This window comes from Tenrec ecaudatus, chromosome 1 (genome assembly GCF_050624435.1).
Source record: "Tenrec ecaudatus isolate mTenEca1 chromosome 1, mTenEca1.hap1, whole genome shotgun sequence".
Taxonomy (NCBI): Eukaryota; Metazoa; Chordata; class Mammalia; order Afrosoricida; family Tenrecidae; genus Tenrec; species Tenrec ecaudatus.
This window is the reverse complement of record NC_134530.1, coordinates 121,325,072-121,379,860: the sequence shown is the minus strand read 5'-3', so window position 1 is coordinate 121,379,860 and position 54,789 is coordinate 121,325,072. Positions and strand designations below refer to the sequence as shown.

The following is a 54,789-nucleotide window of genomic DNA, read 5'->3' as shown; positions in this document are numbered from 1 at the left end:
TCCTCAGGTACAAAACAAAAAATTTAAAAAGGAGCACATCACAAAACTCTGAATTATCTGAAACAATTCACTTCTATTCTTGGCACATTTCCCTTTTTTAAATTGTTTTATTAGGCGCTCATACTACTCTTATCACAATCCATACAGACATCAATTGTGTAAAGCACATCTGTACATTCATTGCCCTCATCATTCTGAAAACATTTGCTCTCCACTTAAGCCCCTGGCATCAGCTCCCCATTTCCCCACTCCCTCCCCATTCCCCCTCCCTCATGAACCCTTGATAATTTATAAATTATTATTTTGTCATATCTTGCCCTGTCCAACATCTCCCTTCACCCACTTTCCTGTTGTCCACCCCCCAGGGAGGAGGTCACATGCAGATCCCTGTAATCAGTTCCCCCTTTCCAACCCACCCTCCTTCCACCCTCCCAGTATCACCACTCTCATCACTGGTCCTGAAGGGATCATCCGCCCTGGATTCCCTGTGTTTCCAGTTCCTATCTACACCAGTGTGCATCCACTGGTCTAACCAGACTTGCAAGGTAGAATTGGGATCATGATAATGGGGGCGGAGGAAGCATCTAGGAACTGGAGGAAAGTTGAATTTTTCATCACTGCTACATCGCACCCTGACCGGCTTGTCTCTCACGCATTATTTATTACTGTGGAGTCCATGCACAATCAGAGTGGAAACAGTCATCGTTGCCGACCATGCAGATGTGGGGATGTGTAACAGTCACTGCAGAGAGCAGCTTTGGAAACCATGGATCAAACCAAAGAGCACTGCCATTTTTACTTGTTTACTTTGGAATTAAATGTTCCTTTGTTGGGACACCTCTTCCTTGTTTGCTGTTTTTGCAAAATAAAATATACTCCTTCTCAAAGTTTAAAAAATGTTAAGTCTAAGAAAAGAACCCTTTAGTTCATCCTGCTAATTAACAGGATTGAAATGCTCACATCATTTCCATAATGTCTGCTTCCCAGTAGTTCTAGAAAACCAAGAAGGTCAATTGCACAATGGGAGTCTATGTAGATACCAACTGATGTCCTCTCTGACAGAAAGATTCTTAGTTAACCTGGAATATTTTGCTAATTTGCTGTTCGTGGGCTGTGTGCTAATGCACTGCCTTATTTGCTCATTGTAGAAATAGTCCTAGAAAACGAAGTGTGTTGGTACCTTATTTTTTAAATATGCCTGTACAGCAATAAATCAAGCAAGATTTTACTCCTACTCGTAAGAAGAAGAAATATCTTTCTCAAGGTGTCACAGACAGTACGTGATTTGGACCATACGTCTTGATCTCAGCAGTCTTAACGCAAACCCTGTGCTCTGACTTCCCAGGCGTGCCCTGGGTTCCTCCTGCCTGGCTTGTCCTCAGCACTGCCTGCCCCTGGGTCCTCTCTGCCTGCTCATGAAACACGCCACTAGCCCCGTCTCCTTCTTACTTCTTTTATTCCTACCTGAACATTTTGTTTCTGTTTCTATCCAAAGTCAACCCTTCACATTCATTTGAAGTTCTCCTCTTTGTCTTTTTGGACATTGTTTTTTTTTTTAATCTTTTTATTGGGGCTCATAAGGCTCTTATCACAATCTGTACATACATCAGTCGAGCAAAGCACCCTTATACATTTGTTGCACTCGTCACTCTCATAATTCACCTTCCATTTGGGTTCCTGGAATCAGCTCGGTTTCCCTTTTTTCCCCCCCATCCCCTTCCCTCCCCGATCCCACCCCTGGTCCCTTGATAGTTTTTAAATAATTTATGGACATTGTTTTAAAACGAATAACTACATAAAAAACAAAACAAAACCAAGTCCACTGTTATGGCTCGGTTCCAACCCATAACACTTAGACCCTGCATGTGCCAACAGTTAAGTAGTTGTTTACTAAGCCAAACGTTTGCAGTTGAAACCCACCCAGCAGCCCCACAAAAGAAAGGCTTGGAAATCCACTTCTAGAAAAATTACAGCCAAGAAAACTCTACGATGTGGTTCTACCAGGTAACACGAGGTCCCCATGAGTCAGAATCAACTCACTGACAATGTGTACTAGTGACCTATGCTTAGAATCATATAAGTATATTATAAGTATTATTAGAATTTAATCCTCCTCATGACCTGAGTGGGTGGTGAAAACCTTAACCCCTCAGCTCCTAACAAATAATTCGGGGGTTAAAGTCGCTTCAGAGGTACCTTGGAAGGAAGATCTGATGACACGAACAACCAGCCATTGAACATGCTATGGCGAACAGTGAACATGCTATGGAGCACAGTGAACATGCTATGGAGCACATGAACATGCTATGGAGCACATGAACATGCTATGGAGCACATTGAACATGCTATGGAGCACATGAACATGCTATGGAGCACAGTGAACATGCTATGGAGCACATGAACATGCTATGGAGCACAGTGAACATGCTATGGAGCACAGTGAACATGCTATGGAGCACATGAACATGCTATGGAGCACATGAACATGCTATGGAGCACAGTGAACATGCTATGGAGCACATGAACATGCTATGGAGCACATGAACATGCTATGGAGCACATGAACATGCTATGGAGCACAGTGAACATGCTATGGAGCACATGAACATGCTATGGAGCACATGAACATGCTATGGAGCACAGTGAACATGCTATGGAGCACAGTGAACATGCTATGGAGCACAGTGCCACTCTGATGTCTGTGAGGTCGCCATAAATTGGAGTTGATGGCAACTGGTGGTACTGGTGAGTGAAGAACCCAATGATGTCGTAACTAGTACTATACTAATTTTATTAATTTTTTTGTTTACTGTGAATTAGGTGAGGGTTTACATCTCAGATGGTCAGTATTGTATTCAGCATTTTAAGCTACTCACCAAGCCCTTCATAATGTTCTTATCCCCCTCCTTCGATTTCTCTTCTCTCTTGGGAAGTACTAGTCTTCCTTTCACGCAAGTTAGTGCCTATCGACCCTCTGGTGTATTGTTTCATCTTCCCTCATTTGCCCTCTCTGCCTTGATAGACTCCGAAATCTTTTCTCTTTGATAAAGAAGTCTTGGTGGTTCCCCACCCCTCATTTTATAACAGTGGTCTCATATATTATCTGTCCTTTTGTGATTGACGATTTTCACTCAACATGATGTTCCCAGATCCATCCACGCCATGAGGTGCTTCATTGTTTCATCATTGTTTTTCAGTGATGCATAGTACTCCATTGTGTGCATGTCTCAGAGTTTCTTTGTCCACTCTTCTGCTGACGGGCTGTTCCCATCTGCTTGCTAGTGTGAGAAGTGCTGCGATGCATGTGCCTATTCGTGACACCCATTTAATGTGTCCGTTTTAACGAGGAAGAAACAGACATGAGGAGGTTAAATATTTTATCACTAGTCACAAAGCTAGTAATGAACATATCCAGTATCTGAACTAAGAAGTCCATGTCCAAACAAAATACATTCTGCTGTCTCTGGGAAGGCCCCGTGAGGGGAAGGTGAAGTGGCAGAGAGCCATCGTCTCTGTTCATCTTGCTCTTAAACAAAAGGCTTATGATGTCAGAGAGGTGTCTTCAGACTACTTGACTGACAAGTTGGACTCCACGGGGACACTAGCCAGGAGTGTCCACTTAATATAATCCCTACCCATCATCACACTCAGCATTGAAAGTCAATATATATTTAGATTGAGGACCTGGCAATAGTGATTGAGATGGAGGTATGATTTTCATGGGTTATTATTGACTGAAAATGTCTAGTGGCTGGAGTTTAAGCTTCCTGAGGAAAATTAGGACTCAATGTGAGACCAAATAATTTCAGAGCAATTGGTACCATGGACATTTTTTTCCAGATGACTATCAGTGTTATAATGTCTTCTTATAATGATTTTATTGACATATAATTCACATAGCCCACAATTTAATCCTTCGATCACGTTAAGAAGAGTTGGGCAATCATCACATTAAGAAGAGTTGGGCAATCATCTCAGAGCATTTCTCCTACACTCATTATTGTTAGCCCCCATTTCTCCCAATCTCCCCTGCCACACCCTGGTAATTATTAACCCGGTTACTGTCTTTATAGATTTACCTATTCTGAATTTCATATACAGAAAATAATACAAAACAAAAACCAGAAACAAACACACAAATCCAACAAAGACAGAGCAAAACCTCAATGGAAACAAAAGCAGAAAATATTAAAAACAGAAGCAACTTTCAAATGGGTCAGAAGGGAGCAGTGTTAGAAGTTCTTAAGGTCCACCTACTTTTGTTCCTTCTGAAGTGCTCATCCTGTTTTGTTTCAAGAAAAAAAGTTACAAAATTAGAAGTTGTTAAGCATAGAATCATAAAGAGATCAACTGAAAATTTGAAATGTATTTTATGTAGCATGCATTACTAAAGGAGTCTCGGCGACACAAGGGATGGTTCTACTTGTCACACAGAGTTTCTCTGAGTCTAAATCATCGTGCCAGCACACAAGAAGAACAATAGCATATTTGGCTACCCTGAGCCGTTGCAGCCTGCAGAGAACTGCATCTGTATGTGGAAACCAGGTAGAGTCAACATTTAATTGGACTGACTGGCTTTTCTGGGTCTTGTAAGCTTTTCAGCTGTGATGGAGTTCACTCTTTTGATGTTTCTTCTTATTTTAGTAGAAAGTATTTAATTTTTTTTCGTTGACAGGTTTCCATATGCCAGAGGTTCTGGCTTTTGCTGGTTTACTGTATACTACAGGGTTCTGAAAAATCCTTTGAGATATCCTTTCAGGAAGATCGTTAAAGCCTTTATCTCTTCCATAACATCACACACATTGTTCAACATCTGTGTTAGGTTGGGTACATTAGAGAAACAAATCCACAGAAACTCATATGTATAAGAGAGAGTTCTGTATAAAGGGTAAGTGCACAACAAGAGAACATCCCAACCCAGTGCTGCCCAAGCCCACAAGTCCAACATTAACCCCTATGTCCGACACCAATCCACAAAGTCTTCCTCCATCTCACAAAACACACGCAGTGATGCTGACTGCACGAGGATAGACAAATCAGTGAGCATGTAAACATCTCAGCGCTGGCAGGGGTCTCCACATGGGTACTCTAGCACCCCAGGCTGCATCAGGGTAGGTCCATGTTGCTTCTCTTCAGGGACATCTTTCAGGAAGTGAGCCTTGCCAGCTGAAGCAGGGAACTGGCGAAGGCAGCTGCACCCTGGTCTGACCATCAGAAAGCAAGAGACCCAAGAACTAGAATGGCGAGGCTCACCGAGCCATTTATCTCTCTGCCCTTTCATTAACTCCACGTGTGTTTATTGGCCAGGTTGGCACAATAAACTTTAACTAGCTCAACATCCTTCCACAATATGTTATCATTTCAATATTATGAACTTGATACACTGATAATACTTAAGATAGGTAGAAAACTAATAACATTAGAAGGACTATCTATTTTAATTTACTAATTTCCAAAAAAACAAAACACTTATCAAGCAGCCCCAGTAGCATCATGGTCAGTTGTTCAAATCCACCAACCATTCCTTGGGAGAAAGATGAGGCTTTCTACTCCTATAAGGGGCTATAGTCTCTCAGAAATTCACAGGCACAATTCTACTCTGTCCTACAGGTTCTCTATGATTCAAAGTCAACTCTATGGGAATGAGTTTGGTTTTTTTCTACCACAGTCCTCACTTGTCAGTGTGTTTTCCTGTGGTGGCTCGTGTGTTGCTGTGATGCTGGAAGTGATGCCACTGGCATTTCAAATGTCAGAAGGATTACCCAAGTGAACGGTTTCTGCAGAGCATCCAGACTAAGAAGAGTCTATGAAGGAATAGGCTGTCCACTTCTGAGACTCGAGCCACTGACAACGGTACAGATAGCGTGGAAACATTGGCAGACACGGAAACCCTCCTGAATAGAAGAAGACCACTGTCAGAGTTAGTAAGGTGACCAGATGTCCCTCTTTTGGTGGGACAGTCCCGATTTTTAACAATTTTTCCCACGTCTCGTGGCGGTTTTAAAAAGTCACGATTTTTGAAAGAATGCACGACAAGAAGCTAGGGTATACGGTTTTGGCCTGCCATGTGGCTATTTCACCAGGATATGAGTTTTATCAATGGTGTCCCGCTGGTTGTCCCGCTTTACCAATGTTAAAATCTGGTCTCCTTAAGTTAGGGCCAGGAGATGAGGCCCTCGGTGGGAAGGCCCTCCCATGTGACTGAGGAAGAGCTACGACTTCACCTTTATCCTTTGTCATCCACGAATGTTGATCAAGTCAGAAGGGTCTTTCGGCAGGTGTTCAGCGTTTTTGTTATAAGTGGTAGTGCCTGGTCGCTAAAACTCAGAGGAGCCATACATCCCCGTCCCCAAACCTTAACAGGACACTTTCGATTAAACCCGCCAGGCGTTAAGAGCAAGCCTACAAAGGTATTTCCACTAAAACAGTGATCAAGCCAAAGTGAGTGTGCTCAAGTTCCATGCTTGGTCTTGTGCTCAGAGCAAATTGTGAAATCACTGATGCTGAGAAGCTAACCAGGGCAGAGGGTTCTCAGCCTGAAGCTCTGGCCATCGGGCACAGTCTACAAGCTTACCATGTGTGTCTTGGATTTTTGTTTTTGTGGTACTTTTTGTTTGTTGGATGGTTTTTTACCCAATCACCTGTCTTACAGGCTACTGACATAATTACTTCAATCACCCCCTAGGGCAGTTGGCAGACTCATATTCAGGGAATCATACCCTTTTAAGAGGATACGTTCCCTTTAGGCAGTTCAAAGGCTTATCATTTGAGATGTGGATTGAAGTCCATTTGTCAGTGCACATTAAGCATTGCTTTAAGGTAATGGCATGGAGATAACATCATAACCTGGTCCCGTCCCAACCTGCTATCATTGAAACTTGACTTGTCACTCTGGCATTTCCTCAGTTCTCGTCAAAATCCTGAGAATTATTGAAACCCCCCATTCCAAGTAGCTTTTTCTGTCTCTGATACCTGCAAATAAACCAAAAACTTACCAAACTAAATAGATTCTCCTCAAAATGAAAACTGATTGCATCACTGTGGTGTATGTGACTGTGATTATAAAACACAATCACTTCCAAGTTCTCTAGTATAGAAATATGTTATCAATTAGACCCAACTACTACTATTTATTTATTTATTTATTCTTGATCAGGAGGTATATAGTTGTATGCTATCTAAACATACATATCTGATTTGATCGCATTAAGTTAGTCATAAGGTATATAAATACAAGTGTAAAATTAAATTTCTTTTTGATGTGTATTAATTATTTATCTAATTTATTAAAGTAAGATTTCCTTAAAAGAAAATGAGCTCATTAGAGCTATTCTTCATTTGCTTTCTAATGTTAAAAAAAAATAAACCTTTTTGGTTAGGAGAAAAATCAGCTGATTTCTTAGCATTGGTCTTATTTCAAAGTTAACGTAGCCTTACTTTCAGTTTCAAAATTACTTACAGGAACTCTTTCCAGTTACAGGAAGTGTTTCCAGTTGCAGTTCAAACTGATTCTAGAACTTTAACCTTTGGGTGGAAAAGTGCTCAACTATGTGCACTTTATAATTTGTAGATGTTTGTTCAGACAAAACAAATCTATTAGAGGTAGTACAGCCAGAACGCTTCCTAGACATGAGGATGGCAAGGCTTGGTCTCAGGTACTTTAGACATGTGATCAGGAGGGACCAATTCCTGAAGGAGAGAACATTTGGCAATGTAGAGGGCAGGGAGACAGAAGAGGACGTTCAGGGAGATGGAGTGACACTGACGACGATAATGGGCACCCATGAAGAGAATGGTGCAGGATCGGGCCACTGCTGCTCTGTTTCCTACACAAGGTCACTATGAGTCTGAATCAGCACGGCAGTACCTGACAATAACAACAAAATTATTGGGAGGGTAAGGAGCAATAGGGGAAATTGGGAAGTCATTGACCATTGATTTTGGGAAGAAGCGTCACAAAATTCTGTTCCTAAACCCTTTGTTTTCAGATCTGAGCCAGTTTTCCTTATTGCCTGGGTAAGACTCCCAGAGCAAATGCCTACCCAGCACCACCTCCCACGCTGAGGAACACAAGTCCCCGCGCCACGCACACATCACAGAGTGTGGGCTGTGTTCCCTCCCCACTGCAGCAGGGCCGTGGCTTGCACTTTTCAGTGTTGCGCTGTGTCGCTTATTATCCCTTCCCCAGTGTCCTTGTTGCTCTCTTTTTCATCCTTGGCCCACCTTTTGGTTCTGTCTTCTTTTTTTATCCTGTGGACTGGGTGTCTACCCGCGAGCACCTCCCCAGGCAGCAGGGCCTTCCCTGTCTTCTCTGGGTGGCAGGACCTGTGCCCGCAGCGTGAGCTACATGTGCTTCTGAGGGCCATGCTTGGTTGCTACCAGCTATGTCACTATTGTGTCACTCCCCACTCCCCCTTTTTTCTTTTTCTATGATCTTTTCATTTCTAGTTCTTTTCTCTCACTCCCTCTTTTTTTACTCTTGCTTCTTTTCTCCCTTATCATTCCCTTCTTTACAGCACACACTTGGCGATCTATCCTCCACCACCTCCACATGCAGTAGCTCCTGCAGGCAACACTCCCGGTCAGCAGTGCACACCCCGTCGAACAAGTGCTATATTCTTGCAGCAGCCATGTTCAACAACCAGCACATGCACACATACTGTGCCACATTCATTTGCTTTTTCTCTCTTTTCTCCATTTTTCTTTCTCTTTGTTTTCTCAGGACTCCCCCAAACCCCCTCTCTTTTTATTTCCCCTTTTCTCCACCCAACTCCTTGCTTTCCTCCCATCTTTCCTCATCAGTTTGGAGATAGTGGCTTGCCCAGTTGTACCCACCATGGTTGCCTCTCTACTCACAAGGCAAATGGCACTTCCTGCCCCAGTACTTCTCAATGACAGATGGCAGCCAACATGCTTCCAGCCTCCTGGCAGCTGCTCTGCATGGCCAGCAATCAGAGACTCATGCACTCTCGCCTGCCACCAAATATACCTGAAGACAGGTGGTGCGTGCCCTATGCTACCAAACTAGGGACCAGGGGAGCACACTACCCAAGGTGTTGCCAAGATGCATTAAAACAAAAGGCAAGGTGCAGTATGCCAAGCTAAAATAAACAAATTAATATAGTGACACCATGTCACGTAGACAATAGACAACCTCCATCACATTGAAACAAAACAATATAAAACATAGAGCAGGACAAGATGGCTTAGACCAATGACTCCAACACCTGACAAGAAAATATTCCATGAAAACACATGCTAATTGAACTCCCTAGTAAGGAATTCAGATCTATATTGAGGCCATTTCAACAGATGAAGAAAATAGACTAAGGAAACCACAGAGGACAGCAAAGAAAGCACAGATAAAACCACATAAGAACTTCAGAAAACAAGTGTAGTGTGGCGAGTTTCTTAATACGGCTCTTGCCGAAATATTCTCTGTGACTCCTGCCGAGTGATTCTTCTCTTGATGAGTCTTGATAAGAGAAGGTAGGAGAAGATGCCAATAGATTCCACGACTCAGCTGTGAGTGACTGTTAACAGAGCTGATTGTGATTGCCATCCTGAAAGGTATAAAATGAATGCATGCAGAAGCAGGAGGGGGACCTCAGACCCCAAGACCTCTACACCCCGAACTTCCTTGATCCAGGAGACAGCTATGAATACAAGACTTTCAGAAAACCTCCCTGCCATCGAGTCAACATTGACCAGAGGCATGACAAAGGAGCTATAGCAGCGAAACTGAACATGAGATGGAGTTGTGTAGCTCCCAGCCCACACAGCAAAGAAAGCTAAACGACTTCAGGCAGGAGGCGGAGTAGTGCAAGGAGGTGTCTACAGGCACTTAACTGGGGATCTAGGTTTTCCGACCCACGGAGTTACAGCTTGCCTTCAGAGTGAAGCCAGTGGTGAATTGGTGCGCCTTTTGAGAAACTATTGGCAAAACTGAAGCAGCTTGGTAACATGGTCTGAAGCCAAAACATGAAAAATAATCAAAGGAATCAAAACTAGAATTGTGGTTCTTTGAAAGGATTACTGATACTGACAAACAACTGAAAATTTTGACCAAGGAAAAGAAGATTCAAATAACAAACATGAATGAGGTAAGTTATGTTGCAGTAGAACCAACTGAAATTTGAAGGATGAACAGGATCATACGATGAACTGTATTCTAACAAAAGGGAAAACCTAGAAGAAATGGACAAATTTCTAGAAACACATTGCCTACGCAAACTTAAACAATCTGAGAACTTTTGAATGGGTCATTAAAATAGTCTCCCAAATAAATTACTGGCCCAGATGACTACAAAGGCAAATTCTACAAAGCATTTAGAGAAGAGCTGACACCTACTCTACTCAAACTGCTTCATAACATCTAAAAGAGTAGAATTATTCCATAAAGCATTACCTTGATATCAAACCAGGCAGAAGCACTACCAAAAATGTATAGACCAATATCTCTTATGAACATAGAGACAAAAATTCTCGACAAAATCTTTAGCTAATAGAATCCAACAACATTACCTTTATCAGTAAAGGTTTTGTGTCAACTTGGCTACACCAAGAGTCTCAGAGATATGGCAGTTAAGAGATAGTAGTCCTTTATGATGAGATTTCTTCAGGTTATGACTTGCCTCCAATATAAATAAATGCTGTGGAAATGCTTCTGGCTTTTGGTTGGATCTGGATCCTGCATCTGGCTCATTGACCTCTAGTTCTTTGAACTTGAGCCAACAGCCTATTGTATTGCCTGTGGTTCCTGGGAAATGTTAATAGCCCACCATTTTACCTGCGGACCTGGGATTCATTTGCCTCTGCAGATATAAGCTTTTTATCTTTCTGCCAATCTTGGGTTCATCAGCCCTTGCAGTATGTAAATCAGGAGAAGTTTCTAGCCTCACATTTAACCCACATTCTTAGAACATGTCTGGACTCAGAATTTATCCACTTTCACAATTGTGAGTCATTTTCTTTTATTTTTTTAAACCACTTTATCGGGGGCTTGTACAACTCTTATCACAATCCATCCGTCCATCAATTGTGCCGAGTATATTTGTACATTTGCTATCATCTCATTTCAAAACATTTTCCTCTACTTGAGCCCTTGGTATCAGCTTCTCATTTTTTCACCTTTCTCCTCCATCCTCCTTCCCTCCCTAATCCTTTATAATTTATAAATTATTTTTTTTCATGTCTTACACTGACTGATGTTTCCCTTAACCCACTTTTCTATTGTCCGTCCCTCTGGGAGGGGGTTATATGTAGATCACTGTGATCGGTACCCCCTTTCTCCCCACCACCTTTCCCTTCCCCTCCTGGTATCGCTACTCTCATTTTTGGTTCTGAGGGGGTTATCTCTCCTGGATTCCCTGTGTTTCCAGCTCTTATCTGTACCAGTGTACATGTTCTGGTCTAGCCAGATTTATACGGTAGAATTAGAGTCACAATGGTGGGGAGGGGAGAGGAAGCATTAAAGAATTAGAGCAAAGTTGTATGTACTGCCCCCTGACTGGCTCGTCTCCTCCCTGCGACCCTTCTCTAAGGGGATGTCCAATTGCCTACAGATGGGCTTTGGGTCCCCACTCTGCACTCCACCTCATTCACAATGATAGGATTTTTTGTTCTGGGTCTTTGATGCCTGTTACCTGATCCTATCGACACCTCATTATCAAACAGACTAGTGTGCTTTTTCCATGTGTACTTTGTTGCTTTTCAGCTAAATGGCCTCTTGTTTATCTTCAAGCTTTTAAGACCCAGACGCTGTATCTTTTGATAGGTGGGCTCTATTGGTTTTCTTCACCACATTTGCTTAAGCTCCCACTTTGTTGTCAGCAATTTTGTTGGAATGCAAGCATCATGGAATGCCAGGTTATCAGAACAAAGTGTTCCTGGGTTGAGGGAATACTTGAGTGGAGGTGAGTCATTTTCTTGATATAGGTTTCACTGATCTTGTTTTTGTGTAGTGTAAGACAATATGAATAATTATAATACGTCATGACCAAGTAGAATTTTTACCAGATTTTCCAGGATGGTTCAAGATGATCAAAAACAATCAATACAATCACCACAAAATACAACACAGAAAAGAATCACATGACCCTATCAATTGATTAAGAAAAGGCATTAGACAAAATACAACACCCATTTTTCTATTAAAAAAGAGTAAAATATGAATAGAAGGGAAATTCCAAAACACAATGAAGCACATATACACAAAACAACAGCCAGTTTTTATCTCAATGGCGAGAGGTTGAAAGCATTCCCCTTGAGAACAGGGACCAGAGGAGGACACCTTTTACCACCATTCCTATTCAGTATTGGACTGAAAGCCCTAGCCAGAGCAGTTAAGACACAAAAAGGAACTAAAAGGCATATAGATTGACCAAGATGAAACAAAACTATCTCAATTTGCCGTGATATGATAGAAACAAAACATCTGAGACTCAGCAAGAAAACTACTCTAAAGGAAAGGTGCTGCCAGATCCACATGTGAAATCAGACAGACTCCTTTATGTTCACAAAGAGAATTCTGAAAAACAGGCACCAAGAGAAAATATCACTTGTAAGAACCATGCAAAAGATAAAGTACCTAAGAATAATTCTGACCAGGGAAACAAAGACCAATATCCAGAAGGTTACAAAGTAATAATGGAAGAGAGCTACATAATGGAAGAATTTACTATTCTCATAAGTGGGAAGACTTAATATTGTGAAAATGTCAATACTACCCAAATTGATCGACAGCTATAATGCCATCCTGATCCAGATTCCAACATTATTCTTTAAAGAGGTATAACAACTAATCAGCAACCTCATAAGGAACGTAAAGAGACCCAGGTAAGCAAAGCATTCCTTATGAAGAAGAAAAAAGTAGGAAGCCTCTCATTTCCTGATCTGAAAACCTACTATACAGCATAGTAGTCAGAACAGCCCAGTGCTGGCACAACGACAGACACAGAGACCAATGGAACCGAATTTAGAATTCAGATCCAGAACTAAATTCATCCATCTACTGTCAACTGATCTCTGACAAAGAATTGAAACCCATTGAGTGAGGAAGAGTTAGGTTTCTTAACAACAACAACAACAGCAGCAACAACACAAAACACCAGTAAACCCACTGTAATTTAGTCCATCCCCACTCATATTAATGCTACATTGAATTTCCAAGGCTGTCAGTACTTAATGAAGCTGATAGCTTGTTCTCTCTCGGACAAAGTGCTTGGTGGATTTCATCTGCCAACCTTGTAGGTAGCAGTTTAACACTTTCTTGACAGTACCACCAGGTCTCTTTAACAAGTCTACTTACAGGAGCCATACCTTGCACCATGTACAAAACCCACACAAAATGAATCTCAAACCTAAAGCTATAAATATCATCAGAGAAAATAATAAAGGCAATAATACTGAACACAAATACACTAGCAAACATATCTAAGAAGACACAAAGAGCAGAAGACAATTGATGAATGGGATTTCCTAAAAAATTAGATCGCTGTATGCACCAAGAGCCTTCAAAAAGAAAGTAAGAAGACAACCGAGGAACTGGGAAAATGTTTTTGGTAATGACATCAGACAGTTTATGGAAAATTTCAACACCTCAACAAGAACACAAATCTAATGAAATAATAGTCAGAGGACAAGAACAGACACATCAACAAGGAAGAGCCTCAGGCATCCAAAAACACATGAGGGGGAAACAAAAAGGCTTGATATTACACGCTCTATTAGTAGCTAATAGCTTGGTAGTTCAAACCTACCCAGGCCTGTCAATATGCTTCTAAATCAACTCACTAGCTACTAACAACACCGGCACTACCTTATATTCAGTGTAGGGTTGGCTTCTTGTTTTTAATCCTGTATATGTTATGCCCAATAGTACCTGCCAAAGAAACCAAACTCTGCCTTTGAGTCAATGCTGGCTCAGAGGGATACTAGAGGGCAGGGTAGCTCTGTCCCGTGCGAGTTTCTGAGACTGTCACTGTAAACGGGAGCGGAAAGTCTCCTCTCTCTCCCAGCAGCTTTGCAGAGGAAATCCTGGAGGTTTTCTGTAAAGATTACACACATACACACACACACCAAAAAACAGAAACAGTCGCCTAGAAACCCCCCTGCAGAGCGTAGTTCTACTCTGTGCCACATGGTGGCTCTTCATTCTCAATCCATTCTAGAACAACTCACGCATTTTAAGATACAACATACACACATATATATGCTTTATAATGATTAATAAAAACACTTTGGAAAGAGAAAATAAGCAAGTATATAAATATATAGAATATATAGACTTGCTTAATTATTATATATTTGTATTGTGTATATATATATATACACACACACATATATATATACACACATACATACATCAATAAAGCAACCCTCTATTTGATTGGGGGTCAAGACACCCCAGGCAGCACTGAAAGAGCAACGTGCTGTTTTTTAAACCGGGTGTGGAGCAACCACGGCCTTCCCCTCCCCCTGATACACAAGCTGGTTTCCTGACTTTTTTAAACAAGTGAAATAACCAGAAAGGCTGTGCTTTCGATTTCGGTTCTCATGCTGGCCCTTAACTGGCTGCCTGGGGCCGTCCCTGGCTTCACTCGCTTGCAGCTCCGCGGAGAACAGTCCCCTCCGAAAGGGGAAAGGAGAGCGAGGCTCTGCGCCAGAGAAGGCGGCTGAGAAATTGTCCACCGGCCGCAAGGAGCGCAGCAGGTAAGGCCCTTCCAGAATCTCTGACTTCCGTGCTCATGTCTGGTCCCTGATCACACTGGGGCTCGGCTTGGAGGGTGGCTGGCAGCTATCAGACCAAGAGCGCTTTGTCCATGCCGCTCCGCTCGCCCTTTTAAGCGCTTGTTCCAAGTCCCTAGGAGACACGCTCTTTCTTCAGACTGAAACAGAGACTCCTGTGGGAGATGCAAGAATGCATTCTCCTCCTCCTCCTTGCTTCTCCACAAAGGGACCCTCTCACAAAAGAGGAACCACCTTCCAAGGGAAGTTTCTTCCTCTCTTCCGCAGCCTGCCAGACTGACCCTTGCCTGGCCCTAGAGAAAAACAGAAAAGATTGCCTTCATCCTACAGATAATTTAAATCCTGAAAGATTGCATTTTACTTACTTTGATATTAAACACGGCGACTATTCCAAAGACGTTGGAAAGCTGTATTTATATGGCACAATAATTCGCCTTCTCGCTAATATTAAAAATAGCTGAGTCCTAACCCGTACCTAGTGCAGTGTTTCCAAAGGCATACGTAATTCATTCAGAAAAGGTATCAGAATAGCTGGTGATATTTACTGAAAATACATTTCTTGGACCATTTTCACAATTCTGACTTAGTTTGAGCCCATCTGGGGAGCCGCGGTGTCCATCTGTCTTGTTAAGAGCCTTCTTCTTTGTCCCCACCCTCTACTTTTCCGAGCTCACGGTTCTCAAGGGAAGTGGTTCTCTTGAGGCAAAAAGTAGATTAGACAAAGTCGGGCCACGTTGGCTTCTAACGAGCATTCTGGTTGTATTTCTTCCAAGAAAAACGTGTTTGTTCTTCCTGAAGGCGACGATATTTTCAATATTCTCCCCCAACACCACAAGGCAAATGCCTGCCTTCTTCAGCAGTCTTCTGTATCCATTGCCCGGTGTCACACGCATGTGAGTGCGTGCCTTGTGTCGGGTGCAACCTTAGTCCTCAAAGCGATGTCTTCACTCTTTAAATCTACCCTCATCGAGGTTGGTGATCATTCCCATGTTTCTTTCTCAGGGAGGCTTCTCCGACTACCCCATACAAGGCAACACTCCCTATCACTAGCCTCTGCTTATTTTTTTTTCCAGAGCACTTACCAAAAAATGTAAACAAGTGTTTCTTTATTATCTATCTCTCTTATTAAAATAAAGCTCCCACAATGCATAAATTTATATCCATCTTGTTCGTGGCTGGATTCTGAGCCCTGAGAAGAGGGGCCAGTCCATGATAAGTAATCAGTAGATGCTTGTTGAATTAATGAGATCCCAAGTCCTCTGGACATTGTGAGGACCTTTTATGAGGACCCTTTTCCTCCTTCATGTCCACTCTCCCTTTTATACACCCACCAAATGCCAAGGTTCTCAGAGACCCATTATCCTCTTGCTTTGCTTTTTCCGTTTATTTTATGCATCACCTGAGCCAGGTTCTCTTAAAGTTCTTACAACCATTACTAAACTACTACATAAGGCATCTATACCAACTCTTGAAATGGAAGACTACGTACTTACATTTCAAAAGGTAGAAAGTTGATCCACAACTTCACCAACAGAAAGCTGATATGCACATTCCTTGAATAGCAATGAAATGTGACATGGGGCCTTGTGTTTTACAGAGCGAGTCTACGGGTTTGCAGGCAACCATGACTTCCATTCCCATCATGACCGCCCCTGTTTGTTTGATTGAAAACCAGCAAGAAGAACTGACAGTGAATCCCAATGCAGTAAAGATTCTTAACAAGATTTCTCAACCAGTGGTGGTCGTAGCCATTGTAGGGATGTATCGGACGGGAAAATCCTACCTGATGAACCGCCTTGCTGGACAGAACAATGGTGAGTATTGTCCTGGAGGAGGGGCCATGGGCTTGGAATCAATACTAACAGCCGCTGACCATGCCTCATCCAGGGCATAATAGGGTTTCCAATGGCTGATCCTTTGCCAATTGATATTAGACATCTCTTCCAAGGCACCTCTGGATGCTAGCGGCTGAGAAATGCGCTGTGGGCGTGAATTTATGTCACGGTAAGGGAGATTGAACACCCTTTCACACGTGGCTTTACCATTTGTAGTTCATATTTTGTCACCTTTTCCCCCTACTGAGTTATCTCCTTTGGTTCTCACTGATTTTCAGAGAATTGCCCCTGGTCCTTCCAAGAGGATCGTGCATCCATTTGTTCCTAATACCTGGCTTCCTTTGAGCACAACTAGGGATTCAACTCCCTAGTCCATTAAACTTCTCTTTGTCTCGAAGTTCCATTTTTCCTCCCTGTTCTTCCGTGTCTCCTTAAGGAATAAGGTGGGCAAAGGATACAAAATGTGTCTTGACAAGCATCTGAATGTAGTCACTGCTGTCCCCTGCCAGATACTGTGCTTTCCTTTTGACTTCTCCCTTACAGCTCCTGGGGACTACCCAGGACGACTAGGAGACTACCTGTTGTCACTGATATTGCTTTCTCCTCCTCCCTCTAGGCTTCCCTCTGGGCTCCACAGTGAGGTCTGAAACCAAGGGCATTTGGATGTGGTGTGTGCCCCACCCCACCAAGCCGGAGCGAACCCTGATCCTGTTGGACACGGAAGGCCTGGGCGATGTGGAAAAAGTAAGGCCGGGAGTCATGACGAAATGGTCTTTCCTCTTGACTTCCTATTTAACTCCTCATTGCCACATTAATTCAACTTGGGTGATCTATTTGGATGACTAGGTTCGGGGTGATGAAGTGACATTTTGTTTCTTGGAACTCAATTCCTTTGTGAGCAAAAGTAGTATTGGTATGTTAAGAATAGATCTTTTGTTTAACACAGGGATGAATTAAAATGCTAGTAGATGCTTTGAGAGCTTGTCGCAGGGTGCAGGTGAGGCTAGAACCCAGACTTATGGGGGAGACGATGGTCCGTGGGACCTAAAGGAGGAACATAGCCGATGGAGCTGATGGGATCGGAACTGAAATATGAAATTAGGGTTCGGTGAATTCATCTATGTAAATAACCTTCAGAGACGTTTCAGCTAACCTGAATATTCAAAAAGGTTTTGTTGCAAAGGTTAGAGGTTTGGAGATTAATTTTTCACGAAGCATTTCTATGACCTAGCCATCTAGGTGTTATGCTGCTAACTGAAGGGTAAGTAGTTAAAGCCACAGGATGCTCCACAGGAGAAAGATGAGGCTTCTGTTGCTATAAAAATTCACAGTCTCAGAAACCCTTTCACTGCTACTGCCTGGATTCCGACTCATAGAGGCCATGTAGAACAGGGTCGAACTGCCTCTGGGTTTCTGAGACTCTAACTCTTTCTGGGGGGTACAAAACCTCATCTTTCTCGTGCTGGTAGTCTATGATGCTGTTCTCATTAGGTGCCATGGAGTCGATGATGACCCAGAGTGACCCTAGGCACAACACAGCCAAACATTGCTCAGTCCTGCACCATCCTCACAATTTTTCCCACAGCTGAGCCCATTGTTGCAGTCATTGTCATGGCAACCCATCTCATTGAGGGCCTTCCTCTTTTTCCACTGCCTCTCCACTTGACTAAGCACGATGCCTTTCTCCAAAGACTGGTCTCTCCTGATAACATGCCCAAAGTATGTAGCACAAAGTCTTGCCATCCTTGCTTTACGGAGCACTCTGGCCCTAGTTCTTCCAAGACAGAGCCTTTTGTCCTTTTAGCAGTCCATCTTACTTTCAATATTCTTCTCCAGCACTGCAATTCAAATGCATGGATTCTTCTTCCACCTGCCTTATTCAATGTCAAGCTTCCACATGCATATGAGGCAATACAAAATGCCATGGCTTGGGCCAGGCCCACCTGAGTCCTCAAAGCAACATCCTAGCTTTTCAATTCTTTGGAGGCTTGAAAAGGTAAATCTGTGCAGCAGATTTAACAAATGCCATTGACCTTTTGATCTCTTGACTGCTGCTTCCATGGGTTGCTATAAGAGTCTTGGGGTGTAGTGGGGAATGTGTTGGGTTGCCATCCCCAGGTCAGCAGTCTGAAAGATGAGGATTTCTACTCCTGTAAAGATTTACCCTCTCAGAACTCTATAAGGGTCACTGTGAGTCAGAATTCCCTTGAGGGTAGGGAGGTGGTTTTGTTGCATGTTGCTATGAGTCAGAATCAACTCCACGGCAGTGGGTTTGGCTTTGAGGTGGGATTTTCTACGAAACCAGAAATGTGCCTCACAAGATTTAGGTACAAGATTTTGATATTAGGCACAGCAAATCATTTCACTTATTTGGATTATCCTAGCCATCACCGTGAATCTAAATCGGAAGCAGTCCCCATAGACCTGTAGCTACCATTACTTCCAAAAGCAACAACAAAAGATACAAGGAGTATTTACTCGAAATCTCATTTCCAGTTTTGGCTTCCATTTCTCCAAGCTATCCCCTGTTTTAGTCAAAAGGGATAAATCTAGAATGCCTCTCCAGAGCAGATATGTTCCAACATTTCTGAGTTAATTTGTGTTGGTTTGGATACTTGATCAAACCCTTATTTTCTCACATTCTTATTCTATCAATTTTTTTAAAAGACCGGCCACCAGCCTCCAATGCCAGTTAAATAATAGTCACTTGCTGTGAACCCTTTGCTTTTGCATTATGACTACTTGGTCACTGCTGGCCGAGAATGTAATCTTTGTTGCATTCGCATGCTTATATGCTTTTTGGCCTCTCCAGAAAAATCATCTTTCTGGAGTTCAGGGCAACCATATGGAACTTTGTATTCACACAGCCAAATACTGCTTTCTGGCTTTGTGGATGCCCAGTGAATAGTTGTTTAGCTCAATGGGGTAGCGCTTTCAGCCTAAGAGGTCAGGTGGCACAATGATTAAAGGGCGCCACTGCTAACCCAAAGATCGATGTTCCAAACCCACAAGCCACGTTATGCGGGAAATATGAGGCAGTGTGATTCCATAAAGGCTTCCAGGCTCGGGACAGTTCTGCTGTGACCTACAGTTACTTCCAGTAGGAACTGACAGAAGTGGGTTGGGATTGGTTACTTGTATCCTTAAGACAGCCCTTGAGGAAGGAAGTATTGTGTTCAAAACTCAGACTATTTTCCCTAATCAGCAACAGTGTAGCTGAAACAGTGAATGCTCAAAACAAATGAATGCCGAGTAAACTCCCCAGTCTCTTGTTCACACGCGTTCTCTAGGTCGACTCTAAGAACGACTCGTGGATCTTTGCGCTCGCTGTGCTTCTGAGCAGCACCTTTGTCTACAACAGCATGAGCACCATCAACCACCAGGCCCTGGAGCAGCTGCAGTATCCTTCCCGGGGCCCAACCTTGTGTCTCGAGCTCAGAGAATGAAAACGGAGATGATTTCTTTTCCTTGTAACTCGGTTGTCATGAGAAGGGAACACAGGGCAACATAGGATGTTTATAAAAGCTGTTTCTAAGGATGACCTGGGAAGGGTGGTGTAGAGGACTCCAGCTTCCTTAACAGCGTTCCCAGCTATGTGACTGAACTGACACGACTAATCAGGGCAAAATCCTCCTCTCAATCTGACAAAATCGAGGACTCCACCGAGTTTGTGAGTTTCTTTCCAGACTTTGTTTGGACAGTTCGGGATTTTACATTGGAGCTGAAGTTGGAATGCGACATCACTGAGGATGAATACCTGGAGAATGCCTTGAAACTGATTCCAGGTAGCACTGCATGATCCCAGTGGGAGTGGGTGATTCAGGAAGGGGTGATACCCAGTGATCCCTGTCATTCAGCGTTTAAAATCAACATACTCTTAGATTGAGGCCCAAGAAAATAGTGAGAGGAGGATATAATTTTTGTAGGTTATTATGATCAGAAAATATCTGAGGCTGAAGTTTAAGACCCCTCATGAAATTTAGAAGCAAATATTCGACTGAACAATTGCAAACAGCTGGTATCCTAAAAAAAATTACAGTGATGCTATAACCTTGAAAGTTATAACATTTTACCATCGGTGCTACAGTAAACTTGGAGACTAGTGTTCTTTCTCACGTGTTTTAAGAATTCATAAAATTGGAAGTTGTTAGACACAGAAGCATAATAAATTCAAATGACTTGATTTAAAGCCTATATTTCATATGTTGTTTGACTCCAGGCGCCCTGGTCATGCAGGGGTAACCTGCTTGTGCACACAGTCAGAGTCCAGATCAACTCTGGCCTCAGCAGCCTTCTCTGTGGCTACCCTAGAGAGGTACAGCCCTCAGATAAAAGAGAGAGTGAAGCCTGTGAGAGCTACAACTTGACTGGGTGGGGACTTCCTTGCTTTTCTGCGTCTTTCAAGTTATCCATCCTTGATACTGAACACTATTACGACTTTTCTTTTGCTTGTTTTACTGGAAAATGTTTCCTCCTTGGGCAGGTTCTGGCTTGTAGCTTTTACTGAACAGTAAAGGGTCCAGGAAAAAAAAATACTGAGATAGCCTTTCGGCGTGAATGTCAAATCGTCTGTTTTATCTTTCCCCTAACATTACACACATCGTTGTACACGCTTGCATATGTTAGCATTTACTATTATAGACCTGATACGTAGCTTAAATTTAGGAGGGTGGCTAACTGATAGCAATAGAAAGACTATCCATTTTTAGTTCTTAGTTTATTCAGCAAACACTTATTGAATGGTGGATGTTGGACATCGAATCCATCTGCAAGATACGGTTAAATTCAGTTGAGAAGTGGTGAGGTCTCCTAATTCCATTCAAGTTAAGGCTACTCATTGGAGATTTTCGCTAAAAGAGTATTTCACTTTATTTATGGCACGGGTGCTTGGGAGCTCTTATGCTCCTGGTCTTTCTTCTCCTTTTCCTTTGATATTTTCTAAGCCACATCTTATCCTTACATCAAGTGCTACTTTGTTTTTAAGCTCACATTCTGTTGCTGACCGGAGGACAGTAAGGTCAGCCACATCCTTCTGATGATTTATTTTCACATGCCAGTCATTCCATACATCATTGCTAAGAGACTCTCTACACGGCCTGTGGACACCAAGCATATTTTTTATCCCTCGGGATGGATGCTCCCCTATCCTCTCCATTACTGCTTCCTTGACCCTTTGGCACAAATGTACACCACCCTCTTTGAGGTAGAAGGGCTCAAGATTGATTTGCATGATTAGATAATGACAGAAAGGGCAATCATGCCAACGGTCCCTGGAAATAAAGGTTCACAGACTCCTTTACAGAACACTATCCCTTAATGGACTGCTCTTTCCACATCTACAGAAAAGAATTCCAGAATCAAAAATTCCAACCTGCCTAGAGAGTGTATCAGACAATTCTTCCCCAAACGGAAGTGCTTTGTTTTTGATCGGCCTACAAATGACAAGTATCTCTTGGCCCATATTGAAGAAATCCAAGAAGAACAACTGGATTATAATTTCCGGATGCAAACAAAAAAATTCTGTTCCTATATCTTCAGCCAAGCAAAGATCAAGACCCTCAGACGAGGGATCGTTGTCAATGGGAACCGTGAGTCACTCTTGTCCCTGTGCCTCAGTGTGCGCTCTGAAGCGAGTTTGTGTTCTGTGGGTTTCTCGTTAAGTTTGCTTGGCTTTGCATGTGAGTATGGAGGAGAGGTGCATAACACACACAGTAATGCACCTTCCATAAGGGGTTTATCTCTACATGAAGGCGTATCTAGGCCAACTCTATCTCAAAAAAAACAATCCACAAATCATCTAGATCCAGGAGAGACTGTGTGGGTTGCCTGGACAGCGCCTACAAAAGAAGCATGTCTTCCGGTAGAAAACGTTCTTTGTAAAGTTAAATGAGTCAGAAAATACGTAGCAGGCCGTGGGCACCAGGAAGTCCATGGAGATGAAAGGAAACTGATGATAACCAATGGACAGCTCTGGCCGTGTCACCTGTACAGTCAGCCGAGCAGTATGGCGTCCGAGTAGTAGCGTTATCGGCTCAATCCCCCGCATGGCTATCTTGTAATGGTTGGGGTTTTTGTTCTTATTTTTTAAAGAACCCACATTTTCATTTGGAGCCAGCCCTCTAGATCATGTAGCTACCTGGCTTATCTGAATAAAACATTTCTTTTGTTAATAAATACGTTTCCTTTTATTTAAGTAAAGTATTTTTTCCAGGGAAGCCTGGAACATGTATCAATTATGAGCAGTATTCCAGTTTTGAATCATAAGGAAATGGAAGATCATGAAAGAAATAAACCAACAAGGGGAAATGATGTTACTGTAAAGAAATCCATTAAAAAAGAAATGGTAGAAACATTCTACTTAAATCTAGAATGCAGAACACTAAAGTTTTGTTTTGTTTTTCTAAGCAAGTAATAGCTTGATTGTGATCCCCAAATCACTTTGCTTACTCAGGACTGGGGGCTCTGGTGGAGACCTACGTGGATGCGATCAACAGTGGAGCAGTCCCTTGTTTGGAGAACGCAGTGACCACCCTGGCCCAGCGTGAGAACGTGGCGGCTGTCCAGAAGGCGGCTGAGCGCTACAAGCAGGAGATGGCCCAGCGCCTGGTGTTCCCCACGGACACGCTGCAGGAGCTGCTGGACGTGCACGGGGCCTGCGAGAAGGAAGCCGTTGCTCTCTTCATGGACCACTCCTTCAAGGATGAAAACCAGGAGTTCCACAAACAGCTCGTGGTACGTGTCTTACTCTTAGCTCCCCTGATTCCTGTCTGGCCCACTCATGCCTGGCACACTCATACCCGGCACACTCATGCCTAGAGTCCACCTTTTGGACCCCATGCTTCTTGTCTTTCATGTAGTGGATGGGCACCATGCCCCCTCAGAAATGCAGTCCATTTCTTTTCTAAAAGTCGGACACTTTATTTCTTGTTTCTGTATAACAAATTTCCATGAACTTAGCATTCATAGAGTTACTCGCTCATTTTTAAAAAACTTAAAAAAAAATTTCAGAGCATTAATGCAGAGTGCACTGACTCTCTTCTAGAGTTTTAGAAGCTAAAATAGCAAGCTGTTGACTGGGCTTGATTCTGCATTGGAGGCTCTAGGCAATCCCCTGCCACATTCATGCCAACATGATTCAGCGCACCATTCTCCTGTTTAATCTCTCCAACTTCCTCTTCTCTTAACAGTTGGAAAACCCTACTTTTAAAGGGGTCATATAATTAAATAATGCCCGGTTGTTTATGCTCCATTACTTACAGACAACTTGTGCTATACAGTATAACCCAATTTTGGGAGCAAACTCTATGATATTAAAGCTCTCAAGGACTATAAAGCAAGTGGCTGACCTATAGACATCTTCATGGACAACTTATCTCTCACTCTATCTTTTGCCAACAAGTGACAAAAATCTCTTAGTGACATTGAATAAAGCCATTTGGATTGTAGGTGTAAGCTAAAAAAAATTGCTCCAATGTCATCACCCAATAAAATCCTACTGGAGATAATCCATGAAGGCTTCTAAAGTCTGTTCAGAGTACCTTTAGCTCTTGGCTGTTTTTGCTGTTTTTTCATGATTACATTTTTCCATAGCAACCAAAATTCTCTGAAGAAACTCTCCTTCCTGCCAAATTCACGTTTCTGTTACCCACTGCAATTGTTGGATCACTGTTAACCACCCTATGCCACTTCAGTCCTTAAGTTGATGTCATCCACGCCCATCATTTTATATAGAATGGATATGACCTGTGTCAAACATAAATCGCCTCATCTACGTGGAGGCTGTAAGCTTGCTTCTTTCAAGAGAATAACAGCTGGTTGAACTATCCCTCCTAACAGCTTCTTCCCATTGTGTTTCTGTACACTTCCCTGCAGGGTACCATAGAGAAAAAGAAGGAGGATTTTGTTCTGCAGAATGAAAAGGCATCTGCGAACTACTGTCAGGCAGAGCTTGCACAGCTTTCGAAGCCCCTGATGAAGAGCATTTCAGAAGGAGCATTCTCTGTTCCTGGAGGACACGGTCTCTATGTCGAAGCAAAAAGGAAGGTTGAGCAGGACTATATGCACGTGCCCAGGAAGGGGGTTAAGGTGAGGAAGAAGGGAAATGGAGGGAAGGCTGCAGAAGAGCCTCAGTAGGCTCTTGTCCTTGCAATCACTCGAAGAGCACTGTAATCAAGTGTGTTTAAACAGTATGGTGACTTGTCAGTGTTTACAGTTTGATAGCTACAATTAGACAGAAACTCTTGGGAAAAAACCCTGCAAATATGTATGAATTATTCTCAGGAATCCCAATGAGAAAAAGTATCGTATCTTTTCCATTTTTTCAGACAATGTGACCATTTTGCACTAAACGTCAAAAATGAAATCAACTTCCCTTGAGTTACATCTGACTAGTGATGACCCGGTGTGTGTCAGAAGGCAACTGTTCCATAGGGTTTCCAATGGAATTGGAATTTTTGATATTTCAGAGGTATTTTTTGGTATTTCAGAGGTAGACCACCAGACCTTTCTTCCAACTTACCTCTGGGTTGATTTGAACCACCAACCCTTTGTCCCTTTGTTTAGTAACCAAGGGCTTAACTGTTTTTTCACCTTAGCATCTCTGATCTAAGTTGAAGCAGTATAAAGTTAATGAAACAAGCTTTCTTATTAAGGAAGTGCATGCTCATTTTGAGAAAGAGAAAAACTTAGTCATTCTCTATGATGTGATCAGGACCATCACAATGTTGTGCACCACTGGTAAACAAGGAGGATCATAATGACCGCAATGGGTAGCACAATTGAGCATTTGCTTTTTCTACCAAGCATGAGCTCATATGCTCTGGTTGGAGTATGGTTTAATCATCACAATAATATCATTTGCATTATATATGTTACATAGCATATATGTGGTGTTCTCCTTATAAATATGTTTTATCTCATTATCTATGCACGGATATTCCACCACTTGATCATCAGTTTGGCATAATGTGGTAGCTTAAATGTTGGTGTGATTCTAAAAGCTATGTATTTCAAATACCAGTAGGGTCACTCAAGGCTGACAACCTCTGAGAAATTAACCAAGGAAAGCATTCTAAAAAAGCAGCAGAACCTTGTCAGACACTGAAGATCTTATGAATAGCACTGGAACACTGTCAGATGAAGTGGAACTCCTTAGGAGGGAAAGCTCTCAAAACAGAAGAGCAGCTGCCTTCTCCAGGTGAAGCCACAGCCAGAATGAAGCAGTTGGAGTCAAACCTGAGAACGTAAAGCCTTTGGGACCTTCCCTTGCTGATGGTGCATGACTCAAAATGAGAAGAAGAGGAGAGAAAAAAACAGCTGGAAACATCTATTAATAATTAGAACTTGGAATGTACGAAGTAGGGAACTGGGAAAATTGGAAGTCGTCAAAAGTGAAATGGAACATACAGAGATGGATATCTTATTAGTGAGCTACAATGGACTGGGACTGGCCATTTTGAATCTAACAGTCATATATGGTTTACTCTGTCAGGAATGAAAAATTCAAGAGGAATAACATCCCATTCATTGTCAAAAAGGACATTTCAAGTTCTATCTTGAATTACAATGCTCTCTGTGATCAGATAATATCCATACACACACCAGGAAATCTAGTCAATAAAGCTATTGTCCAAATTTATGCACCAACCACTAAAGCTAATGGTGAAGAAACTGAGTAATTTTAACCATTAAGATGCATTGCTAATTATTGGTGATTGGAATGCAAAATTTGGAAACATATAGTACGGAGCAGTAAAACAACGAGGGAGGAAAACATTTTTAAACAACACAGGAGGCAACTAGACACCTGGATCTGTCTAGCTAGAATACACAGAAATCAAATTGACCACAGCTCTGGGAAGTGACATGCTAATATGAGGCCGAGAGAAAACTGGAATGGTGTAGGCCATCAATTGCTCATAGGTAAGTTCAGGTTGAAACAGAAGAAAACACACACAAGTCCCGGATACCCAAAATATGACTGTGAGTCTATCTCACCTGAATTTCAAGAACACCTCAAGGACAGATTCGACACATTCAGCCCTATATCATATGTGAAGAAAGCTAAAGATCATTAAAAAGACAGGAAAGAAAGCAAAGATCAAAGTGAACATCAGAAAAAAACTCTGAAACTTGCTCTTAATCGAAGAGAAGCTAAGGCATATGGAAAAATGATGGAGTCAAAGACTGAATGGTACATTTACCAGGGCAGCTTCAGAAGACAAAGCAAAATATTATAATGAAATATGCAAAGACCTGGGTTTAGAAATGCAACATGGAGGAATATACTCAGCTTTCCAGAAATGGAAAGAACTATGGAAAAAATCAAGCCTCAATTTGTAATTTGAAAGATTCTATGAACAAAATATTGAATGATGATGACACAAGAAGTCTTAAAAGCCGATAGAAAGAATATAGAGTCACTGAACAAGTCGACATTCAACCATTTCAAAAGCCAAATGACGGTACTGATGAAAGACATCCAAACTATACTGAAAGTGTTCGCCGCAAACAAGGCTCCAGGAATCGACAGAATACCAACTGAAATGCCTCAACAAGCTTATGAAACACTGAAAGCACGTACATCCAGGCCAAGAAATTTAGAAGAAAGGTATTTGGCCGATTAATTTGAAGAGATCTGTAATTGTACCCATTCCAAAGAAAAGTGACCCAACATACTGCAGAAATTATTGAATGTAATTGATATTGCATGAAAATAATATTTTGCTGAAGATCGTCTAACAATGGTTTCAGCATTACATGGACAGCTGAGGTGCTAGAAACTCAGGCTGGAGTCAGAAGAGGAGGTGCAACAAGGGATATCCTTGCTGATGTCAAATGGATCTTGAGTGAAAGCACAGAGTACCAGAAAAAAATGTTTGCTTCTGTGTGTTGACTATGCTATGATATTAGACTGTATGGACTATAACAACCCATGGGTAGCTTTGAGGTGAATGGGAATTCTAGGAAACTTCATTGTGGTCATGTAAAAGCTGTGCATGGTCAAGAGGCAGTTGTGCAAACAGAACAAAGGAATGTAGAATGGTTTAAAATCAAGACAGGTGTGTGTCAGGGTTGTACTTTTCATCATATTTATTCAATTTCTATGCTGAGAAAATAATCCGAGGAATTGGAATATTTGAAGAGTGTGACATCAAGATTAGATGAAGACGTATTAACAGCCTGCGAGATGCAGATGATACAGCTTTGCTTGCTGAAAATGAGGAGGACTTGGAAGCACTTGTTGATGAAGATGGAGAACTGCAGCCTTCAGTATGGATTACAAGAGAATAGAAAGAAAGAAAGAAAGAAAGAAAGAAAGAAAGAAAGAAAGAAAGAAAGAAAGAAAGAAAGAAAGACAAAACAACAACTATTTCTCCACATTATACAGTTGAGAAATATGATACACAGAGATTAACTGTTCCGGATCCCACTGCAAATGGCAGAGGTAGGAGGGTCCCTCAGAGTACTTCATGTCTATGCCAAACAGGGAATCCTAGGAAAGCTTACAAGAAGAGACAGAAGAAGACCAGAGGAGACGATCCTACGTAACAAAAGATAGGATATCATCCAGGAAGAAGAAACATATGCGAACATATGAAACAGCAGCTACTAAGTGGTTGTAGAACTATTGATCAGGGTGTTACCTGGAGAACAGTCTGAGGAGATGGGAAGAAGGATCCGAGGGAGGGTTTTTTGCCCCTAAGGGGATTGGAAAGTACCCTATAATCACATAAAGAAAGGCAGCTCTGGGGTATCTGAGGCAGGTTTCAAAGTACTTGGGACAGATCTGAGGTTTTATGGCACAGTAAGACCCCTACCTGAGACTAGATGCCTGTTGTTGATCATGTCTTTGCACCTCTTTCCCTCAGGCAAATGAAGTCCTTCAGAGATTCTTGCAGTCACAAGCACCAATAGAGGAATCAATCCTGCAGTCAGATAAAGCCCTCACAGAAGGAGAAAAAGCCATGGCAGGTACGGGCTTGGGACTCCGCCCATAGCAGGGTGGGGAGGTGCGTACGCTATCCTCTGAGGGATCTGAGACACAGACTTGAAATAACACGCTTCCTATAGAGTCTATGGAACACACAGTTTATGGAGTCTGAAACTAAAAAGGAGAATTGAAGTTGTGCCTCCACTCAGTCAGGGTCTTTCCCATCATATTCTGAAATAATCCAGATTTGAAAACTGACCCCCCCCGCCTCCTGCACACACTTTTTCTTAAAGTCAAGGAGCACGGGTGGCTCGTCAGTGAATTACAGAGTATTTCAACTCTGAGTTCAAATCAACTTGATTTCTGTGTTTGTTTTTATTTTATAAATTCAATGTGATCTCTGAGTTCAGGAGCATAGAGTGCGGGGCTAACCTGTTGCCTCCTTCCCTCGCTACCACCTCTGTGGGACAGCGGAGCAAGCCAAATTGGAAGCAGCAGAGAAGGAAAAGGAGCTACTGAGGCAGAAACATGAGGAGCAGCAGCAACAGATTGAGGCTCAAGAGAGGAGCTTCAGAGAAAATATGGAGCAATTGAAAGAGAAGATGGAGAGAGAAAGAGAAAACTTCTTGAGGGAACAGGAAAAGATGCTGGAACATAAACTGAAGGTAAGTCTGTTCTAGGTCCAGGTAGCCAATTAGACGATGCTCTCATGCCCAACGAAGAGAAGGGTAGAAATAGGAAGCAAAATCCGGGAATCAGAGGGAAACACATCTGGATCCTGCTGAAATCCTTCAATCCACAAGACAAAGCATACGGACTGTTATTTGTTGTCATTGTACAGTAGCTTCATTGTGTCCTATTTGTATATGGCCCTTGGCCTTTAGCTTTCATGATTCTTGTACAACATCTGAGAGACTTGGGATCAATCCATCATGGCCTGATCTAGATTGATTAGATCATCAATCTAATCATGGCCTGATTAGATTGGCCTGATATGAAACACAATATTTGCTGTATATGCTTCTAAATCTGCCTGAGGCACCCTGTGCAGCCTGGGTCAAAATGCATTCTCTGTCCTGACCTGAATTCGGACGAGCAGTTTCCTAAGCAGTTCTTATTGTTTGTTAGATGTGGGGAGCCGTGCTTCCTCAGTGGAGCAGAGAATTTGCAGCAAGTGCGTGTTTTTTCCCCAAATACAAAAGCATGGCTCCTGATAATTGCATTTTCCAAAAACTAACACTTGCCCCTTTCCAGGTCCAAGAAGAGCTGTTGAAAGAAGGATTTAGAAAGAAATCGGAGGAGCTCAATGGAGAAATAAGTCGGCTACGTGAAGAAGTGGAAAGTAGTAAGCAACGGTCAGGCTTTGGTCAGTTCCTCGATAACTTCGGGAGTGCCTTAATGGTGATGCTTCCTGGCGTTGGTACAGTACTGGGGGCAGGGCTGAAAGCTTTGGGCTCAAAGATCGGATAGGTCAGAATCCCTGTTTGTGCCATGATAAGTGAGGCTTTTTTTGTTTGTTTTAATAGCATGATCTGGCTGATCGCTAAACAAATAACCTAGTTTCCTTCATTAACAGTTTAAAAATAAAGATTACCAAAGTCATTACTGAAGTTTGTGTTCCTCAACACTTTTTAAAAAAATGTTAAAATAAATGTTTTCATGCCTTCAATAGAGAGTATCATGAATTGCTTTATTTTATTTTTACCAAACTATTTTATTAGGAGCTGATTCAGACACCGTAGAGGCCATGGTTCAATCATAGCAAATAAATTTGTACTATCACTACCACAAATAGTTTCAAGACTTTTTTTTCCTTCTTGAACTCCCACTCAGCCCCTACTTCTCTACCATACCCCACAGGAACACTTATTCTAGTTATTGTCTCTATAGAGTCACCTAACTTGGATTTCATCTAATGGCAAGCACAGAAAAACACATAACAGGGAGGCAAGCAGGCTACCAACAACGACAAGTACAACAGAGACAAACTCCAATATTGAAAAAACAAAAACAAGAAACAGCAAATGTTTAAAACCAGATCAAGCACAAGGTATATCAAAAGGGAGATAAAGTCACAATGTTTTAAACATTTGTGCTAGTCTGGGTGGACTAGAGAAACGAATCCATAGACACTCATATGTGTACAGGAAATAGCTTTATATAAAAAGTAATTTTACATTAAGAAAACATCTCAGCCCAGTCCAGATGAAGTCCGTAAGTCCTATGTTAGCCCATATGACCACTTCCAGTCTGGGATTTCTCTTCAGACTCATACAACACATACAATGATGCCGAATTCAGAAAGATCATAGGCCAATGGGTGGAAAGTCTTGTGGATCCAGTGGCGGTGGAAGCATCTCAGCACTGGCAGGGGTCTCCACGTGGCTTCTTCAGCTCCAGGGCTCTGGTTGCATCAGTGTAGCTCCAGGCTTGCATCAGGCTTGTTAGTCAGTAATGTCTTGCAGGAAGTGAGCTTGTGTCCCATCTCCAGCGAAATATTTACCTTCTTAGTGCCTGCAAATGAGGTCACCAAGTTGTGACCTGAATGACAGGTTAAACACCCCTTCACTCTTAAGTTTCCGATTGAAAGCAGATTATGTAACTATCACAATGTTCAAGTCAGATTTATCATTTTACTCCATCATGATTGTCTCTCTAATACTCTCATCTGATAACCAGGCTACTCCCATCCTTCAATTATGTTTAAATCACTGACACTATAAACCAAAGGCCCTTTTGCTCCAGAGAGATGATTAATAAGATTCTGTACCATAAATTAACAAGGATGTTTCTGAAGTGACCAGAGACAGGTTAAAAGCATAGATTCAGGAATGGATTGGGGATCACCCTTAATCCAGGCTCCAACCTAAGAACAATTAGTTCTTATGACGTGGCTCTCCTTGATCCTTACTCTCAAGAAGGAAACACAGAATATATGGATGCTACAGAAAAGTGTGATCAGGAAATTAGATGATGCCCAGCTATCAGGAAGAATAGTGCTTTGGTCTTAAAGGTTTGTTTTCAAATAAGCAGTCATCCAAGTGAGACATCAACCAAGCCCACAAAGAAGAAGCTCACCAGCATGTGTGACCCAAAGATTTTTGATTATATAATCCAAATCCACAGAGGGAATAGTATCAGAGGTGAAATTGTGAGATTCTGGTGTGTGGAAGGCTATGGATGACAGTGGAAGCCGAAAATACATTTACAGGATCTATGCAGGGAATAAACTTCAAATAAATTTTTATTTAATCAATAAAGAAATGGGAAACATGTTAGAAGGTTCTACCATTATTCAACAGAATAACAATTGATCATAGAAAAAGCCATAAGCAGAACAAAATCACAATGGAAACAAAGGAAAATATTCATCATTTACATCAGAGACAAGGAGATAATTCCAGTGATAAAAATAATAAGAACCAATTTTTAATGGAAGAAAATGAAAATGTTTAATTTTGCTCATAATAAAAGTAAGAAACCCCAAAACTATTAGTATCTAGTTCACTTATAAGATTGGCAAGAGCACCCTTGATTGGCATGGAGTTGGCGAGTGTTTGGGGGAAACCGGCATGCTGTGAGTGCAAATTAGTATAATTAGATACCCAGATCTTAGATGGAAGTCTACACTTGATTCGATTCTGCAATTATACATTTAGAAATTCATGTTACAAGTTTATGTGCACAGTACAAAATGACATTTATTCTGGAATATCAGATGAAGCATGACTGTCATGATTGAAACAAATTTGAAAGCCTTTCTGTAGGGGACTAGTAATGTAACATGGACGTATTGATATAGGATGGCTCTCCTGCCAATAAAGTGAAATAAGAAAGCTCTCTTTGAACCAACATGAGAAAATATCCAAGACTTATCATAATATGAATAATGTAAGGATATAGATGTGTATTTAGTACCCTTCACTGAATTTTTAAAATAATGAAAGTGTGTGTTTTAGGCTGGTTGACCAGAAAAACAAATCCAGTGACACTCATATGTGTTAGAAAGAGCTTTATATCAAGAAGTAATTATCTTGAGAAAAATCACGGCCCAATTCATCTCAAGTCCCTAAGTCCCATACTAGTTCATACTAGTGCCTCTTCAGACTCCTGGAGCCACATACAATGATGCAGAATGCAGGAATGTCACAGACCAGTGGGTGCAAAGTCTGTGGATCCAATGGCAGTGGACACACCTCTAGTTTCCAGCAGCAACTAGGGTCAGCTAGCAGGAAGGTGAAGCCAGATTCGGGGGGCAGGAGGTTCCCAGAACCCTCCTTATGAGAAGGCCGTGTCCACAAGAAGTTGCTATCAGGCTGTGACCTGATTGACAGTCTTCTATGTCTTCAAGGGGACATGAATTATCTAACCGCCACAGTATGCATATGTTATGTACAATAAACTGGTTACTGTGGTTACAACTGGGACTGCACCTGGATATTTGACCTGAAGCGTAGGAGCATAACTCACATATTATATTCTGTGCATGTTAGACTTCATACACGGATAATTTATTGCCTAATAGAAAAATAAGTAGTTTATCAAATTAAATCTGAAATAATAATGCATGTGCATGGCAGGGGAACATCTCTGTGATAGAATTAAAGTGTTTAATGTCACTGGAAATAGTGTAAGTCAGTTCACCAAGGCAACGCTACTCCAGACAATAAGGATTTGGAAGGTACCACATGCATATCCTAACTTTGTCTTTCATATGGCTTTTTATTAAGACTTTATTATTTTAGTGCCTAATTATCTTTCAGACATAAGGTCCAAACTTTTGCTGAAATGGTCTCTAATTCTAAGCCCCCAAATTACAACACTGGTAAATTCAAAGCAGAATTGGTCTTCAGGGCCTATTTGAATTATCAAGAAATTCCATAGAGTGCTTTAGACTCTGCTGTGGTTAAAATGAATTCCTTGTAAGCCCCCAAGTTGGGCATGTGCTCTCTCTTGCCTTTTCACCCAGTACACAGACTTCTTAACACACCCCTGCTTCCCAACCCCAACTCTTTGGTTGGCAACATCTGTTGCTCCCATGTCTTCCATTTCCCGACTTCCTAAGGCAAGTGAAGGTATCCTTCTGCACTGCCATTGTGCTATGATGCTCCTTCGACTACAGCAACTTGTACATAATTAGCGACAGATATTACATATTTAGAGCTGCCTTTACTTCCATCATTTTATCCCTTGGTCTTTGTGGGAACCAGCCTCCGTAACTGAATGGGTCTGAGGGCGGTTGTGTAATCGAAGAGTAAATTAAAGGAACATCAGACAAGACATGCAAGTGTTCATCTCTGCCATGGTGACTGGAACCAGAGTGAGGGAGGAATGTACTCTATCACAAGCTTACATCATCTCAGGCATGCGGGTCACGCCACACACATTTGGAGCAGGAAGGGGTTGTGTTAGAGGGATACAAGTAACATGAGGGAGACGAGCTGGGGGTACACACAATAGGAAGGGGACGTGCTAGAGACATACATGAGTCAGGAAAGTACATACGTAACAAGATGGGCAGATTCTAGATAAGATGGTGGTCAAACCTTGGTGGTCTTTGAGCCGGTTTGGGCTTCGGTGTCCTCCAGGGGAGCAATCTATGATATCCTTCTCAGAAGAGAGTGGGCCCTACTTAGGGTGGGACAGACAATGGGGTCTGATTGCTTTTGATGGCAGACAACCTTCAGGCAGCTAGCCTTCAAGCAGTTGACCTTCAAGAGTGCATAGTAGCAGCCATGTGCCTGTAAGCAGCACCACCGCGGGAGAATTCTGGGTATATGTGTAGTCACTAGAATATGACTGGATCCCTCTCGAACCCAGGAGCATGAAGGCCTCCCTCCACCAAAGTCCTGGCCTCCCAGGCTTCTCCACTACGAGTGTAGAGAATTTGGCTGCAGACACCCTCTTCCCAGTTCTCAGTGTCCCATAGGTCTTCTTCTTCCTCCAAACTTCAGCTCCGAGCATCAAGTCCATCAGGTAAACACCAGCTGTTCCGAAAGATATGGTGGCCTACTTCTGTAAAAATGGACAGCCCTGGAAACTCTGTTGGCCAGTTCTACTCTGTTGTATAGGTCCGTAAGTCAGAATTCACTCAGTAGCAATGTTTTGGGACCTATCTTGAATGCCCCTGTTTTCTGTCCCAACCAAGCAGGTCACTACAATTCCTCATTCCAAGCAGCCTTTCCTATCTAATGTATACAATTTATATAGCCTTCTAATTTTCTATCTAGTAATTATTGATAGATAATTACTTTATTTCATAATAGAATCAGTTAGTATTGCCATGAGCTTATTCTCAAGCAAAATTTTCAATTTTAGCTATAGGTTAATTTTAAGGCATCAGGGTAGGAAGAGCAAGTGAAATTCTTTCAAATGTTGAGGAATTAAAGTCTAAGCAAAGAAGAAAATATTCTGTGTGAAATATAGAAAAGAACATTATTCTACTGTGGAGTCCCTTCAGGTCATAATTAAGGGATGTGAATAGTCTTGTTACTAGAGAGCTTTGAAAGTTATTTACGGCCGGCCTCAGGTTAAAATGTAGTACCTTATCATTTGTTCTCGCCTTTGACAAATTGTAAACTAGTTTCAGTTAAAAAAATAAATAAGTTAATAGGGAAATAGACATGGATTAAGACATTGGTGAATTCCCTTCTGATCAATACCAGGGATGTGAATCACCTTGTTCTCATTTAGAATGCACTTGAAAGTGGATCATTGTAGATGCAATTAGGTTAAAATTTAGCCCTTATCATTTGATCTCCCTTAGAATCCATTTTAAATTTGTCCAATTTTTTTATATTATCCTTTTATACAATTCTACGAACTATTGGCCTTGGAGTGCTAGTGGCATAGCGGGTTGTGCTTTGGGCTGCTAACCACAAGGTCAGCGGTTCAAAACTGACAGCTGGGAGAGAGATCCAGTTTCCTGCTCCTACAAAGATTTAGGCATCTCAGACACCCTCAGGACAGTTCTACTCTTTCCTATAGGGTCACTATACGTAGGAATTGACTCGATGGCAGTGAGTTTAAAATTTCATTTTTAGTCCATACATAATCTGTTTCAATAGAATCAATGGCATCCTGTTTTCCCAGAAGGGAACTTGACAACATCATTCATGGTTGCATCCTCAACATTGATGTACATTCCCCCATAAGGAGTTCATCTTATGCTGATTTAGAGAGCGAGAAAGCTATTTCTTTAGTCAGTTGGCTTCATCTGAAAGAATATTGGAATTTGGCCCATCTCCCTGACAAGCAAATGGTTTCGTTTAGATAGGTCTCTACGTTAAGCTTCCATAGTTCATGATTCAGTATATCAAACAGCTTCTGAACTTTGTCAAAACCTACAGAGGGGTTTAGAAAGGCTTTTTTTTTGGGGGGGGGGAATGGAGAAATCAAAAGACAAAGGAATTTTCTGTGAACATTTTGTAGCCCCATTATGTATAAATTCTGAAATTAGGTGGACACTTTTGACGTGGAGGAAGCACTAGAGGCACTGTGGGGCAGGCATTGGCCTACTCAGGTGCCAGGCCAGTGGGTCAAACACGGCCTCTGCTCTGTGCGAGAACGAAGAGGCTGGTTGCTCCGCTGAAGGTACACGGGCTCAGGAACCCTCCCTCGGGTCGCCATGACTTGGAATCAACTTGATGGCAGCAGGTTTGATTTCTCAACGAACTTTGAAGCAGACATTTGTGGAGTACTGCGACTGTTTCCCTCTTATGCATACGTGATTAAACTCCTTTCTGTCTCTATACTTGCTGTGGTAGAATGGGTTTTATGTTACTTCAGGCCCAGCTTTGCATTCAGGTAACAAGGAAATGGTGACAAGGACAAGCCACTTGACTTGTCTAACTGCTTAGTCACCACATCCCCGAATCAAAGAAGGTGGGGCCTGACCACCCAGGAGCCTGACAAACCAGGGCATAGTTGGGTCCCAGACAACCAGGGACCACCACGTTAAAAAAAACAAACAGCCTCCCCACCCCCACCTCCAGGCCCATATGTAGACCCCCTGGGGTCCTATCCCAGTGTGTCTTAACTTTACTGCTCTATAAACCTGCTGTGCTGCCTCCTCCTCCGTCTCTGCATAGTCACCACTCTGAGAAGCAGGCAGAGTGCTGGGCCGGGATCCTGGCTGGGAAAGGGCTTCCTGTACTCTAACATCAGGGAGTCTGAAACGCTACCTTCCTGGGTGTGGGCACTTCAAAGAGAATGGGCCTAAATTTTTAGAGTTTGCTCTGGAATATAAAGCAGCAAGGGGTTTATTTAGCCCTTAAGAGAGTTTTGTTTTTTGTATTCAAGATTGTAGAGGCAGGAGGGCTTTGGTCTACTAGTCTCCAAAGAAATACTCTAAATGGAAACAGGCCCCTTTTCATGCTTTTAAAAACCAAACCAGTTGTCTTTGAGTCCACTGCAAATCACGGGGACCCCACACGTGTCCAAGACAACTGTGATGCATAAAATTTTCAATGGCTGGTTTCTCAGAAAGAGATTGCCAGACCTTTCTTCCAAGGAACCTTGCCTTGGATCGGAACTTCCAACTTTTTGGATTACGGCTGAGCACCCTAACTGGTTGCACCATCCAGGGACTTCTAGTGGACACATGAAGGGAATTCATCGCTATTTCTCTTTACACAGCACACAGTTCATAGCGATTCATCTCTCCCTGTAGCTCCTCTTTTGTTGTCAGGAACAAACAAACATTTCATGGCTCAGAAGAAAAACAAAACAGCTGATTTCTTAGCACTTGTCCTATTTCGAGGAAATCCCCTGCCTTTACTTCCACTTTCCATCTCACTTGTATTTCTTTTTAATTTGGCCTTAACAACACACATTCCATAGGCTTCAACTCTCCCTGCAGCTCTTCCTCTGCTGCCTGACACAAACGTTTTATTGGTCAGAAGAAAAACAGCTGATTTCTTAGCATTTGCCCTCTTTCCAAGTATTTCCTCACCTTTACTTTCACTTTCCATTTCCTTTCAGTTCCAGGAAATAACATTTCAAATGCTGTTCGAAGATGAACTTCATGAATTTACATTCATGGGAACTGACTATGGTGTATTTGCAAAATACTAACTAGAAAGCCAGAAAAAGTTAGCAAAGCCGTCACCAACAGAATTAGCTGGGCCTGTCCCAATTTCTCCTGAAGCAGAATTTGCTACAGTAGCCCCAAATGCTCTTGATAAATGTTTTAGAATCAGAGTCCAGTACCTTGAAATTCGGGGGAATGTTGAGCTGTATACCAGGCTTTGAATTCTCCAGCTACTCTGCAAGAGTCGAAGTATTTCCAGCTGGCTGAGGGATGCTTGTTCCGTCTTTCCTTTTGTCTTTTGAGGAAAGCGCTGGTGCCTTTTAATCACGCGGTCAAGCCTTTGTCGGGCAGAAACCTGTGAGAGAAGGAAAGTTCACCAGGTGTTTCGGAGACCTTCATGATAGAATAATGATCGGAAAGCGGTCTGCACCCTCTGCAAAGTGGACACCTGTGAAACCTGGCAAAATAAGGCAGTCCCATTGAGCTCCGTTCTCTCAGGTCACGCTGTATAAGACTTCTGCCAAAAAACCTTTAAAACTTTTAGTTCAAGGTTAACACAACAGCAGTATAATGCTCAGCTAAAAAGTGTACATTAGGTCAAAACAATATCAAACGAACACACTCCTTGCTTGTTGTTATTACCCAGGTACTACCAATGCCCCAGAGCTTACTCAGGAGATAGCTGTTCAGTCAGGACAAGTTACAAAGTTCCTTCGGGGCTGCAAATAAATGCCCAAAGGGCATGCCACTCCACTGTAAGGTGCCATCCAAAACCATTCAGCTCAAGTTCTATGGGGTGAGCAAGCCCAGCGCCCTGAATTAAGTAGCCAGAGGCACCCTATTCCACTAAGCCTTATCCTGAAGACGTTCAGTTCCAGCTTTATGGGTCCGCAAGCCCAGCTCTCCCAGTTCAGCACCCAGAGACACCCTACTATTCCACAACTCGACCTCCTGCCCAAAGCTTTGCTTGCTCTGTGGCTGGGAATGCACTGCTCTGTCTCATGCTCTGGGCCCTGGTTCTGGTGCTGCTGCTGCACCTCAGACACTCCTCTGATGTCATAAGCTGTCTTATGATCACGGAGTTTCGTTGCTTAGGGCTCTGGAGGTCCGGAGGAGGTGCTTCACCCCCGGCTCTTGTTTCTTTGTAAGGTTCTTTCCCCGCTCCTGCTTCTCTGAGCTCTCACTTGACACCCAGCAGCACAGAAATCCCAATATACCCTATTAATAATTAATAATTTCTCACAAGTGAGTCCTCCCAGTGTCTTCCTCCCCACTTCCTTCCCTGGAGCCAGGTTGTGTGCTGGGGCCGACAGAGATGCTGGCTAGCAGAGCCACATGAGCTAATACACTGCCTCTGCAGCACGGGTCACTGGACCTAGAAAAATATTATACGAGGTTTTTCTCATCCAATATCCTGCAACCAGCCCCCAAATCTGAGGAAAAGCTCATGATGTTAAAAACAATCCAATTGATTAAAAAAAAATAATTAATTGGCACAAAGCCTTTAAGGCAGCGGTTCTCAAAGTGGGTTGCGACTCCTTTGGGGGTCGAACGACCCTATCACAGGGGTCGCCCGATTCATAACAGTAGCAAAATGATAGTGATGAAATAGCAACGAAAATCATTTTATGGTTGGGGCTCACCACAACATGAGGAACTGTGTTAAAGGGTCGCGGCATTAGGAAGGTTGAGAACCACTGCTTTAAGATGTTATTGAGAAATAGAGTACAACTATGCAACTGTCTGCTGGGTGAAAGATTGGCGGTGGGAATGCAGCCAGAGAGGCCTCAGAAGACGGAGCTAGTGACCTGTTTCTGCAAGGTCCCTGGCTTGAGCAGCCTAGGTCGCAGCCCAACTCCGCTCACCAGGCTCACTGGAGGTCAGAACAGACTTAAGACAGGAGGTGAGAAATTGTGCTGAAGCTGACCACACAGCCACCAGCTTGGGTTTCTGTAATTCCTTGCTTGGTTTGGGGTCACTGGAGTGCATGATGTGCTTTCAGTTTCACACTGGACTTTTTATTTGCAGGCGGAGCTCTTTGAGGCTTTTGTTTGCAAGCACTGGAGCACAGAAGAACATCTGGAAATTCCCAGCAGGTTGGAAGAAGGAAATAAGAGGCCAGACTTCCAGTGAAAGAGAGGAGAGAAGAGCAGACGCCAGTGCAGAGAAATTGTGGAAGAAGAGGGCAGAAGGCAGACCCCTAAGAACTTGTCATCACCTCCGCAGCTTTGTCCTCAGTTCTAAGGTACCTCTGCTCTGGGGAAGACTGGGCAGGGTGGGGAATGTTTGCAAGAGCCAGTCCGTTTCCTCTAAAATGATCCCTCACAAAGTGTGTGGCTTCTGAGACTGATATGGAGCACCAGGTAGGTAAGTATCCATTTCTGTGTTATGTTAGGGCCAGCAGAGATATGGCCAATGGTGAGAGTTGTGAATATTTTAAACTTACCATTTCTTTCTAAACACCTTTTAAAGTCACCTCTGTTTGTGATAGAAACTACTTAATAAAGCAAAGCTCCATCTTCCCCTCTATTATAAAACTGTATACCTCTAGTAAATAAAAAACCACTAGAGTCTGCAAAAAAGGAGAAAATTATACAGTAATTTATAAAGTGACTGGCATTTGGGAGCTTTACCTTTTTTCGTGTATTTGTTTTTTCTGAGTCAGTTATTTATTGACTCCCATTTGATAGGGATATGGAATAGGATATCAAATGGGTCATTAACCTTTTCTGATCGTTTGTTTAAATGGCCTTTTGATAATTTAGTTAAATTTTTTCAATTTTATTGATATGTTTAAAAAACGAAATTTTTGGTATCATTGAATCTTCCAATTAGTTTCTATTCTTTCTGTAATGTGTCTCTGCTTCAATATCTATTGCATTCTTCTTTCTGCTAGCTTTGGGTTTCATATTCTTTTTATATTTCTTAAATTTCTTTTAAAAATTTAAATAAATCATTTTATTGGGGGCTCTTACAGCTCTTATAACAATCTATACATCAATTGTATCAAGCACATTTGTACATATGTTGCCATCATCATTTTTCAAAACATTTTCTTTCTACTTCATCACTTGGTATCAGGTCTGTTCCTCCACTCCCCCGTCCACCTCCCACCCTCATGACCCTTTAATAAATTATAATTATTATTTTCATATATTTCTCCATCCACTCTCTCCCTTCACCTATGTTTCTGTTGTTTTCCCCTCTCATGGGGGGTTGGCGAGGGAGTTATACATAGATCATTGTGATCAGTTCCCTGCTTTCTACCTCTTCTGCTCCCCACATTCCTCCCCCTACCCACATGGTATTGCTACTCCCATTACTGTTCCTGAGGGAATTCCTGACTTCCATGTGTTCAGAGCTCTTATCTGTACCCGTGTTCATGCCCCAGTCTAGCCAGATTTGTAAGGTAGAACTGGGGTCATCATAGAGGGGGCGAGGGGCGGGGGTTGGGGGTGGGTGGAAGAGAGGAAGCATAAAGAACTAGAGGAATGTTTTGTGCTTCGTAGGTCCCGTACTGCACCCTGGCTGCCTTGTCCCTTCCTTGTGACCCTTCTCTGAAGGGATATCCAATTTTCTACAGATGGGTTTTGGGTCTCCACTCTGACCCCCCTCATTTTCATCTATATGATTTTTTTTTTTTTTGAACCTTCTGATGCCTGATACCTGATCCTGTCGACACCCATGATCACCCAGCTGGTGTGCTTCTTCCATGTGGGCTTTGCTACTTCCCTGGTACATCATCGCTTGTTTAACTTCAAGCCTTTATGACCCCAGATGCTACATCTTTTGATAGCCAGACACCATCAGCTTTCTTCACCACCTTTGCTTATGCACCCATTTTGTCTTCAGTGATCATGTCAGGAGGGTGAGCATCACAGAATGCCAGGTTATTAGAACAAAGCATTCTTGCATTTGAGGGAGGCCTTGAGTAGAGGCCCCAAATCCATCTGCTACCTTAATACTTAACATAAATATATGTACATGGATCTATATCCCTATCATTATATATTAATATATTTACATATATACAAGCCCAGATTTATACTTCTATAAATGTCTTTTGCCTCCTAGTTCTTTCCTGTATTTTCTGTAAAATATCTTTTTTAATGAATATATTTATAGCTATACATTTTCCTTACATCCTTTGCTACATCTCATATGTTTTGCTATATATTTATTTCATTTTCATCCTTTTCTCAGTAGTTTCCATTACTTTGCACAAGTTCAATCATTTTAAATTTATGATGCCTAACATATCCTGGAAGATGATCCATGTGCACTGGAAAAAAATTACACCTTGCTGTTGTTGAAAACAGTGTTTTTTATAAGTTATTAAGGCTGGTTGGCCTATAGCGTTTTCCAAATCCTCCACAGCCTTATTGACTTTTATTATAGATTTTCTATCCATTACTAAAGGAACCCTGGTGGAAAATTGATAAATTGACATTTTCAACTATCATGGTGGAAATGTCTTTTTTTCCTTCATTTCTGCCAGTGCTTGCTTCATATATTTTGTTAGGTGAATATAGATTTATAATTGTTACATGTTTTTGATGAATTGGGCTTTTATCCACATATGAGATTCTTGTTTTTAGGTACAATTTTGGCCTTCAAGGCCATTTTACCTTATAGCCATCCAGATCTCTTTAGGTAATTGCTTGCATGGAAATTTTCCTGTTCTTTTACTTTCCGTGTATCTGTCTATGCAAATCTAAGTGAGTCTCTTGTAGACAGTATGGAATATGATTATTATTTTTTATCCACTTGCCAATCTCTGCTTTTTAATACCTAGAATAATGAAATAACTAATGAGAAATAATTTTCATTGTTTTACTATTTGTTTTCTATAGGCCACATACATATCAAGTCAATCCTTTTTTTAACCCTTGATTTCTTTTGTTCTTTTGTTTTTATTTGATTTTTTACTAGATTATTTTTCTCATTTTTCTGTGTGCATGCTTTTATAATTCCTTTGTGGCTACCATGGAGATCACATTTAACTTCATCCAAGATGTCACCTGGAGTTTTAAAATTAGAGCAGGAAAGAAAGTTCAAGGAGAGGAAACATAAATTTAGTCCATATTGTATTATTTGACCTCAGCGATCTGTCAAGTAATAGTATTCCATTCTATCTCTTCCCTTGTAGACAAGAGACATGCTTCCAGAGACCCACATGCCAGGCCCAGTGTGCCTCATTGAGAACACTTGTGGGAAACTGATAGCCAATCAGGAGGCTTTGAAGATCCTGTCTGCCATCGAGGAGCCTGTGGTGGTGGTGGCTATCGTGGGCCTCTACCGCACAGGCAAATCCTACCTGATGAACAAGCTGGCTGGGAAGAAAAAGGGTAAGTGGCCCCAGCAAAGTTCTGACCAGTCCCTTCGGTCCATCCCCACTGCCCAACTTCAAATACGGTGATGTAAGCAGAAAAGTGGCAGCAATGGGCTCAAACAAAACACTGGTTGTGAGGACGGCAAAGGCCCCGGCAGAACTGGGGACCCCCTCCACAGCAGCAAAGAGGGGAGAGTGTAGAGGTGGAACGAACACTGCAACCAGCTGTAGGCCAGCATTTTATCTTCACCCTGGGAGAATAAGAGTGGGCTCGCACCTGCTTCACAATTTGCTTTCGTTTTCCTCTTTGAGCAATGCTTTTCCTGGATCAAGTCAACCCACAGCCATAGAGTTGATTCCAACCCCTAGTGATCTGACAGGAGAGGGTAGAGCTGCCCCTGTAGGTTTCCAAGATGATAACTCTTTACATGAGTAGAAAGCCTGGTCTTTCTCCTGCATAGAATAAGGCAGTAATAAAAAAAATCAGTGTCTCTGAAAATGAACTCTTAAGGTGTTTATTAGCCAGTTCATGTAGTAACAACCAACCTATGATGATCTTTAAGGTAATGGTTCAATGTAAACTGAGTATTCTAATTTCAATCTTCTTTGACAGTAATTAGACAGTGGTTTTAGTTGTGTCTTTATTAGGTGAACTTAGATCTCAATATCCAGAACTCTATTAAAACGCTTCGCCAACATTCCATTTTTACAGGCTTCTCTCTGGGCTCCACGGTGCAGTCTCACACCAAGGGAATCTGGATGTGGTGCGTGCCTCACCCCACTGTGCCGCACCACACCCTAGTTCTGCTGGACACCGAGGGACTGGGAGATGTTGAGAAGGTAAAAAGAAATGTTTAAGATTTTATATGTAGCTTTCCTTGACAATGGCATATGCAGGAAATATTACCTATGGCGATGTGTTTTTAACTGCTGAACCATCTCTCAAAGCTTCCCGAGTGTGGTTGCTGGAGTGGAAAGACCAGTTTTCCTCCCATGTGGCGTAGCTGCCGTAAGTCAGGTTTAGTGAGTAAAGTAAACCTTACCTGTGAGCATAGTGCTACTTTGGAAGTCAGTGTCCACCCGAGCATGTATCCTCAACAAACTCCCTCACTGCCATGGAGTCAATGCTGACTCATATTGATGACCTGCTGTGGCTTCCCGAGAGAGGTTGCTGGAGTGGAAAGACCAGTTTTCCTCCCACAGAGTTTCCTGTGGTTTTGAACTGCCGATCATGCGCAAGCACTACACCACCATGTGTATCCTAAACAGAGAGAGAACTACCGATGAAGTTATAAAGTAATGACAGATGACATTTTTAGCCATGTCATTGTTCTTCTCACCTGTATCATAGCAAAATGTTCTGTTGAGGGTTCTGAAAGTAGCGCTACACCTGAGAAGACATTTTATCAACATGTAACTTTTCATGATAAAGACCCAGAGAAATGATGAGAATGGTCTGATCCAAAGCAGAACTACTAGCAAGATGACAAGTCCAGTTGTAAGATCTGGTGACATTTGTTCATTTTTAAACAGATAAATTATTACACTTCTAAGTCTTGAGGTAAAAAATAGTCTCAAAATAGCATATTTTAGCTATTGTCTAACATGTTCCTTACCTTGGACTAGAACCAGGCTGCATCAAAGTTCAGGAGCCGTGTCTGAAAATTAATAGATTATCATAACAGCCAGGTTTTCCAAATGATTTGGGCTTCATATTCTAATATAAGTTTCAAATATTATCTTATTTTTAAATAATTCTCTAAATTACATCTTAAAAACTAGTACAGATGAAAAATATATATATAAGGAAATAATGTAAATTTCCACAGAAAGCACAGTTGTAGAACTGGGTCTACCTGAACTGAAAATACATTCTCTTACTCACTCTTCTGGGTGGTCCCTGTCCTGGTTTCTAGGGCGACAACCAGAATGATTCCTGGATCTTTGCATTGGCAATACTACTGAGCAGCACCTTTGTGTACAACAGCATGGGAACCATCAACCAGCAGGCCATGGACCAACTGCAGTATCCTTTTGGTGGTCTCAAATAGCACCACATTTGGAAAAGAAAGGGCTCTTTTTTTAAATTTTTTTTTTTTACCAAGTATAGAGGCGGACAACTACAGAAGAATTCCTAAGTCCCTTCCATAATTCCGTAATGAATCTCATTAATCTCAACAGCTTACTTCAATCACTAAGCACTCAAGCCTACTTGGTCCCAAACCATCCTCAACTATGCTGAGCTGATTCCCCCTCTAATTTCCAAACCCCCACAATTCTTTTGAACTTCTGCTCTGACTTCAATAAACTCTTTGTGTACTTATCAATACCTATCACACTTTCTAAATGTTTCCTTTCGTTGGACACCTGGCCTTCACCTGCCTACACAGATGTGGTCACAGGCCCAACCTGTGGTCTCCGATGATCCGGTGTTTTTCCTCTCCTCTCTCACGGATGAGCTAGTTGTCACATTGTTCTTTATTGAACTTCCATATACGTTTGCTTTCTACTCACAATAAAACAGAGAGGCTGCCTTGAACACGAGGCCTCAGACTCTATGTACCACCTTTGTTGCAGTCATCTCCCAACCCCTTGCGAAGCAAACCTGTTTTCTTCAAGATATGTTGTTCCTAGTTCACTGTCTTTGGCTTCCGCCTTCCTACCTCACTTAGTCTTGGTGATTATTAGCAACCTCCCATTTCCACAAATTCAGTTTTAGACTACTGCATGGAATTTTTTGTTTGCCAAAGTTGTTTCATATTTCTGTCTCTAATGGACAGTTTATGGGCCTCATTTCATTTGATATTTCTACAGTATTTGAAAAAGAAAAAAATCATTTTCTCCTTCCTAAATTCTTGGCTGTTCGGATGTTTATCATACAATACTACTCTAATTTTTCTGACTCTTTCATTGACTGCCCCTTTTCATCCTCTTTTCCTCATTGGTCTCTAAATGTCACAGCTTCTTAGGTTTTAGGCCTCTTCTCATCTATACCAACTCTATACCCTTAGCTGATCTTGCCCTGTCTTAAGATGTTCAGTATCATCTATATGCTAACTAACATCAAATTTATGTCTTCAATCATCGCCTCTAGTCTAAGCTTTATACTTTTATAAACAGCAATCTTATCATCATCTCAGAATTCCTAATTTTCCTGTATAGGCCTACTCTTTCCTTGCCTGACACAACACAGTAAACTCCCAAATCATTACCTAGTTGAGGATGAAAAGGTTGGAATCATTCTGGATAAAGTTTTTCCTTATAACCCCTCCCTTCCCACACCCACAAAGAACAATAACAAAAACAAACACACTGCCATTGAGTCATTCCTGACTCAGCGTGACCAATCAACCAGACAGGGTGGGACTGCCTGTGCGCTTCTAGACCGACTCTCTATGGCAGTAGAAAGTCCTTTCTCCTGAGCAGTGGCCGGTGGTTTCGAACTGCTGATCATGGGGTTAACTGCCAGAAGTGCTACCCATGACTTCAACAGGATCTCTTCGTTTGCTTGTTTATTGTCTTTCTCCCTCATCAGTGTAAGCTCCATGACGGCAGGCATGCCAGAGCAGTGCCTTCTGCCTAAAGGTGCCCAATATGTTTGTACCGCGAATGAAGGACACGAGGAAGAGAAAGCAAATGGTTCCAAACAAGCATTGCAAAGAAAAGACAATTAAAAATACTGCTGTTTTTCGGTACTTTTCCTGAGTTAACGTTTCAGTTATGTGACTGAGCTGACAGAGCACATCCAGTCCAGTTCCTCGCCTGAGAAGAGGGAGGTGGATGACTCCGCTGACTTTGTGAGCTTCTTTCCAGCCTTCGTGTGGGCACTGAGAGATTTCTCCCTGGAGTTAGAAGCAGACGGACAGCCCATCACTGCTGATGAGTACCTGGACCTTTCGCTGAGGCTGAGAAAAGGTTCCTGGGGCTGGTGGTTGGGTAGCAGATAGAGAGAAAACTAGGTCTACATTGATGATTTTTGCATAGGTGCTGAACATTTTGATTTCTTAACCATGCTTCCCTGACAACTGTCCTAGAAGATGTGGAAAAAAATTGCATAACTGGGCTAATTGAATCCAATTTGTCTTCTTGGAGAAAAACATTTTATTCATGACTATATTCCTTTATTTCTGTTCCATCATTAGCTAATTCGTATCCCTTTCTATAGCCTTTGCTATCGTCATAATGTGGGGAATCAAGTCTTTGTGGTCATTGATCACAGGCACCCTACTTCTCATGTTGATCCCTCTAGGTGATGAAAAGAAGCTTAAAAGCTATAATCAGCCTCGCTTGTGTATCCGGAAGTTCTTTCCCCAGAAGAAATGCTTCATCTTTGACCGGCCTGCTAGCAGGAAGCACCTTGTTCGTCTCGAGCAGCTGCAGGAGGAAGACCTGAACCCTGACTTTGTAGAACAAGTGGCAGAATTCTGCTCCCACATCTTCTGCCATTCCAGAGTCAAGACTCTTTCAGGCGGCATCACAGTCAACGGACCTCGTGAGTCTTTTCTCTCCCTCCACTCCTCACCTGGACGTCTCTCTGCCTCTTTCGGAGGATTAGAGACGAGAACTTAAGAATCACTTGTAGCACGTATACATACAGAAAAAATCCAATGATCGCATTTATGAAATTTACTTGGGAACTGAAACTTCTTCTAGGAACATCTAATACTCAAAACAATAAGATTTTAGAAAGAAAAAAACTAGAATAATCCTGTTATAATAACCTTCTCTATGAAATTCTCACCTCCCCATTTAGGAACAGTAAATATTTTATATATGTCAGGCTTTTCCACGAAATGTAGTGCCATTCCCTTGTCTGTAAATTCAAAGGTAAATAAGAAATGCCTAGAATGTAACCACCACTATACCAAACACTGGGTGTAATGGAGAATAAAAGATACATGCTTTCTAGTCTTATTCTGCCATTATCCACAGAAAGGGTACTTAAAAAAGTGTGACCCATAATGATAAATGGTGAGGCACAATAATCAAAATAATAGATTATTAGGAGAGCATCATGGGAGTCCAGGTGCCACAGTGGTTTAATGGCGGGATGGTCACTAATAGACTGATAGTGCAAACCCACTAACTGCTCTATGGGAGAAAGATGTAGTAATCGTTTTGTAAAGATTAAAGCCAAGAAAAACCTATGAGGTTGTTCTACTTTGTTCTGCTGTGTTGTAAGGGTTGGAATTGAAGATACAGCAATGGATTTGGTTTGCTTTGGGTATGAGAGAGTAAGCGAATCTAGGTAGGTAAGAAATCATTGAGATTGAACGATAAAATGCGATACTTAAGAGGAAGATTTAAAAATAGGGGCTAACCAGAAGAAGAACTGAACTTTGCAGGCAGAGAGAAACTTTGTCTAGAAGGCCCTGGCTGTCCTTATAAGGCATCGTGGGTCACCTTAAGCACAATGTTTATTCTAAGTTCTTTGAGAGGGTATTGAAGGAGATTAGGCAAAGAGGTAAATCACCTAATTTATCCTTAGAGCTATCTTTCGGATTATTCTTAGGTAGCATTTTGTAGTACTTTTAGATCGCATACGGGAATAAAAGGAACCTTGGCTGTGCAATGGGCTAGGTGCTGTAATTGCTCCCCAGAATGTTGGCAGCTGGATCCCACCAGTTGCTCAGAGGGAGAAAGAGGAGGTGACCTGCTTCTATGAAGATTTACCATCTTGGAAATTCTTGGCAATCATGGGAGCTTTTGTTTGCTTGTTTAAGAGAATGAATTAAAAGAATTCTATTCACAATGGTTCAAAAATGAAGGAAATGTGCTAGATACTGTTTTAGGAATGGCCCTCGTCAAAACTCGGGCTTCACACAAATTTGGGATGTGAACTCAGTAAGGATTCCTGGTGCACGGGATGGAGGGTCCCAAGACAAGAAAACACCCCGTCTGATGCCAGGGTTTGAGGTTTCAGCCACTGTGTGTATAGATTTCTTATTTACCAAGCGAGGACAATATGGAAGAGGATAATTTTTCAGGGTAAATGAAGTTGCTCAGAGTTGTATTTTTTAAAACATTGAGGTTCCTCAGATGTACATAAGAAGGAATATTGTGAAGATATAAAGATATCGAGGCCTTTAGACATCTTTGAGGCCTTTAAAAATGAGGCCACAAGAAGAGAATTTGTAAGCCACTCATGGAAATGGAACTTTAAATTATTAAAAAGAATAAAAGGGAGGATGAGAATGTGGTATGATACCAAAAGTTGAGTCAAGTGTCCAAGATTGCTATCTTTGGGGTTACTCATTGGTCCAAGACGGGCTTTTTCTGAGATGTGGGATTTTCCAAGACAAAACCCACAAAGCCCTGAGCCAATCCAGATAAGTTGGTTGTTCAACATGGAGCTCTGATGAGAGCCTAGTGAGGAACACCACCCATCTGTCTAAGTCAGACACAGACTGGGCTGCATCCCAAAGAGAGCAAAGTCTGGGCTGGCCCTCCACAGGTTGCCAGGAAGGGGAGTAAAGGGAAAACAGGGAGGCGTGCAGGTAGAAGGAAAGGCTTTGTATTCCTCATATCTCGGAGTAAAAAATGTTATCCCGTTGACTCATTTTAATAATTTCTTCTTCAATAGAGGAGGAGGACACTAAAGCTTTATATGCTTCCAGACTTAGAGGCTCACAAACTTTCCCAGCTGTAGACCCGAGCAGTTGACTAAAAAGGAGCTCAATTGATAGCCTCAGAACGAAACAAAATACGAGCTGTTCTCTTCTTCCCCACCAAATGGACAGTCACCAATGGTGTTCCTTCTGTAGGTCTGGAGAGCCTGGTGCTGACCTATGTCAACACCATCAGCAGTGGGAATCTGCCCTGCATCGAGAACGCAGTCCTGGCCTTGGCCCAGATAGAGAACACGGCTGCAGTGCAAAAAGCCATTGCCCACTATGACGAGCAGATGGGCCAGAAGGCGCAGCTGCCCACAGAGACCCTCCAGGAGCTGCTGGACCTGCACAGGGCCGTGGAGAGGGAGGCCATCGCGGTCTTCATGAAGAGCTCTTTCAAGGATGTGGACCAAAAGTTCCAGACGCAATTAGGGGTACATTTGCTATTGCTTGTAGAATACAGGACCAGAATTGGCCATATTTTCATCACGACCCCCTTTCTGATTCAATTCCCTCCACTCTGAATGCCATATCTTAAACAGAGAACTAAGCTATTCAAGCTATATTAGAAGTCAATACAAGGAAATTCATTCATTTCCTCTTAAAAGTAATCAAAGGTATGTTTCATTTCCCCCACTAATCAATAGAGAGAGGATTCTGTTCTTTTTCAAGCCCCTAAAAATATCTTTTAATGTAAGACATAGGTAAAATATTCTGGAAACCAAGAGAAACCAACCATAGGAATATTGTTCAAGAATATTTTTTCAGATAATTCTCTTTCCAAGCTAAGGAGGGATTGCACGAGTAACAGCTACCCTGCAAGCACCAGTCTCTCTCCTCGTTTGCAAGGCAGAATTCTGCGAAGGATATGTTGCAGCATCCGAGGTTCTGATGACAATAGATGGTCAAGGTAGCAAGTAATGATATCCTTTTCTAAAAAGATGAATATTTAAGTTCCTTTGAGCGATTTGCTTTTGATAATGATGCTGTTCTGTTTTTAAATACTGACAATACCCAGGGGATAATTACCTTCATGGCCCCCACGCCGAGGAACTACCTATTCATCTATTAAAGAATACAGTGCATAATCAGTCACTGCACTTACAGAAAAGTCGCTTGGCTTAATACTTTACATAATGACATTTAATTTATACACGGAATCTATGCTATGAGGTAGATTGTACACAGTCATTTCCCATACCAAATATATATATATATAGCTTACAAATGTTGATTGCTACCAAATCACAAAGTGATTGAACTAGGAACACCACATATCACAGGACCACCTGATTCCAACATTTATACTCTGAAATAGTACTCAAATTAGATCTTGAAGAGACATACATTTCATATGAAATAGTGTCTGTGTTTGCGTATCATTCACGGAACCAGGGAAGCCTAGGGAAAGAAGGTTCTGGAAAGCACACCCACAAAAGTAGATCTTTCTCCACGAAGCACACTTATTGAGGCTGATCTAGAATCTCACAAGGTGAGGGATATGGACCTACTTGGGAGCTGTGATCTCTGCCAGAGAGACGTTTCCTGCGAGCGGATGTGCTGTTGGTCAGCATCCTCCCCGTCGCTCACTGTGCCGTCTGTGCTGGTTTATCGCCTCCAGGAGCAGTTACAAGCAAAGCGAGATGATTACTGTAAGCGGAATGTGCAAGCATCCACGGCTATTTGTGAGGCTCTGCTTCAGGACATTTTTGGTCCTCTCGAAGACGAGGTGAAAGCGGGTGCATTTTCTAAACCAGGAGGTTATCGTCTCTTTCTGAAGAAGAAACAAGAGCTGAGGAATAAGTACTACGAGGAGCCCCACAAGGGGATACAGGTAAACACACCAGTGGGTACTTCTTAAAGGGATTGGCTGCGGGGATTCGCTCAGACGCAGAGGGAACAAACAACATGGCACTGTGGTCATTCAGGATTCGCTCCGTGAGACCCTGCCTTGGGCCACAGCAGGGATTGTTCCTGGAAAGCATAGATTAACCCACAAAAACCAGTCGGATTTCTTCACTCATTTATTCGTTCATTCAGTCACCAAGTGCCATTCAAGTCTATGTAATGCTGGGCGCTTTTCAAGTTGCTGGGGATAGTGCAGTGACAAACCAAAGCAGAAATGGCCAAAGCCCTCTTCTCTCAAGGAAGCATAGGCAATAAGCAAAAACAGCTGATGGATGTTGATGTGCTGTGTAGAATCCACTGTAGGGAAGCAAGAGGAAACACACAGAGGCCTGTGATGAAGTGATGGGAACTGTCCAGGAAAGAAAGATGATGTCTCAGAGTAAGGTCTTTGTGGAATGGGCAACAAATGATGGTTCTGATTATACGGGAAAGGGCAAGCCAGCAGGCTAGGCGGATGGTTATGTGTGGGATGTGTGAGCAAATAGGTATCGAGGATGAATGTCATAGTTGTAACCAGTGCTCTTGAGAGCACAACATCGCTAATCACTAAAATGGGAGCGGGTGAGAGAGGAACCCAGGGTCGAGTCTTAGATGTTGCATTTGAAATGATATTCACATATTCAAATGAGGACAGTAAAATGAAATTGAGGTAAAAAGTGTATTAGAGGTATCCACTTTAACCTATCAGCTCCATTTCCGAGTTCTAACTTCCTCTGTGTCACTAGGCAGAAGAGACGCTAAAGAAATACTTGGAATCCAAAGAAGCCATGGCTGATGCCCTTCTCCAGACTGATCAGTCACTCACAGAGAAAGAGAAAGACATCGAAGGTGAGACCAGGTTGAAAACACCCGAGGTCAATGGAAAACGCCAAACATGTTAAGATTAGCTGTGTTGTCACCTGGGATCATCTCCGTGGAGAAAGATTGTTATTCTTTGCAGTCAACTTAGTTCCAACACAGAGGACCCCGTATGTTCAAGCATAATGGCTTTCTGGGGGCTTCAAGGTTGGGGCCTTTCAGAAGAAGATCACCAGGCCCGGCTCCTGAGGAGACACTGGGTGGATTTGAACTCCCAACCTTTTGCCAAGTGGTTAAGAGCTTAAACATTTATACACCCCAGGGACTTGTAAAGTAACTACAATTCTTACTTCTATAGGATTTTTTTTTGCCCTCACCCTATATGAATGATGATCTGTTCTCGGGTTATACAGTGAAAAGTTTCCACTAAAAGTTTTCTCTTAACATAAGAAAACAGAAAATCAGAAAGAAAGGGATAGAAAGCATCATGATTCCATCCTCATTGTTTCTCTGCTCCTTTTATCTCCTTAGTGGAACGTTTAAAGGCTGAAGCTGCAGAGGCTTCCAAAAAGATTCTGGAGGAAGTCCAAAAGAAGAATGAGCAGATGATGCAGCAGAGAGAGAAGAGCTACCAGGAACACGTGAAACAACTGACTGATAAAATACAGGAGGAAAGGTCCAAGATACTGCAAGAGCAACAGGCGGTCCTTGCTCAGAAACTTCAGGTATATATGGGGTCCTCCCATGATTTCCCTTGCCTTGTGCTGAAGCAAAAGCCTAATGTAAGAGGAAGCATGACCACTCTTAAAGAGGCCTTTCCAGCCTAGAAATCCCAATCCATTTGTGTTTCTCTCCATGCTCACATGCGATTACAAAGGCCTATTTGCACCACCCAAGCATTTACAAAGAAAGAGTAGCAAGAATAGTTCTTACTTCTGTGGAATATTTTCTTGCTCTGTCCAACATGGTCATCTAGTAAATCCACAACCACAACTTTTTTTTCTAGGATTTTTCAGAGGAAAGTCTTTTCTTTGTTACATCCTTGATAAATAATAGCTATTGTCAGGCACAACAAAAAGCACTTTACCTGCTGTCTGTCATTAGGTTCTCAAATAACGAACGACACAAGAATTATTCTAGTCTCATTTTACAAGTGAAGAAGTTGTAGTTTCAAGAGACAAGTGATGGATCTGCATCACACCCCATGGAAAAATACCTGACAGCTTGCTCTGTTGAGAGGCGTTCACAGTGACCTTGGCTCCGCCACACTCAGTAGGCCTTCACTGCTAAATGCTGCCTAAGGAGCAGGAAGACACATGTAACAGCCGCTTCCTTAACCACCCTGGTGAAGTACTCTATCTGCCAGTAGCGGCCTGGTCTCGGGGCCTCGCTCAAGTTTGATGTTGAGTCTGGATGTCTGTCCAAATTGTCACTGCGGGTCACGATCTCAGCAACCCTTTATTGGTAGCTGACCTGTTACCAAAATTGTGAAGGCTTTTAGTTAGCTCCCTGAGGAGACATTTCCCCCAATGCTGAGAATCCTGCAGCAACCTCCCTTTGAATTTTACTCTTCCTCTTACCTTCCTAAAATCCACACGGTAGAGAATAGTGTTGAAGCATAAAATAAAAACACAGCAAACGTGTGAAAGTTCTAGAAAGACTGTTGAATGTGAGTGAAGAGACTCAAGAATGGATTTCTGAGGCATCCATGTTTCTTAAAATATGGCAAGAACATTTCTGAAGCTCAAGTGCAATGCCAATTTAAAAATCCATGGCCAAGCGAGAGGGCTCAGGAGAGAACGGCGTCATGGAGGTTAGGGAATGAGAGGCTGGTAAGAGTAATTGTAAACCGCCCTTGAGGAATTGACGAATGTAAACTCTAGAAGGAGAAATAATTTGTCAATTAAGGGATACATTTTACATTGCGTGAGCTTCAGTTATTTCTTTCCATGTTTAGGAACAACGACGACTTCTTCAGGAGGGATTTTCAAGGGAAAGCCAGAGACTTCAAAATGAGATAACGGAAATAAAGAAGAAAAGCGCATCGCAGGGCGGGGGCTGTACCATACTCTAGTCTGAACAACCCAAGGACCGAGATTCCTGACCCACCTCGCTCTCCTCAAAGCGCACGTCAATGGAGCAACTTCAGAATCTCAGACACTGGCCATTAAACATGGAAATCATTCTACTTTGCTTTATACAGTTTGCCAAAAATGAAGCTTAAGTGTAAATACAATGTGTTACTTATCGGTCAATTATGTATGTATGGTTTTTGGTCTGCTGGAGGCGTCCGGGAGTCAATTGTGACTCACAATGATTCCATGGGCAGTGGAACAAAGCACGCCCTGCGCCTGCGCTGCCCTCATTCTGGTCCCGTTTCAGCCCATTGCTCCCGCCGCTGCAGCAGTCCGTCTCCCCGGGCTGCTCATGTTCGCGGCTTCTCTGCTTTTGCAGACATAAGATCCTTCTCCATGCTGTCCTCCTCGCAACATGTCCAAAGCACGTGAGACAAAGTCTAGCCATCCTTGCTTCTAAGGAGCATTTTGGCTGTACTTCTTCAGATTTGTCCGTTCTTCCGGCAGTTGGTGGTATAT

General features: G+C 42.2%; 2 protein-coding genes across 2 annotated transcripts; both read left to right on the top strand.

Moving 5' to 3' along the window:
- Nucleotides 1–14,520: 14,520 nt before the first annotated feature.
- On the top strand, nucleotides 14,521–30,282 carry GBP4 (guanylate binding protein 4). The gene is made up of 11 exons (XM_075558118.1): nucleotides 14,521–14,712; nucleotides 16,346–16,562; nucleotides 17,200–17,327; nucleotides 19,874–19,983; nucleotides 20,175–20,368; nucleotides 21,926–22,171; nucleotides 23,035–23,315; nucleotides 24,456–24,668; nucleotides 28,454–28,556; nucleotides 28,987–29,180; nucleotides 29,770–30,282. Exons 2-11 carry the CDS (start codon nucleotides 16,373–16,375, stop codon nucleotides 29,983–29,985), a joined length of 1,875 nt encoding a protein of 624 aa, XP_075414233.1. The 5' UTR covers nucleotides 14,521–14,712; nucleotides 16,346–16,372; the 3' UTR covers nucleotides 29,986–30,282.
- A 9,317-nt stretch (nucleotides 30,283–39,599) lies between these two features.
- On the top strand, nucleotides 39,600–54,426 carry GBP2 (guanylate binding protein 2). Its single transcript, XM_075540244.1, has 11 exons — nucleotides 39,600–39,791; nucleotides 42,696–42,894; nucleotides 43,591–43,718; nucleotides 44,795–44,904; nucleotides 46,597–46,793; nucleotides 47,128–47,370; nucleotides 49,643–49,923; nucleotides 51,111–51,323; nucleotides 52,123–52,225; nucleotides 52,727–52,920; nucleotides 54,153–54,426. The coding sequence occupies exons 2-11, from the start codon at nucleotides 42,705–42,707 to the stop codon at nucleotides 54,267–54,269; spliced, it is 1,776 nt and encodes a 591-aa protein (XP_075396359.1). The 5' UTR covers nucleotides 39,600–39,791; nucleotides 42,696–42,704; the 3' UTR covers nucleotides 54,270–54,426.
- Nucleotides 54,427–54,789: the final 363 nt, after the last annotated feature.

Bases quoted from the DNA above. Each gene is read 5' to 3' on its own strand.
- GBP4 (XM_075558118.1), top strand. From the start codon at position 16,373: ATGACTTCCATTCCCATCATGACCGCCCCTGTTTGTTTGATTGAAAAC. The intron at 19,984-20,174 runs GTATCCTTCCCG...CAGCGTTCCCAG, and splicing joins CAGGCCCTGGAGCAGCTGCA to CTATGTGACTGAACTGACAC. The intron at 29,181-29,769 runs GTAAGTCTGTTC...GCCCCTTTCCAG, and splicing joins TGCTGGAACATAAACTGAAG to GTCCAAGAAGAGCTGTTGAA.
- GBP2 (XM_075540244.1), top strand. From the start codon at position 42,705: ATGCTTCCAGAGACCCACATGCCAGGCCCAGTGTGCCTCATTGAGAAC. The intron at 44,905-46,596 runs GTATCCTTTTGG...TTAACGTTTCAG, and splicing joins CAGGCCATGGACCAACTGCA to TTATGTGACTGAGCTGACAG. The intron at 52,226-52,726 runs GTGAGACCAGGT...TTATCTCCTTAG, and splicing joins GAAAGAGAAAGACATCGAAG to TGGAACGTTTAAAGGCTGAA.